At 53.0% G+C, this 68,983-nt stretch overlaps 3 protein-coding genes and 1 long non-coding RNA gene across 8 annotated transcripts in view; 2 read left to right on the forward strand and 2 right to left on the reverse strand.

Annotated features, from left to right (window-relative positions):
- Window positions 1-15,679: 15,679 nt before the first annotated feature.
- Window positions 15,680-36,844, reverse strand: MMP15 (matrix metallopeptidase 15). Its single transcript, XM_043436473.1, has 10 exons — window positions 35,987-36,844; window positions 24,544-24,692; window positions 23,768-23,896; window positions 22,160-22,467; window positions 21,670-21,831; window positions 20,520-20,773; window positions 19,819-19,957; window positions 18,776-18,926; window positions 18,575-18,690; window positions 15,680-17,590 (listed from the first exon to the last, which is right to left on the reverse strand). The coding sequence occupies exons 1-10, from the start codon at window positions 36,146-36,148 to the stop codon at window positions 17,127-17,129; spliced, it is 2,034 nt and encodes a 677-aa protein (XP_043292408.1). The 5' UTR covers window positions 36,149-36,844; the 3' UTR covers window positions 15,680-17,126.
- On the forward strand, window positions 35,358-44,939 carry LOC122420900. Its single transcript, XR_006263404.1, has 3 exons — window positions 35,358-35,464; window positions 39,510-39,901; window positions 44,018-44,939. It is a non-coding gene; the product is annotated as an uncharacterized LOC122420900 (long non-coding RNA).
- A 5,357-nt stretch (window positions 44,940-50,296) lies between these two features.
- USB1 (U6 snRNA biogenesis phosphodiesterase 1) lies at window positions 50,297-65,327 on the reverse strand. 2 transcript variants are annotated; one of them, XM_043436380.1, is made up of 7 exons: window positions 65,129-65,327; window positions 63,740-63,906; window positions 60,860-61,043; window positions 56,327-56,380; window positions 53,785-53,890; window positions 52,465-52,548; window positions 50,297-51,407 (listed from the first exon to the last, which is right to left on the reverse strand). In XM_043436380.1, the coding sequence occupies exons 1-7, from the start codon at window positions 65,224-65,226 to the stop codon at window positions 51,303-51,305; spliced, it is 798 nt and encodes a 265-aa protein (XP_043292315.1). In that variant the 5' UTR covers window positions 65,227-65,327; the 3' UTR covers window positions 50,297-51,302. The 2 variants fall into 2 exon arrangements, with proteins under 2 accessions (XP_043292315.1, XP_043292316.1); XM_043436381.1 differs by lacking the exon at window positions 53,785-53,890.
- Window positions 65,328-66,189: 862 nt separating this feature from the next.
- ZNF319 (zinc finger protein 319) overlaps window positions 66,190-68,983 on the forward strand; it is a 5,979-nt gene continuing 3,185 nt past the window's right edge. For 2 of the 4 annotated variants that reach the window (XM_043436376.1, XM_043436379.1), the window contains exons 1-2: window positions 66,191-66,328; window positions 68,341-68,983. The exon at window positions 68,341-68,983 is cut by the window's right edge. In XM_043436376.1, the coding sequence (XP_043292311.1) occupies window positions 68,568-68,983 (416 nt within the window). In that variant the 5' untranslated portion in view covers window positions 66,191-66,328; window positions 68,341-68,567. Of the gene's footprint in view, window positions 66,329-67,069; window positions 67,247-68,340 lie in introns of all 4 variants that reach the window. The other 2 variants (XM_043436378.1, XM_043436377.1) reach the window with 2 other exon arrangements.

A 68,983-nucleotide genomic window follows, 5' to 3' on the forward strand; every position in this document is an offset into this window, starting at 1 on the left:
CCCTCACTTTCACAAGAACTGAGATTCTCAATAAACCACTTGCATAAATATTGCATCTCAGGTTCTGCTTCTAGGGAGTTTGAGCTCAGACACCCACAGAATCGACCTGGTGGCCTCGCTGATAGAATGATATCAGGGCTGGGGAAGAGGAATGGGGAGGCAGTCTTAGGGGCACAGGAAAGCCTGCTGGATGAGGTGACATTTGAATCAGGGCCTTGAAGGTTGAGTAAGAACTGTTGAGCTGAACAGTGCCTGTTTCATGTGATATATCTTGTTGTATTGTTCAGTCGCTAAGTCATGTCCGACTTTTTGCAACCTCATGGACTGCAGCACGCCAGGCTTCCCTGTCCTTCACGGTCTCCCAGAGTTTGCACAAACTCGTGTCTGTTGAGTCAATCTTGCCTGATTTAATTGCTGAGGACATGAGACATCAGAGGTGCAACACAAGCAAGGGCCCTGGGGCAGGAAAAAGCACTCAGTTATATCTGACTCTATGAGCTGCAGCCCACCAGGCTCCTCTGTCCCTGGGATTCTCCAGTCAAGAATACTGGAGAGGGTTACCATTCCCTTCTATAGGGGATCTTCTTAACTCGGCTCAAACCCGGGTCTCCTGCCTTGCAGGTGAATATTTTACCTTCTGAGCTACCAGGGAAGCCCGGGAAAAGGCAGGGCATGTTCAGCGCAGGGAGTGGACCTGGGGTGGAGGAAAGGGAAGTAGGAGATGAGAAGTTAGGGCAGCCGTCACCCAGCCCCGCACAGCGTTTGCAGCTGATGGAGAGCCTGCTGAGCCCAGATGGAGCCTCAGAGTCCTCACACTATGTCTGCCAGGCTCTGTCCACCTACTGGATTAGCACGTGAGGTGACCCATTCAGGGTCCCTGCCCCAGAGAAAGGCCAGGCCGGGCCCACGACGGGATCTGTGGAGGCCGGCCCAAGTACAGTACAGGCCTCCCCTGGGAAGTGGCCATTGTGGCCCATAAATAGGTTAGGCGGTCAGGAAACAGGAAATCCTGACAATACAATGAGGCCTGGGGTGCAGGGGTTTCCTCCAGGCGGAGCGCTGGACCGAGGAGGCTTCTTAGGCCAAAGGCTCTGCTGAAGCAGTCTCCCTGGCCACTGGCCTCAGATGCCCGGCTCTTCCCACAGTCCTCAGAGGCCGCGGGGCCCACCCCTACCCCACCCGGCCCAGACAAGGGCAACTTAGGACAGCCCAGCACACGCCAGGACAGGCAGCGGAACCCCGAGGGAAGAGCCGTGATGGGCTCGGCTCCCAGCTGAGCTGGGACCCAGGAGGTGATGGGAGCAGCTGGGGCAGCCAGACCAGAGGCCAGCGGCCAGGCCAAGGAGGCTCCCCCCAGGTCAGGGGGTGCTTCTGCGCTGCCCTCTGACCCAAGAGGCCCACACATCTCTAAATGGGTGTCAGTGGGCCTGTCCCTGCTCTGGGCTCCCCAAGGGCATGGTGAGCACCAGGCTGACCCTACCCAAACCCCAACAATGGAGAAACAACAAGATCCCTCATTAGAGAACCAGGCAGCCTGTAAAACCATGCCCCAGAAGAATTTTATTAAGAAAAGCAAAAAATAAAACACGATATCCTATAGGATCCCAATTTTGTTAAAATACACACAAACATAAAAATGTGTGTGTATGTGTGTGTGTGTGTACCCACGCATGCTCACAGAGAGAGCAGAAAAGAGTACCGACAAAAGGTCATAGCAGAGAGTATCAGGGGATTTTTATTTCTTCTTTGTTCTTTTCTGAACATTCTAATTTTTCCACAGTGAACTTTGTAACCATTAAAACACACACACACACACACACATCCAAATCCTGCAATACCTGTTTTCTTTTAAGCACAATATTTACAAAGAGTTTTTAAAGAAGAGGGGAAATGTTGATACCAAACTGAGGGGAAAACAGGATACAACGTTGTATACATCGTATGTAAAGAACAAGAATATCAGGGCAGGAAGGGGCTAGGAAGGAAACACTCGGGGTGTCAGGGCCGGTGGCTTTGCGGGGATACCATCACGGTTCTGTCCACTTAGTGTGAGAATCCCCACACTTTTGTGTGTCTACTGTACCCCGACTCTTTAACGTCTTTGTCAATCCAGAGAGTAGAAAATAGAGTCTTGTGTGATTCGATCCGGGGGTGGCACATAGACTCTCATAATTTACACATCCTTGATTACTGAGCCTCTTTCCACCCAAGACATTTTATTATGAAAATTCTCAACATACAAAAAAGTAGAAAGAATCGTACAATGAACATTCATTGACCCACCATGTAGGCTTTGCAATTTACATTTTACTAGACTTTTCTTGGGCTTCCCTGGTGATTCAGACGGTAAAGAACCCACCTGCCAGTGCGGGAGACCCAGGTTTGATCCCTGGGTCAGGAAGATTTCCTGGAGAAGGGAGTGGCAACCCACTCCAGTATTCTTGCCTGGGAAATCCCACGGACAGAGGAGCCTGGCGGGCTACAGTTCATGGGGTTTCGAAAGAGTCAGACACGACTTAGCGACTCAACAACAACTCAGGAATAGCTGGATGGACTTGATGCATAGGGCAGGTATATGGGACGGGGCTCAGAACATCTATGTCCTCTCTGAGCACCACTCTGACCACATCTGTATGTGTTCACCAGCCTGGAAGCTCTGAAAACCCCACCCTGTGGGGGTTTTATGGAGGCTTCATTACGTTGGATTAATAGAGCAAATCATTGGCCATTGGTGACTGACCTTAATCACTGACTCCTCTTCCCTCACCAGAAACTGGGGTAGAACTGAAAGCTCCAACCCTCCAATCCTGTGGTTGGTTCCCTTGACAACCTGCCCCCAATCTTAGCTTACCTGGGGGCTTTCCAAAAGTCACTTCAATAGAGTAACTGGATACCTTTATTGCTCTCATCACTTAGGAAATTCCAAGAGATTTATAAGCTGTGTGCCAGGAACCCAGAGGAAGACCAAGCATGTATTTTTTTAATTATCAATCACAATATCATAGTACTGCTTTGAATTTTCATAACATGCCTTTTCATGAATATATGTGAGCATTTTTGCTGCATATGGAGCAAGGCTGCTGGCTCAGAGAGTGTACATATGTCCAGCTTTCCCATATGATGCCAAACAGTTTTCCAAAGTTGTATAATTTGTATTCCTGTCAACAGGGAATGAGAGTTCTGGTTGCTCTGCGTCCTTGTCAACACTTGGCATTATCTTCTGTTTTCCTTCTAGCCATTCTGGTGAGTAGATGGCAGGATTGCATTGTTGATTTCATTTGCATTTCCCTGATGGCTAATGAAGTTAAGCATGTCTTCGTATGCTTACTGGTTATGGGAATATCTTTTTTTAAATAAAGTGCTGACCTAGTCTTCTGCCCATTTTTCTTCTGGATCATCTTTTTCCCCTTCTTGATTTACAGATATTCTTTATATATTTTGGATACAGATCTTTTGTTAGATATACAGATTGCAAGTATCTTCTTCTGCTCTGCGACTTCCTCTTCATTTTCATAATGGTGTCTGGTTAGGGACATTCTTAATTTTAAAGCATTGCTTTCTAAAGTAATCTTGAAAAAGATTTGTTTACAGTGTTATTTTAACACTTGCAACTGTGAAGTCATATCCCCAGGAAAAATTACGGCATGTGTGTTAAATGCCTCTGCCTCCTCTCTCCCCCACAACCAATCTTGTTGAGTGTCCGCCATAAATATCTCAAATTAGAATTCACTGAGGTCATTTCAGGCTATTGTGTCTTCCATAAGTAGTACTTCCTTCTTTGAAATAAAGGAATCAGAAATCCTCAGGTAATGGGAGCCTTTATCAGAACTTGTATATATAGTAAAGGGACGTCCTCTTTTCTGAGAGAGATTTTCTGGAGGGGAAAAACGTTGCCTAATACTCAGGCATAGCCAGTCTGTACAGACATATTCTCTGCTTCAGGGCTGTAATAGAAAAATATTGAAGGGGCTTCCCTGGTGGCTCAGTGGTAGAGAATCACCTGCCGATTCAGGAGACACGGGTTTGATCTCTGGTCCAGGAAGATCCCACATGCCCCAGAGCAACTAAGTCTGTGCACCACCACTATTGACCCCATGCTCTAGAGCCCGTGTTCTGAAACTACTGAAGCCCATGTACCCTACAACCCGTGCTCCGCAACAAGAGAAGTCACCCCAACGAGAAGCCCACGCACTGCTACTAAAGAGAGAAGCTCCTGCTTGCCGCAGCTAGAGAAAAGCCGGTGCAGGAACAAAGACCCAGCACAGACAACAAATAAACAAGTAAAATTATGTTTTAAGAGAAAGAACCATCCTGGAGGGATTCCCTGGCAGTCCAGTGGTTAGGACTCCTCGCTTCCACTGCTGGGGGCCTGGGTTCAATCCTTGGTCAGTGAACTAAGATCTTGCAAGCTACACGAAGAGGTCAAAAATAAAGAGAAAAATATTGGGAATACCCACACATCCTAATTATGGTATATTCATTCAGTGGAATGCTAAAGAGCTATTCAATAAAGACAAGATGAATTTATGCATAAGAATGTAGACTTAAGAGGGGAAAAAAGCCAAGAGTGGAACAGTCTGTGTGGTAAACTGTGCATACATCTTGAAAATGCAGTCTGCTTGGAAGGACTCACACCAGCAATAGGAAGGGGGTGGTGGTACAGGAGTAGAAGAGAGCCTTATATTCTTTTGCAAATCATTGGGGGCAGTCAACATATTTTTAACCTGTGTGTGTCTATTATTTATCCCACCAAACCAATTGAAAATTTAAAAATACAAAATATATGCATTTGAAAAGGAATACAATACATACATCCTAAGAAATCACGGGGCTGCAAATAGTCGGACACGACTGACCAATTAAGTACACACATTGATATATCTATACCTATGTCTATATCTATATCCACAATTTTATGTGTACATAACTGAGTAAGGACTCCTGTGCCCACAGTGCAGTGCAGACAGCCAAACTCTGATAGCCAGTGTTTGCAGCAAAATAAGGGTTTATTTGCAGGGCACCAAGTTAGGAAGTGGGAGCCAAGCCTCAGATCCATTCCATTTTTGTATTTGAGTTAAGGGTGTTTTAAAGGTTAAGAACAAAGGAAGTGTGATTAATCACTGGCTTGTGACATTCTGTGACATTTCTTAATCGCAAGTTTGGGAATCAGGATGTCTTGAGCTTATGATTCTCTGGCCAGGTGGTCCATGGCTCAGGTGGGGCTAGGGGGCTTGTCTTTGAGCTCATCTTGCCCTGGAGAAACAACCCAGGTTTGTATATTAGTGGTGAATCTGCAATAGCAACCTTAGAACACTAATGATGTTACGGACAACAGCAATCTGAATCATCTGACTCAGGTTGATTAGGGCTCAGTTAGCACAGGACGGAGATCAGAGGGTACAAGAAAGAGGTTGAAATCAGAAGAGACAGGGCAGGTGGGTCAAGTTTTGGATAGAGATATTGATCATAAACTCAGTAAGGGGATTTGGTTTTAGGGGGACTCAGATTCATGTGTACATAAATATATATAGTTCTTTACAAGGAAGGTTCACCAAGGTGCAATAGTACCTAGAAAGTCATAATGTGGCCCTGGGCACACTCTTTCCATAAAGGGCCCCATAGTAAATATGTTAAGCTTGGAGGCCAGCTGGTCTCTGTTTTGACTGAACTTTGCCTGCTGCAGAAAGCAACCATCACTTAAACAGATGGAGGGGAGTGGCTGTGTTCCAACAAAGCTTTATTTACAAAAACAGGAGGTGGGTGGGCTTTGGTCCAGGGCCAACCTGGTTGGTGCCTGGGACGTTTCAGTATTTGTTGAATGAATGGATGAGCTGGAGAGGGTGGGATTGCTATCAGGCCTGACCCTTGTTGGGCTTCCCTGGTGTCTCAGATGGTAAAGAATCTCCCCGCAATGCTGGAAACCCGGGTTCAATCCCTGGATCAGGAAAATCCCCTGGAGAAAGGAATGGTACCCACTCCAGTATTCTTGCCTGGAGAATTCCACGGACAGAGGAACGTGGCGGGCTGCAGTCCATGGGGTCTCACATGACTGAGGGACTGACACTTTTCTGATCCTTGTCCGTGGTTGAGTTTGGGTTTGGTTGGGAAGTGGGGAGTGGATACTGGGTGGGGATGAGTTTTCATGTTCTCAGCCCCCCACTTGCTGTGTGACCTCGGGCAAGCTACCCTCCCTTGCTGGGCTTCAGCTCCCTATCTGTGATGTGAAGGCTGTACTCACCATTTGCTGGACTGTAATGAGAGAATGAAATGTAACTGAGGATATGGAAGTGCCTGGAATAGGAAAAGAAGATTCCCATGGGGCAGCTCAGGGCAGGGACTGCCAGTTTCCTGGAGCCCTGGCCGCCCCAGGGAATGTCACTTTGGCAGAGGAAAGAAGGGGGCGGGGGCAGCAAACAGCATGACCCGAAACACAAACAGTCCCCAAAGAGGGGCCGAAACTCTCACCCTGGTGAAAACACGCTCGTCAGGTTTCTGTCCTGCTCCTGAGCAAGACAGGGGAAGGCGCCCCAGGCTGGTCTCAGTTGGCAGTGGCTGCTAGTGGCTGGCGGGGCCTGGGCCCCTCACGTGCTCCTGGGCATGCATCCAAGCAGAGGTGGCCCTGGGTGCCCCAGGCTGTGATTGTCCATCAGCCAGAACCTGAGGTTGCACCTCAGGGGCAGTGCAGGGACCCCTGGAGGGAGGCCCACGCCCCCAACTTCCCACTGGGGTGCCCAGTGGTCCGGTCAGGTGAGCTGTCATATGACCTGGAAGGGCAACGTGGAAGCAAGTATTCAAATACAACACACATGTCCAGGGACCTGGCAATTTCACCTTCTCTCCAGCTGTATCAGTTCCAGCCCAGGCACAATACAGAATTCTCTTCACACAGACCCATCAAAATGTTCCAGTGGCTTAACAGAGGTGTGATCAGGATCACTGGACACTAAAGGGCAAGTCGAGGCACAAGACCAGCCCCGTGGGGTGCCACGGCCACCCTAGACCCAGATCTACACTCTGCTTGATTTGTTTATGAAAAAACAAACCAGAGATGACTTGGACATTTCCCATCCCAGGTAGAGATGGAGGTGGGGATAGGGGGCTGCCTCCACCTGGGTCTCACCTGCCCCTGGAACTGGGGAGAGGGGCAGCCTTTCTGCATTTCATGAACTCAGAGTAGGAAAGGGGTAGTTCCCTAGAGGAGCCAAGAGATGGGAAGATGGGTGCTGGGCAGGCAAAAGCACTGCTGCCACCAAAGTAAACACAGCTTCATATTTGCACATATTTAAGTCCTTCATTCCACCGATTCTTAGCACTGGCTCGGGGAAAAAAGCCCCATCTCATGGCAAAGGCTGAGAGCTCAAAGAGTTAGTTGTCCAGACAAATCTGGTCTCCAACCCAGGATTTCTGAGCCCTGATCTAGGACTTTTTCTGATTCACCCCACTGCCCCTTCTCTGATATCCCCTTCATGTTTCATGCTCCTGTGGTCCCCCACTAGCCAAGGAAGATTGCTGGTGCAGGGTGTGCACACAGTTAGTCTCCCAACCAGACTCTGTGGCCCCTCCTGGTATCTGGAGACAAGGGAAGGACGGGGGCACTACCCCCTTACCCTCACCCCACCCAGGAAACTAAGCTCTGTTCTCTGAGACCCATTGCTCCATCAGTGACATCACCTGCACACACACAGCCAGTGGTCTGCAGAATGTCTTCCTATCTACCTGAAACCCCTAAGAGGATCTGGTGGGGAGTTGGGGGTAGCAGCAGCAAAAGACACCAGGAGGGGAGGGGATCTCTCTAGGCAATGAACCCAGTTGGCAGAGGCATCTTTCTGGAACCAGTGAGACCCTGGAGAGCTCGGAGCACTGACTAGAACTAGAGCCAGTACCCATTCTTGTCTGGGCCTCAGTTAACCTGTTTGTACACAAGGAACTTGGGCTAAGAACTTTCTGGCTCTAAAACTCATTGATTGACAAAGGGTCAATTTCCTCACACTATAAAAAGTTCCCACAAATCAATAAGAAGAAATGCCCCCAAAGAAAACTGAGCAATGGGCATAAGCAGGCCAACCTCCCCTCCCCTAAAAAAAAAAAAAGAAAAACAACTTCTAAATGGTTAACAACAAACATGCAAAAAATGTTCAAACTCAGTAGCAAAGAACTACAAGTAAAACCAACCAAACAATACTGCTTCCGCCAGTCATGTTGATAAAGGTGATCTCATTCCAGGTGTGTCGGGGTTGGGGGGGATGGGCACTCAGCCACTGCCGGGGAGAAGTAGAAACAGGTGTGACCTTTCTGGAGGGTACTTTGTCAGTATGTAATAAAAGCCTTAGAACACTGTGGGCTGGTGAGTCCACTTTGATTTCACAACTAGAAAATTTTCAAGAGGCAAGAATCATGGATGTTGCAAAGGTGGTCTAGCAGAGCATACAGTAGGCAGAGAAATATTCTATTGCAATAAAATCGAAGCCTCCTCCCTCCCATACTCCAAAGGTTTCTTGTCAGGCTTAGAATAAATCCAATTCTTGACCCTGTGGCCTGGTCTTACTCTCTTTCTCGCTCTCTTTCACTTTCCTTCTCACCCTGCTTGTCTTCTTTCTCTTTCTCAGATTTGCCAGGCTTGGTCCAGCCTCAGGATTCTTGCACGGGCTGTTACCTCTGCCTGGGATGCTTGTTTCCCTCCAATGTGAGCCCCTTGAGGGCTCCGTGTTACTCCCCGCTGGATCCTTGGCCTGCCCCTTAGCAGCAGTAGATGTTTATTGAATAAGTAAACAATTGAGAGCAGGTGCAGCATGAGGTGCAGCTCTGCCATTGATTAGCTGTGTGACCTTGATTAAGTTCTGTCACCTCCCTGACGTGTGTGAACTGATCAAGTTCCGTACCTCCCTGGTGTGAAGTACAAATAGAAGAACTACCCCATGGGGCTCTTATCAGGATTAACTTCAGTAAAATGGGTGAAGTCTGGGGCAGTCACTGCTATATTCAAAAAGGATAACCAACAAGGACCTGTTGTATAGCACACGGAACTCGACTCAATGTTAAGTGCCAGCCTGGATGCGACGGGGTTTTGGGGGAGAATGGATACATGTGTATATATGGCTGAGTCCCTTTGCTACTCACCTGAAATGACCACAACATTGTTAATCAACTATACCCCTATACAAAATAAAAAGCTTAAAGTTTGAAGAAAAAAAAAAAGTCTGGTACAGTGTGAGTCCTCAAGAACTATTCTCTAATTATGGATGTTTCCAAAACGTTATCTGTAACTGTTATGGTTTTGGTTGAGGAAACAGCTCCAGGGAGTTCATAGAATGCACCCAACAAAAAGCATGTTGTAGAAATCAACCTGTGGACATGAAAAGGGGTTGAAGATACACTGTTTACTCACTTATTTCATCATGATGGGCAAATAGAGCATGCTCAGAGAAATTCAAGGAACAAATAAAGTGAAGGTCTTCTGTAGGTCAAGTTCCTCATCCAAAGTAGTAAATGAGAAAGGTTTAAAAAAAACATGTCTGGTATGAGCCTCAGTTCAGTCACTCAGTCGTGCCTGACTCTTTGCGACCCCATGGACTGTAGCACGTCAGGATTCTCTATCCTTCACCAACTCCTGGAGCTTGCTCAAACTCATGTCCATCAAGTTGCTGATGCCATCCAACCATCTCATCCTCCTTCGTCCCCTTCTCCTCCTGCCTTCAATCTTTTCTAGCATCAGGGTCTTTTCTAATGAGTCGGCTCTTCACATCAGGTGGCCCAAGTATTGTAGCTTCAGGTTCAGCATCAGTCCTTCCAATGAATATTCAGGACTGATTTCCTTTAGGATTGATTGGTTTGATCTCCTTGCAGTCCAAGGGACTCTCAGGAGTCTTCTCCAACACCACAGTTCAAAAGCATCAAAAGCACAGTTCAAAAGTATGAGCTTACTTTTAAAAAATAAAATATATACTCATAAGGGAAAGCCTGTAGAATTTACATTTAAATTGTCAAGGTTGGGGATGCCCCTTGGTGGTCCAGTGGTTAACACTGCTTCCACTGCAGGGGGCATGGATTCAGTCCCTGGGTGGGGAACTGAGATCCCATCAGCTTCGTGGCACAGAAAAAAAAAAATGTTACGGTTGTTTGGCAGGAGACTAGAAATTGCTGGCATTTTTCATAGACAGCTTTGACTTTTCTGTGATTTCCTCATTGTCTGTTACCTTATGAAATCTGAAAAAGTCCATGTTACAGTTAAGTGACCCTTCCTACTCCCTCACCTGCCCCCATTTGGTTACATGATTCCCAGGGCCTCTTGTGAATACTCAGGGGTCCTGTGTTGTCTTAGGCAGCATTACTGAGGCTGGGGGGTAGTGCCAGGGACCCAAGTAAATATTCAAGTGTTGAAGAGATGGTGCTATGTGGCCCTGGGGTTTGGTGCCTTCCTGAGAAGAGTCTTAGATTGGCAAGAGGAATGTGTCAAGCTCAGCACAAGTTTGGAACTCAGGGCACCCTGGGCATCAGAGGACAAACAACAACAGCCCAATAATTCACATTGGCTTAAGAAATGAAAGGAGTTTATTGGTACATGTAACTGGAAGAGCTTTAGGCACAGATGGATCCAGGTGCTCAGAAGGTGCCTTCTAGAGTCTTCAAGGCTCTATTTTTCTTTACTGTCTCTGCTCTGAGGAAAGCTGTCTATGTGTGGTGGTGAGATGATCCATTAGCAACTCCAGAGTCACACTCCAGTAGCTCAATAGCAGACACATGACTTCTTTCTTCCTGGGATTCCAGGAAAAGTCACAGGGAGTTCCTGATTGGCCAGATTTGGGTTTTCTGCCCACCCCTGGATCATGCACTGGGGTTCTGATTGGCTGGGCTCTAGGTCACGAGATCCTCTGGCCACCAAGGGAATGGGGCCAGCTCTACCAGAATCCATGGACTGGGAGGAAGGGGAGGGGGGTCTTGTTCTCCTGGAACAAGGCAGCGGGGAGGGTGGTGGAGGGGGCTATTTGCAGAGGGCAGGACCCTTTCACTAGCTGTGTCAAATGCCCTTTAACAGGAAACCTGGAATAACTACAACACTCTGCCTCAGTTCTTCCAAAGTGAAGAAGAGGGAGGCCCCCCGAGGGGTGGGGAGGTAGTGTGGGGTGTGTGGTGAGAGAGGGTGGGGCTGCAGGAGTCTCGCTGGGCATCAGTTTAAAGACTCCATGAGTGACTGTGGCCGAATCAGCCCGCCGTCCAGGCCTCATGGTCTTAGTCTATAAAGGAAGCTTGATCTGGCTGAAGTCGACAGGTTTTAGGATGCTGCAGTGTAATTTTATGATGCAATTATTGGGGGCATAGTTGCCCCTCCCTTTCCACTGACTCGGAATAATTTCTTAATGGAATCCAGCTATTGCCATGATCCATGCTGGCAGGGGAATGATATAGTTTTTCCAGGAGGGGCCTGCTAGATTGTCTGCAAGAGAAGGGGAGTTTGGAGGCTATTTCTGGCAAACAGTGAGGTGGGTGAAAAATGTAGGGGTGGGAGATGACAGAGAGCTGGGGGAGAAAACCTGAGCCGGGGCCTCGCGCTTAAGATATGGAAAGAGGGGCTGGGCCCCTGAGGTCGGCAGGGTGAGGCCTTGGCAGCTGAGGAGAGAAGCTGGTAGGACAGGAATGTTCCTCTTCCCGGCACCTGTTCCAGGGCTTGTCGACCTTTGACCCCATCCCACAAACACTCCTGGGAAGGAAGTCAAGGAGGGACATCTCCTTGGTGCCCACCAGGTTGTTACTGTTTAATTGCTAAGTCGTGACTGACTCTCTTGCAACCCCATGGACTGTAGCCCACCAGGCCCCTCTGTCCATGGGAATTCCCAGCCAAGAATATTGGAGAGGGTGTCATTTCCTTCTGCAGGGGATCCTCCTGACCCAGGGATTGAACCCGAGTCTCCTGCATTGGCAGGAGGATTCTTTACAGCTGAGCCACCTGGGGAGTCTAGGGTCCACCAGGTACCTGTACCAAAAAAGAGATTTTAGTGACTAACTCTTGAGACCCTGCTGTGGGCTGTTCTAAGTGTTTACATGGATCAGCTGCATCAAGCCTCACAGCTGGATGAAATAGGCATGGCTATTAGCCGAGTTCTATAGATGGGAATCTGGGCTCAGAGACGTGAGATGACTTGCCCAAGGACACACAGCCTGTGAGTGATGGAGCCACACACAGCATCTGGGTGCCTGGTAGGATGGGCTGACTGGAGTCAAAGGCAAGGAATAGTCAGGACACAAGTGCTGGCTGAGCTAGGGGTGGAAGGAAGCTCAATCATCTTCAGGAGGAAGGGAGGAAATCCGGAATAGGCAAGCCTTAATCTTAAAGGATTAGGGATGCCTTAAAGGATCTGGGCTATTTGAACAGGATAAAATGTGTCGGAGGACTTCCCCAGTGGTCCAGTGGCTAAGACTGTGCTCTGGATGCAGGGTCCCAGGTTCTATCCCTGGTGGGGGAACTAGATCCCACATGCTGCAAGGAAGATTGAAAATTCTATGTGTTGCAACTAAGACTGGGCACAAACAAATACATACATAAATAAACAAAAAAATTTTTTTAATGTGCAGGGAAGGGTTTTCTAGCGGTAGGGAACAGCACAAGCAAAGGCACAGAGGCAAGCAAGTGCAGAGAACATTTGGGACAGAGCAAGCAGCCTGGCAGGGGGCTCTGCCAGCACTTTGTGGGTTATGAGGCTACTTGAGCAGGGGGCCAAGAGTGGTACTGCTGTGCCCTGAGAGCGCCCTGAGGCCTGGAATCCCCAGCATGTGCCAGAATAGCTGAGCGGAGGCAGTGTCTAGCCCCCTGGTGTGGTTTCACGGATGAAGGGGCAAAGCCTGGCAACCTCAGGCCCCCAAGGCAGAACTAGAGGAGGTGGAGGGGCAGGGAGCCCTGCTCCTCTTGGACATACATGGAGTGGGGGGCCACTGCAGCCTGGGCGGCTATGGATGGACAGGAAGCCGGCCATTCCTTTCCGTGAGCTGGAGGAGAATGGCCTCTATGTGAGCCGCAACAAAAAGGCTTTTCTGCCAAGTTGGAGGGGGAGGAAGCAGCCAGCTCGGCCCTGCCCCAGCCTGAAAGGAGGCTCTGTTGGTGGCCCTAGGGTCTCTAATGTCTAGAACATGTGAGGAGGGAAGGCCAGGGTGGGCAGGGGCCCTCTCATCCCTGCTGGATTCTCCGGCAGCATGGGGGGTGGGCTACTGTGCAAGTCGGTCTGTTTGGGTTCAAATTGGCCATTTCCTGGCTGTGTGACCTTGGCCAGGTCACTTCACCTGTCTGGGCCTTGCTCATTTCAGGAGTGAAATGTAAGCAGGGGAAGACGCAAGATGACTAGAGTCGTGATCACACTGTGAGCCTTCGGCAGCACTGGACAAGCACCATCCTCTGATAGTCCTCCCAGCAGCCGGTGGGGTAGGTCATGTGGTCTCTTCCACGGAGGTTTAAGTACCAGGAACACCAGGGCTGAAGCCCAGGATGTTTTGGACTCTAAAACTCCAAGCTGTGCAAAAGCAGAGGAAAAGAGGCTGAAAGGAAATATGCCAAGCAGTCAACACTGGCCGGGGGAGCGAGGGCAACTTTTTGTTTTTCTTCTTCTTCTTTTTTATCTCTAATGTCTTAATTGTTTTACTTGGGAACCAGCAAAATATAAAGAAACAAAAGATACTGACAGAATGGAGGCTGGGAGTGGCCCAAGGTGATCTAGGTTACAGCTTGATTTAAAGAAACAAAACCCTTTAAAGATGTGGGCTTCTGTTTTATCCTGGGGAGGAGGGGGGAGGTCACTGGGTTGTCTGGCGATGGGGAGGCAGGGCCCAGGTGCTTCAACCACCCTTCTCCCCTCAGAGACCTTCACCCATGTGAGACCCCCAGAGAGGATGAACTCTCGAGATAAGCTGTTCCTGCAGCCGCTGGGTTTCTTTGAGAGATTCTACCAGAGCTCGGGGGTGGAAGGTCCTCAGGCCGCTTCCTGAGGAGGTGAGGCCTCTGCCAAGTCTCCTCTGGCCGGCCTCGGAGGAAGAACTCAACCAGGAGGCCTTTCATCCTGTCCTTTCTCCTCCCTGTGCCTCCACACTGCCCTCCACCTGCCTGCTGACCTCTGGGCTTCTGGGTGACCCCTAAGGCTTCAGGCAAGAGGCGGACCTGGTGGGGCCTGCAGACCTGGCTGCCGCCACCGGAAGGCTGACAGCGATGGTATCCATCTGTGACCCTCCCTCCCGTCCCGCACCGCCCCCCGAGGCCCCTGGGGTAGGGGGAAGCATATAGGCTGTTTCCTAGCCAAGCCTGAGAGGCCTCCGCAACTTCTGAGGGCCAGCGTTTCCTACTCTCTTCAGCCAGTTTTCAACACAAAGAGAGGAAAGGGTGGGATAGAGGGGGCTGGGGAGGGGGCGTGCAGCTGCAGGGGAGGGTGGGGCCTGGAGCGGGTTGGAGGACCCTGCCCGAGGGCTGTGGGGGCCTGGCCTGCTCTGTGGGTGAGCATTGTGGGCCTGGGTGCGCAGGTCAGCACCCAGCAGGCTGGGCCCGAGGCTGGACATGGAGCAAAAGGCTCCCCAGCAATGCTCAGACCCGAGGGTGGCAATGCCTCTCTCCTGAGCTCCTGAGTATCATCTGCTCCCTGCACAGCATGAGATTCTCTGCCTCTTCAAAGATGGCATGGGACTTCCCTGGTGGTCCACTGGTTAAGACTTCAGGCTCCCAATGCAGGGGGCACAGGTTTGATCCTTGGTCAGGGAACTAAGATCCAGCATGTCGAGCAGTGCAGCCAAAAAGAAAAAAAAAGAAAGTAAAACTCCAATACTTTGGCCACCTTATGCGAAGAGCTGACTCATTTGAAAAGACCCTGATGCTGGGAAAGATTGAGGGCAGGAGAAGGGGATGACAGAGGATGAGATGGTTAGATGGCATCACTGACTCAGTGGACATGAGTTTGGGTAGGCTCTGGGAGTTGGTTGACGGATGGGGAGGCCTAGCGTGCTGCAGTTCATGGGGTCACAGAGTTGGACACGACTGAACGACTGAATTGAACTGACATTGTAAGAAATTCCTTGACAGTCCAGTGGTTAGGACTCCATGCCCTCACTGTGAAGGGCCGGGGTTCAATTCCTGGCTGGGGAACTAACATGTCATAAGCTGTGTGGCACAGCCAAAAAAACAAAAAACAAAGAGGGCAGATGCTGGGTGCCCCTCACCGGCCGAGCAGCGTGCGTGGTGAGAGGAACTGTTTGACTCCACAGTGGCACTGTTTCCCATCTCCTCCTGCTCAAGCCGGGTCTTCAGGTTGCCCCAAACCAATCTGGACGGGTGGGAAGGCTGGGTGGCCTGGACTGGTTTTCCCACCGTTCTGAGATGGCTGGATGCTGGTTGCTCTTTCTCACCATGAATGAATGACTGGTACATTCTCCATCCCTTCTCCGCTTGATGCCAGCATGGCCACCCCTGGTACCTTGCCTCACCCCACTCTGGTTTATCCAGGGCAGATACCTCTCAGTCTTCCCCAGAGACCTGCCTCTCCCAGGGCCAATTTGGAAGGAGCCCCCACAGTTCTGGGAATCAGCTCTCTTTGGCATGGGGGGAACAAGTCCCCAAATCCTAGCTGGGACCATGTCCCCCCACCCCACCCCCAAGTCACCTGCAGCCCCTCTAGCTGTAGCCTCCAGCCAGAGGCCTCTTACAAAGGAGGCGCAGTCGCCGGCCATATGATTTAATCAGTGCAGATTATTTACAGACAGACACTGACCCCCTCCCCACCCCCCTCAGCTGGCTCTCCGGTGGTTCTGAGGATGGAGGTGGGGAGGACGCTGCTGGACCCGCACTGGGGGCCAGTCCATGAGGGGCTCCTTGCCCCAGGGGCCTCAGGGATTCCGGGCGGCAGGCCGGCTCTACAGTACCATTTCCCACGGCAGCCTCGCCTCCTGCTTGCTTCAGGGAGGAAAAGAGGGCAGAATCACCTCCATCCACAGGGTTGAACCCAAGATTGGGGGCGGCCCCAGGCTACAGTGGGCTCCTCTGGGGGGTCCACAGTCCTGTCCCATAGTCTGAGAGAGGATGAGCTGCTGGCCACCATGCCACCCCACCAGTGTCCCTGGGGGACAGTGAGCTGGGAGGCAGGAACCCCTAAAGCCTGGTGGGCATGCATCTCTGGACATCTACAACCCTGGCCTGAGCACCCATTACCCCCTCTCTCCCGGGGGAGCTAGGACACTGGCAGCTGAGCCTGAGGCTGGGGCTTCTGAGACCCCTGAGGGTGGTGGTGGGGGGTGACAGAGGGAGGGAGGATGTTTCTGGAAAGAACCCAATTGAGTCGCAGTTCAGAGCTGAGAGAGTGGGCGGGAGTCTGGAAGCCCAGCCCCCGGGGGGGCGTGGTTGGCGCTACCCTTGGGGGAGGGGCCTTGGCAGACCCGCTTTGGTCCTTGGTAAGGCAGGCCCAGGGCCCCTTCTCCCGAGAGGGGAGGAGGTACAGGGGAGCTGGGGGCTGCTGGCCCTGGGCTGGCCAGGTGCGAGCAGGGTTCTTGGGCCTAAGGAATCCCGACTGCTGGGGTTATTAGAAGTGGGCTGGGACGCAACCAAACCTCAACAGGACTCTCGATCAGCGGGCCCCCTCCCCTCCCCGCCCCCTTTGGCCTGAGGCTGCCACCAGGTGGAAGCTCTTTCTGAGACTCGGGGGCTGGAGACCAGTCAGGCCCCACCAAGCTCTAAAACCAACATGAGCCCTCGGCTTTGACCCGGGTGCTCAGGGTGGAGACCAACCCAGCAGCCCTTGGACCACTCTTCCAACAGGGCCTTCGGACCCACTGCTCCTCTGGCTAAGCCAGGGGTGGATGGGAGCCTAACTTCCTGTCTGGTGCAGAAGTATATTGAGAAACCTCTAAGCCCCTGCCCTGAGGGACCGCCCCGGTCAGGCAAGTAGGAAGAAATGCTTAATTAGTGTGCAAAAAAAAAAAAAACCTGGGCATAAATAAACAAGGGGGCGGGGCTGGCAGGGATGTCAGCGGGCCTGGAGGGACCCCCACCGGGGGGCTGAGGAGCCACCGAAGGCTCCAGACGAAAGGCCCCAGGAGCCATCTCAGAACCACAGGCGCGGCCAGCCTGGCCCCTTAGCACCGTGGGGAGTGGGAGGGTCTGGCGCCGAGGGTCAGACCCACTCCTGCAGAGAGCGCTTGCAGTAGAGGAGCATGCGGGGCGCGCCCTTGCGCTGCATCTGCACCAGGGCGTAGGTGAGGCCCAGGATGCAGAGCAGCAGCAGCACAGGGGGCACCAACACCATGACCATGTTCACCGTCCGCGTGACTTCCTCCATCTGCACCACCACGCGGCTGCCCCCATCCGCGTCCGGCCCTGCCTCGCTGCCGCCACCGCCGCCGGGGCCCGCCTCGCCGCCCTCCTCGCCCTCCTCGCTGTCACCGCCCGCCCCGGGCTCTGCACCCCCGTCGGGGTTGAAGGGTGGACGGGCCACGTCGGGCCAGCGGGGCCCCGGCTCCACGTGCTCTTGGCAGCCCATGAAGTCCCGCAGGATGGACTTGGGGTAGCCGGGCTCCATTCGCAGGCGCTCGTTGTCAAACTTCCAGTATTTGGTGCCCTTGTAGAAGTAGGTGTAGGCTGCAGGGGGCAAAGCAGGCCAGAGGAGCGTTAGCTGGGGGCTCCCCGCTGGCCAGAGACCCTCGAAGAGAACCGGGGAGAGCTGAAGGGGCCCCGGCTTTAAAACGCCCTCTTTCTCACTGGCTTCCCTGGGCATTTTGAAATCTGTCCATGCTTTCTGGCTGGGCTGACACTGACCAGGGCGGTGCAGAGAGGGGTCCTAGAGCCCGCTGGGTCGGGGGCTAGAGTCAGGGGATCCAGTCTGGCTTCTGCCTACACTGGAGAGGACTGTGTCTTGCTCAAGGCCACACAGTCATACCCGGAGTGGAGCCTGATGCCCCCTTGGACCAGATCTCTGGTCCAGGGCACTCTGTCTACATCCTTTAAACCCCAGGAAGGACCAGGTTTGAGCCACTAGATGTGTCCCTGCTCAGCGGAGCACAATGAGGTCACAGCAGCCACAGAGTGAAGCCACCGTGCATGGAAGCCATGTGACCCGCCTGAACATTAGCAAAGCCAGCCGGGTCTCCCCAGAGCCCCTGAGAACCTGAAGGCTGATGGGCATTCTGAAACTCACCAGAGACCCCGATGGAGAAATAAAAGCCACAAGTCCCTGTTGCTCAGTTATCATGACAGAGATCAGGCTTTCCTGCTAGGCAGGTAAGGGGGGTTCCCTGGGAGGACTCTTGCTCCTGAGGCTCTGAGCCCAAGCTCACCCTACAACCCCGCCGGGCTCAAGGCTCTGCGGGGAGCAGGGCAGCTCTGAGTACCAGTTCTGGACACAGGCTGGACTCCTGACTCCACCACTTCCTCACTGTGGGATTTGGGGCCCCTTACTCAAGCACTCTTTGGCTTTGGTAAATGGTGTCAATGGTCGCCTGGCCCAGCTGGGCCCCCTGTGCCTGCCATCTTGATGCTGGAGACCGCAGGCAAGCCCTGTCCCATGTGTGTGGAGGCAGGGGGATGTGGGTGTTGGGCAGGCTGGGCGGGGGCTGGCCCTGGTACCTGCATCGTTGCTCAGGAAGGCCCCTTTAGGGGAGGCGGGGATCCCCTGCCACACGCTGATGGGCTTGGGGTAGCCGGGGTCTCCATGCTGCGTTTCCTCATTGAAGCGCCAATACCTGTGGCCAGAAGCACCAAGTTGTGGGTTCTTTCTGGGAGGGCCTGAGGATGGGGGTCTTTCCCCCTTAGCGGAGGGGCACTCACCTATCCTCTTGGAAGAAGAAGGTGTGACCTGTGGGCTCCCACCAGATGGCCGTGTCGATGCGGTCGTAGGGGATGCCCACGCCATAGCTGGTCAGCGGCTGTGGGTAACCCGGCTCCAGGTTTGCTTCTCGGAAGAGCCAGTAGCGGTCGCCTGCGGGAGGGGTTGGGGGGAGGGCATGGGTAGTGAGAATCTGGGTCCCCAAATCTGTTCCCATTCACTGCTACACTCACCACGCACACATACACACTCACATCTGGTACACAGAACAAGCACTGACACTCCACACCCAAGACAACTCACACTCGCATCACACGCATGTGGCACTCAGGGACACCTGTAATGCACCCATTTATGTGTATACACATTGCCAGCTCACAACAGCACACACACCACACACTCAATCGCAGTACACACGCGCCTCCGATCCTATTCGAACATCCACTGTCCCCACACAGTTCTTACACAGAGAGAGGGAAAAGGCCTGGCCTCTGGATCTGGGGGCTGTGTCCCTGGGGCCCCCCAGTACACAGCCCAGGCTCCTCCCTTTTAGTGTGAGCCCAGCCTGGTCCTTCAGGAGTTTCTGCCTGGTTGAGACTCAGGCCAGGGGTGCTGCCCCCTTCCTGGAGGGCAGGCCCCAGAGTGGGGGCTGGGGGGAGGGAGCTCCACTGTCTCTGTAGACAGACCGAGGACACTCCCCAGAGTGGGCTCGGGGACCCGCTCATATGAGGAAGGGGCAAGGAAGAGGCCTAGGACACAAGGAAGGAAGGTGATGGGGCGGGGCCCCTGTGCTGCAGAAGGGGGACACTTGCCCTCAGTTCGCCTCTGCCCCCCGGGCCTCTGGTCTCTGTCTACCCCCCACCCCACCCCTGCCCTGCTGCCAGGATCGGGTCCCCCTGAGTAAGCCCGCAGTGGGCGACAGGACGAGATGTGCATGCGGTCCTTCCTTTCCATCCTCTCTCAGGCCCAGCTGGGTCAGAGGTCAGGCCAGAGGGGAGGGCAGGAAGGCTGCCCAGCCCCCTCCCTCCCACCTGCCCCAACTCACCTTTGAAAAAGACGAAACGCCCGTCCTGGCGCTCGTAGGCGGCACTGATGTCGCTAGGCAGGCCCCGCCAGAAGTGCCCGATGGGCATGGGATAGTTGTCCAGGACGCGGTTGTGCCGCACCCGCCAGAACCAGCGGCCCTGGGGAGGGCGTGGGGGTGAGTGGACGGCATGGGGGCCCCCCCACCCCTCCCAGCAGGACACGCTTGGGTTGTGTGAGAAGAGTGGGGTCCTGGGAGCCCAGGAACACCCTTGGTCTAATAACATGTTCAGACTGGGGCAAAAAGGGGGCAGTGAGGGGCCCTGGGGCCACCATGGAAGCTCTGGGTGAGGGCCAGTAAGGGCCAGGCCCTGGAGTCAGCCAGCTCTGGGTTTGGTTTCCAGCATAACCTTTACTCAGTGATGACGTGGACAACTCCCCTTGCCTGGGAGAGTCTGGTGCAGGGGGTCTTGGGGGGGTGGGGCACAAGGAGAGAGAGAGCCCCAGGTGGGTGCGGGCCCTAGGCTTATTGTATGACTTCAGGCAAGTCTCTTGTCCCTCGGGCTGTTTTCTTCTTGGTCTAGGGTCTGATGGCTCCCCAGGGGCCGCTTAGTGAGGGGGGTGGTGGTGGGGCAAGAGTCTGGTGGGGGAAGTGGGAGGGAGCTCTCTGCTCTGAGCCTGGGCCAAGGGGCTGGGGGGGGCTTGAGCAGGCGGGGGCCAGACCTTGAACACGAACATCTCCCCCCGCAGCATGGCCACCGTGTCGAAGTCCCCGTCGCAGATGTTGGGGCCATACTGGTCGGGCCGCTCCGTGGCGCGGGGTTGGGGTGGGGGGCCTGGCTTTGGAGGCCGCTCCGGTTTCCCACCCGGGGGAGGTGGCTGAGGGGGTCTGGGGGGCCGGTGGTCTGGCCGGCCAGGCCGCCGGGGGGTCACAGTGGGAAGAGGTTGGGTGGGCTGTGGCTGGCCATCCGGGGTGCCTGCAGAGGGGCGGGAGGGGGAAGTGAAGAGGGTAACCCCAGAACCCAGCCAGGATGCCAGCTTCTCCTACTCGGAACCTTGGCCACCTGGGGAGACCTGTGCCCCATGGGCAGCCCACCCACGTGAGAGGCCCTATCTGACCACAGCAGACCCCTCCCCACACCACCATCGCTCGGGGGGACCTCCAGTCTCTTCCATGCAGCCCCTTCGTTGACCTCCCCACCCTGGGCTAGAGTCACTGTGCCCTAAGGCCACCCCTGGCTGCACTTCCCCTTGGGGATGCTCCTCTAAGGAGGCTGGCCGGTTCCAATGGAGGCTCCATAAGCAGTAGACACAAGTGGAGGGAAGAATGTGGTTCCCAGGTGGCTGGGAACACAGCGAGGGCTCGGGGTGGGCACTGACCCCCTGAACTGGCCCCCAGAGACCTCCCCACTGGGGGCTTCCTTGGTGGGGGGTTGGGGGTGGGGGTGCTACCTGCCTCTAAGGAGCTGGGAAGTGATAAACCAGCACTGCTCAGAGGAGAGCCTCAGTGGGAACGCTTGGGCTGGGTGTGACGGTGGGAGGAACAGGGACCCCAGGGACACCCTGGGTCTCATAAGAATATCCCTCAGGGTGAGGAGGAAAATGGGGGCAGTAAGGGGCCCTGGGGCCACCTGTGTCCCCTGGAGCCACCATGGAAGCTCTGGGTGAGGGCCTGGGCCTGGAGTCAGCCAGCCCTGGACTGGTCTCTAGAACCATCCTCTATTGACTGGATGACTTGGACCATCGCTAATTCTCTCTGGGCCTCAGTTTCCTCATCTACAAAATGGGTGTGGCCGTGGTCCCGATGCTTCATGGGGCTGGGAGCTGAGAACAGGCATGCAGAGCCCCCTGTCCCCCACTACCACCCACTCACCGTAGAGCTGCTGAATGCCCCGAAGGTCGTCTTCGGGCAGCTGGAAGTTGTCGATGTCCATCCACTGGTAGAATGGTGCCATGATGGCGCTGGGGTTGCTCGAGTGCTCCAGCCCCAGTGCATGGCCCAGCTCGTGCACTGCTACCAGGAAGAGGCTGTTTCCTGTCATGGCGGGCAGCGGGGTCAGCTCTGGCCTGGCCCAGGACCTGGACACCCCACTTTATGGGTGGAGGGGCCCAAAGAGCCTGCCCATGCTTTACTCTCAGAAGTTGAGCCACTCTGACTTCTGAGCCTCTATCTTTCCCATCTGGAAAATGGGTACACCAATCCCTTCCTTTCCCTAGCACCCCCCTTGGAGATGATGGACAGCACACTGAGACCAAGAATCAATGCTCCCAAGAACTGCATGGGGGATGCTCTCCCCTCCCAGCCCCCAGCTCTACCCTCCCCAGCCCTCACCCATGTCGTCACCCTGACCAGAGGTGCTCACCATGCAGGTCAGTGCTGGAGAAGGTCCAGGGCTCATCTGCATCAAAATGGGTGTCCCCGCCCAAACCAGGCCCAGGGAAATAGGCGTGGGCCAGAAAGCCACCTGTGCCATCAAATGGTGAGCTGTCGCCATGGAAACCAGAGGCAAAGAGTACCATGATGTCCGCCTCCTTCTGCCGCCGCAGCCGGATGTCCTCATAAGGCACCTCCTGGAAGACCAGGGGCGTGGCCTGCTCCCACACACGGAAGGCCCGGCGCACCGCCTCCAGCGAGTGGTACCAGCCTAGCTTCTCTGTGTAGTTCTGGATGCTGCAGGCGGGTGGGAAGACATATGAGTGAGCCCATGGCTGGGGCTGCGGTCCATTACTAGCATCCACTGGGTTGGGGGCGGGGACACACGGTCTCAAGGAAAGGGCATAGCATCTGAGCTGGTTCATGGACAATGCTCATCAATACCTACCGTTAATTTACTCTGATGTGAATTTGAAAAAAAAAAAGAACTAATTTGTCAAGCCCAGGAATTCATTAGGATATCACTGAATAAGGTTGCATTTTGCCAAATACGCTTATTTTAAGAAAACATTAAGTAATTAAAAGTATAGGTGCTATAGAGCCAAGAGAAAGACCTAGAAAGTGGGATGCAAATGTCTGAGGTTTGGGAAACACAGGCCAAGTGGTTCTGAATGTTGGGCTCCAAAGTCAGGCTGAATCAGGTTCAAGGCTGGGCTCTAACACTTTCTGGGTAACCTTGGGCAAGCAACTTAAGTCTCTCTGAGTTTTAGCTTCCTCATCTGTAAAATGGGAAAAGGAGGGCAGCACTTTCATCATGGAGTCCCTGGGAGGATTCAATGGCTTAACTCACGTAGAACATGTGCCTCCACATGATAAAAGCGTGGTGAGGCCTGTAATTGCCCACTTAAAGCAGATTAAGCATCTGTGTGCTGGGCAGAGCTCCGTCAGAGGTCATGAATCAGCTCATGGATCGTGAGTTCACTCTGGTGGCCTGGGTCCCTTAGGACCTTAGGAGCTGCACTTCCTCAGGAGATGGAGCTGAGGGTGGGGTCGTGGCTGGATTGGAACGGGCAGGGGGACCCTTGAGGACTGCATACAGCTCAAGGCTCAGGGGGGTTTCTTGCCAAATAACTTGGCGGAAAGGAAGGAGGGGTATTTGAAGCAGGGTTTGTGCGGGTGACTTGGTGCACAGATCCCCCCTGGGCAGATGCTGGACTGCCCAGATGCTCCAGGGCCTCCCTTATCCTTCACACCCCCAAAGCCTCCAGTTCTCACCGGTGTAAGAGCCCACCTGGGTGGGTGAGGCCAGCCCTCGGCTGCTGGTGGGTGCTGGGAGGGAGGAAAGGAGGACAGAGCATTGTTCAAAGGGTCCCAGCCTTCTCTCGAGGGAGACTGCAGTGGGGGAGGGGCCGATCTAATCAGCATGGGGGTGGGATTAGATGGGGAGGCCAGGCACCCTGCAGTGGGCTGCTGGGAAAGGAAGCCTTCCAGACAAGCCCACTGGGAAGCCTGCGGCCTCAGCCCAGGGAAGGAGAGGTCCCAGCACTTCAGGAACATGCCCTGAGGGGATGCCACCCTGGACAGCTGGAGTCTCTACCTGAAAGTAAGGTGGTGGTTGTTCCACTTCCTTCCTGTGAGGGCGTAGCGCTTCCTCCGCCGCCTCAGGTTGGCTTTCACACGTACCCCAAACTGGTCTGGCACCCCACAGCGGGGCCGCTTCATCCACCTGGGAGCACAAAGCCTCCTCTCAACACACCTGCTGCTGGGCACTGCCTCTTCCAGGCAGTCCACCATCTCCCACCCTCCAGCCACCGGCCTCCAGCTGCACCTATTATGAGGGCAGCGGCAGTGAGAAGACTCTTCCTAAGTTTTGAGCTCCTCCTCGGGAAAATGGTATGATGACCTGGTACTGCAAGACTGGGCGCCTAGGAGAGGCTCTGCAAAGGAGAGCCCCTGTTACCAGTATGCCCGGGAACGGGAGGTGAGTTACCCTGAGGCCTTTTATCCCTGATACCTTCTGCTCTGAGTGCTCATCAAGAATGTGGCTCTGGGTCACAGCATCTGTCAGACCCAGAGCAAGGCCTAACTAGGCAATCACAGCACCTCCCATTCCCAAGCCTGTGGCAGACATCACTAATCAATCCTGTGCTCCTTGCTGCTGAGCTGAGTTTCGGCCTCAGGAGCTTTCTCAACACAAGACAGCAGCGGTCCCTCCCAACCAATGAGAGCTAGCATGGAGGATCAAACCCTTTGCCACCTCATATCTAGGCCACCCTTTCCTGGAAAACTCCACAGGCCAAGCCTTCAACAAAGCAGGCCGGAAGGAGGGCGGGTGCCAGTGGGGTCTGGGAATGACCTGACGGAAGGACTCACGCCTTGGTCTCTTCGTCCAGCACACCCGTGACGGGGATCCCGTAGAAGCGCTGCATCTCGGCCAGGGCCGAGGCCAGGATCTGGGCGGAGCGCATGGTGGACATGTGACGGCTGGGCTGGGGCAGGTAGCCGTAGAGCCGCAGCCAGTTCTGCAAAGGAGAGGCCATGGCCTGGTCAGCAGGTCCTGGCATCCTGACCTCCAAGCATGTGCGGTCTCCCTCCCACCACCTCCCACCCCCATCACCTCCCACCAGTGTGGGCTTCTGGACCACTCTCCCTGCTTCCACTTCCTGTGGTCTGTTCTCACACAAGAGCTGGAACAAAAGGCCGGGTCTGATCAGTCCTCTGCCTTGAATCCTACAAAGACTCCCCATCTCAGAGGAAAAGCTGATTCTTTCAGGAGCTACTGGGCCCCAGGTCGGCTCTCAGACCTCACTCCTATCATTCAGCCCAGCCGGGCTCCTTCTTGCCTCGGGCCTTTGCACTTGCTGTTCCTACTGCCTGGAGTGCTCTCCCCAGACCTCTGCATGGCTCACGCCCTCTCTGTCTTCAGGTCTCTGCTTCCTCCCCTTATTTGAGGGGTATTCTCCGACAAATAAAGAAAACACGCCCACCTGCTGTGCCCTGTACTCCCTCACTCCTGCTTGCCTGCCCTTATCACCATCTGATACACTGTATTTCACTTGGTTGGTTATCGTTTGTCCTCCCCCATGAGGACGGAAGCTGTGTTCATGACGATAGCCCATAGTCACCGTCTTTATCACTGCACTGGCCCCTGCAGGGGTGGGTCCCCTACCATCCAAGCAGACCACTGGGACCCCTATGGGGTTTAGAACCTCTTGAGTTCTCACCTAGTAGGAAAACCGTGGGGCTTCCCTGGTGGCTCAGGTGGTAAAGAATCAGCCTGCAATGTGGGAGACCTGGATTTGATCCCTGGGTCAGGAAGATCCCCTGGAGAAGGGAACCCACTCCAGTTTTCTTACCTGGGAAATCATGGACAGGGAAGCCTGACGGGCTACAGTCCATGGGATTGCAGAGTCGGATACAACTGAGCAACTAATACTTTCACCAGACCTTAAGCCTTCTGAAAGGGGAGCAGATGGGTTCAGGGAGTCCACCCAGGCCCAGCAGGGTGGGACTGGAGGCCTGAAGTTCAGTTTCTGCTCTGCCACTAACTCTGTTCTCTCTGGGCCTGACTTTCCTCATGTGAAAGATGGGGAGCCACAGGGTTGCTGGTGGGTGCAATGTGAGAGAGACGGCCCTGGGAAGAGCGGCTGGGACACAGTAGGGGTGCCTATCCCCTTCAGAATTTGCTTGGCTAGTCTTTTTTGATATATAAAAAAAAGATCCAAAAAATTGTATATTTATTTGGCTGTGTTGGGTCTTAATTGCCATATGTGGGATCTTCGATCTTCCTTGCGACAAGTGAGATCTTTAGTTGCAGCATGCAAACTCGGTTGCAGCATGTGGGATCTAGTTCCCTAACCAGGGATCGAACCCAGGCCCCCTGCATTGGGAGTTCAGAGTCTTAGCCACTCCACCACCAGGGAAGTCCTTGGGCAAGTCTTTTCATCCATCTATCCGTCTGTCTGTCTGTCCACCCAGCTAGCCAGCCACCCTACCAAATGTTTCTGAGTGCCCTCTCTGTGCCAGGCACCACACCAGCTGGAGGCCGTGGAGGAGGCCCTGGCTGACCTCCAGGGGCTTACAATCTCCCCGGGGAGACCCACTGCAGAGGAGAAGTTCACACCTGCGAGTCTGTGAGCAGACAGGACCACTGCAGTTGAAACCCGACGGTGGGACCCCCAGTGAGCCAAGCTGAGTGGTGCTGAGAAAGGGGACTCTGCCCTGCCCACCTCGTGCCCACAAGGCGATGAGATCATGGTGACCACTGTGGGAGGACTGCTGTGGGCCTTGGCCACACGGAAGCGTGTCCTTTGAAGCTTTCCTTGTTATCCTCAGTCTCTGAAAACCCCCAGAGTGAGGGGATCTGCTCTGAGAGGCTCTGAAAGGCAGAGGCTGCAGAGCAAGGGCCCGCGGGGCAGATGGCGGCTGGACACAGAGGCTGCTGTGGGCCGACAGCCACGTGTCAGCTGCCTGGGCCACGCCCACATCAGTCTGCCACCAGGGCCACGTCCAGTTCCTCAGGTACTGGCTCCCCTCGGTGCCACCCTGGCACCCGGCCAGGCCCCCGAAGCGGACGGGCTGCCCACACAGCCCAGCTCAGCCATGCCAGGCTGCCGCTGGAGGGAGTGGAGGCTGAGCCAAGAAGGGCAGAGTGGGGAGACGGCCAGAGGCCGAGGATGCCGAGCCTCAGCTTGGAGGGCTCGCAGGGCCCTGGGCGACAGTCACAGGACACCGAGCTGAGAAAGCACCACGGCTCTGGGGACAGAGCCTGGTCAGCCCCCTTTGTGCTCCTGTGCCTCGGTAAAGGGGGTGGTATCAGGACCTGCTTCCTCTCATGGGTTTCCAGAGGATGAAATGGGGATGTCCACAGGAGCCTTGGGCACCGTGCTGGGCAGGCAAAGTCCTCAATAAACGTATTATTAATGACAGAGGCTGGGTGGGGGTGGGGGACTGCCCTGTTGTTCCTAGAACAGCAGACTTTTGCCTCTATCGACCGGGCTGAAGGATCCAGGTTGGGACAAGTCAGCCTCAGGTGGGTGCAGGGCAGCTGGGGGAGGCTGGAGTGCCCTGCAGCAGCCCCCTCACCCCTCCAGCCCCTTCCTTCTAGCTCCCAGACCCTGGCAGTGTTCCGGGCACCCTCCATAGCCTTCTTCCCAAGCACAGAAACCTTTCCTGGGGCTCCTGTTAGGTCTGGAGAGGGGGACGTCCACCACCCTTGATGGACGCGGTTTGCCTGAAGAAGCCTGGAGAGATCTAGAAGGAGAGGTTGTGAGGCTGGCTCGCTCGCTCTGACAGTGAGAGGAATCCGGCTGGAGGTGGGGGGAGGGCCTGGGGCTGCAGCTGACAGACGAGGGCACCTCTACATCACCTATTTGCATAAGGTAAAAATATCCCGGGGAGCGCAATCACAGGCCACCAAGGGGCTGATTAGTGGTGTCTGGCGAGTGACAGGAGGGCAGGGCAGGCGGGGGAGGGTGGCTGGGGCCCTGGGGAGGGGAGGAGGGCAAAGGAGGGAGCCGGGCCTGTCTGCAGTGAAGAGGTCCAGAGCCTGGCGGGGCGGAAGGGGTAGAGGGGCCCCTTCAGTACTGGGGCAGCTTGGGGGCTGACACCAAAGGCCCAAGGGTGCCTGTGGACCCTCCATCACACTGCCAGGCACCCTTTGAGTCCCAGGGAAGCCAAGAGCTTCCACCTTGGTATCAGCCAAGCCTCCCCAGTGACAAATGTCTCTCGGCCACTGCCTGGGTAGAAAGCTGAGGCTGAGGACTGGTGATGTTGAGTGGACTAGGCTGAAGTGGCCTTGGCAGAGCAGCTGAGGCCCTGGATGACAAGGCGAAGGAGCTGATGGAGATGCCTGACTGGCAAGCAATGGGCTCAGAGCGGACCAAGCACCAACCAGTCTACACCAGTCGCGGGGCTGGGGCTCCCCCCACCACCCCTGCCTCCACCAGTATCCAGGAGGAAGCTTCTCATCACCCTGCTGTTCTAAGTGCCATGAGCCCTGGGGGTGGGAGGAAAAGGGCACGGTCTGGGGAAGGCACAGATGTGTGGCAGGTACTGCCCTGACTCCAGTCTCCTGAGGGGCCCTGCAGCCACATGACAAAAATGGGGAGCAACTCCCAAAGTCACGACAGACCCCTGGTCTCAAGGTGGGGGAGAGGCTTGCTCAGGCCCCTGCTGCTCCTAGCGGTATAAACACGGCCCCCCGCCCCCTTCCATCAGGACTCCTCTTCCTGTCATCTGCGTCTCACAGGTGGGATGAACCCAGCAGTGAAGTTCTGTTTCTCACAAGGGGAAACTGAGGCTCAGGCAGGTCCATAAACAGCAGAGTAGGGAGACCCCGTCCGTGAGGACCACTGCCCAGTGGGAGGCAGGGAAGTGTTCTACAGGGAGAGCCCGAGGCCCCCTCCTGCAGCCCAGGGAGGGAGGTTGTTGTCAGAGAATCGCCCCCACTAACCCGCTCTTTCAGTCATTTCTTTCTCCAGCTCCAGACCCCGCCCCATAAGTATGGACAGAAGCTTCAGGAGAGTGGCTGGCCCCAGGCAAGGAGATGTAGAGCCATCAAGAGTCTGGGGATGGGGGTATTCCTGACCCCCTGGCCCTATAGGAGAGGCCATAAATATAGCAGCCGGGGGCTGAGAATCTGCTAGAGCCAGGCTGTCAATTCTCATCACCCCATTCAATGCTCACAAGTAGCCCATCCCCATTACACAGACTGCAAGGTTCAGAGAGGGTGCCCGGCTCACCCAGGGTCACACAGCTGGTCTGTGGGTAGAACTGGAGCCCGGAGGCAGCACTGTCGGCTCCTCTTGGCCTGAGGCTGGGGATGCTGGGCTCTGGCCCATCTGGGGAATCGTGCCCAGCACAGTGCTGGGGAGGGCACTGGGGGAGGGAGTCTAATCCTCCCCACCATGGGCGTCTGGATCTGGGCACTGGGCCACATCAGCAGGGCTGCTCCCCAGGACTGCTGAGACCTCGCCAAGGCAGGCCCTCCCCCATCCTGAGGGCGTGTCTGGGAAGGAGCCACCAGATCAATAATGTGCATTAAGCAGTCGCGGGGGTAGGGGCAAGCCTCAGCTGCCCCACAGCCAGCTCCTCCAGGCTCAGATCAGTGGAGCCCCCTCCCACCCGGCCTTATCAGACCCCACACGATAAGAGCGATCTCTCCTGGCTCAGCTCTGGGCTTCTGTCACCCCGCTTTCTCTGCAGGCCAGGCAGACCCTGGCAGGATTGCCCAGACAGGCACAAAAGGCGTCTTGTCAGGCCCGTCAGCAATGGACACAGACCTTTCATGGTGTCCTGGGACCAGTTATGGGGGCCCCAAGCCAGGCCACCCTGTCCTTGGTGGACCATTTACTTCCTTTAGAGGCAGCAAGGTTTATATTCAAGTGGTTTGAGAACACATTTGCTTTTCTGGGGCTCAAATCTAACCCCTCAAGATGGGACAGCTGTAGGTGGGGATGGGGCTCCAGGTGGTAGGGAAAGCGGGTGGGGTGGGGCTGTCTGACCAGGGAAACAGGAAGGAAGGGGACGCCACTTCTTTACCCCGGGGCCACCCCCGCACTCCTTAACCTGGAGAAACAACAGCCAGGTCCTTTGGCCAGTGGGCGGGCAGGGGTGGGGTGAAGGACCCAGTTGGCTGGCAGTTCCGGGCTGGCTGAGGGCCAGGCCTGGGCCGTCCACCTGGAAACCCCCCTGTAGGTGTGGTCTTCTCAGTGGGCCTGGCCCGTGTGGCTGGACAGGTGGGGGTAGGGCTCCAGGCTCACGTGGCTGAGGGCGGCCCTGGCCCCACCCCATCCCCTCCTTCCCACCTGGCTCTGGCCCAGCAGGCTCCAGTCTGGCCAGGGAGCTTCCAAAAAATGACACCCTGGGCTCTGACCTGCAGCCTTTCACCCAGCCGGGAGCTGGGAGCTCAGGCTCCAAGCCACACTGACCGGCTCTGCTACCATCCAGGCTGCGGGATCAAGGGTGATTTCTCTCATAGTCTCCACTTCCTCTTCTGTATAGTGGGGTCACGACTGCACCTAAACTTACAGAGCTAATTCAGGATTAAATGTGAAAATCTTACAGAACACCTGTAGGCCCTGGCCAGGATGGAATCAAGTACGTTGCAGGTGCTCAAAAGTAACACCTGGTCCTCCCCTGGGCACCGTGTGAGGGACACTGTGTGGAGCATTGGCTATTTCATATACAAACACACTGAACTTCCCCAATAACACCATCCAGTAGATACTACTAGTAGTCTCATTTTGGAGACAAGGAAACAGGCTGTCTGTCTTAGTTGCTAAGTCCGACTCTGCGACCCCATGGACTGCAGTACATGACATCAGGCCTCCCTGTCCTTCACTATCTCCCGGAGTTCACTCAGACTCATGTCCATTGAGTCAGTGATGCCAAGGAACCATCTCTAACCATGTTACCTCGCTGAGGCTCAGATGGGGCCAGTGATTTGCCCAAGGGGCCAGTGATTTGCCCAACAGCAAATGCCATTTGCTTCTCACTGTATTTTGCCACCATTTTGTAAGCACTTCCTATGTACCAGGCGCCATGCTCAAGTACAGTGGACATGATGTTGGGCTCTCACCCCTGGGGGGTGGGGGTGGTCAGTAGCTTCTGGGAGGACAAGGTGGTGTCCAAGGCTCAAGGGTTAGTCCTGGAGAGCAGCTCCAAACCTTGCTCTCCAGCCTCCAGGGCCATGGGGGCATCTCTGAGGGCTGGCTAATGGCTGGGACCCAGGGTCTGTCTGTCCAGATCCCAGAGGTTGAGTTGGGTGTACGTGTTCATTGTCTGCTGATCCCATGAGGGAAACGGGAGCTGGTGAGAGGCGTTCCTTTTTGTCTCTCTGATCCAGGCCCACGTTGTACATCTCTGCTGTTTTTGCCCAAAAAACAGCTGCAAAAATCTGTGCTACTCCCCTAAGCACTCAGGCATCCCTAAAACCACGGTCCTGCTGGGGAATGGCCTCATGTGAGCCTAACTCAGTCGAGGCTTGTCCAGTCAGAAAGCGCCTACTGTGTGCCTCAGGCCTGGAGTATTCAGCAGCTGACAGGGTGCCAGGTCCTCACCTTCATCTGCGGACTCCTGGGGCCCTCTGTGAGATGGAGGAAGCTCTAAGCAGAGAGCCCTGAGCCGTCTCTGCTTCTGCTGACCCAGAGAACACTTCTCCATGCCCAAGGCAGAGCTGGCCACCGGGCTTGGCCCTTGCCTGAGGAGCCAGCTGTGTGAACTACATAAATCTTGGGACGATACTGAAGGTGCCAACTGCCTTAGTCCATCCTGGCTGCCATAATAAAAATATCATAAGCTGGGTGGCTCATAACAACATTTATTTTTCCCAGTTCTGGAAGTAAGAAATTCAAGTTCAGAGCGACAGCATGCTTAGGTCTGGCTGCTAACTTCTTGCTGTGTGTGGAAGGGCAAGGGAGATTTCTCCAGCAGTTTTTGTATTTTACCTTTTTACATCTCAGTTGCACTGCGAGGCATGTGGAATCTTAGTCAACTGTTGCTTAGTTACGTCATGTTCGATTCTTTTGCAACCCCATGGGTTGTAGCCCACCACATTCCTCTGTCCATGAAATTCTCCAGGCAAGAATACTGGAGTGGGTTTGGGTTGCCATTTCCTTCTCCAGGGGATCTTCTCGACCCAGGGATTGAACCCGCATCTCCTGCATTGGCAGGTGGATTCTTTATCACTGAGCCACCAGGGAAGCTTAGTTTCCTGACCAGGGATCAAACCCATGCCCTCTGCATTGGAAGCCTGGAGTCTTAACCAGTAGAACACCAGGGAAGTCCCTCGGACAGTTTTTATAACACTAATCCCACCCAAGAGGGCTCTGCCCTCATGACCTAATCACTTCATAGAGGCCCCCACCTCCAAATATCATCATCTTGGGGAAGTTAGGTTTCAACATATTATTTGAGGCCGGTGAGGGGTAGGTGGAGGGAGGGGAGGGGCTTCACTTAGTCTATAGCAACAACTTTAATCAGAGGTGGGAAGCTGCAGCCATCACAACGACCACCACAGCTGAGCTGGCATCAGGCAGAAGTCAAACTGTCAGCTGGGCAGAGGGGTCCATGGCAGGGAACACCTGGAGGGCATGGAGGGGGGGCCAGAACCCAGTGCTTGACGGGGAGAGGTTTATCCTTGCCGGGCAGTCTTGCTATTCTGAGTTGGTATTAGAGAATGTGGGCAGTATTGTAAGGGATTTTGGAGGAAGTATTTGGAGGGATTCTGGGGGAAGTCTTCTTTCAGCGGGGAGGGGTGTCTGGGTGTGTTTCTAGGTTATTTCCTCCCCACTCTCCTTGGATGCAAACGAAGCAGTCTGCGTCCAGGGGTCAGAGCAGGCAAGTCTGTGACGCAGACACGGAGCACATGCAGGGCTGTTCTCTGCAAGGAGGCAGCAGACTGACTGGACCCCAGGGCAGCCCAAACACAGGGCCCTGGAGAAGGACTTGGCATAAAGGGCGTGGCCCAATGAGATCCTGAGTTCCTGGCAGCACTCATCAGCCCAGTTCTCCCTGGGTTTTGAAACAAGAATGGAGAAGAGTGGCTTGCTACTGATAAGAGCACAGAAAGAAAAGAAGATTCAGCTTCTGTAGGTTCTCAAATACAAGGCCCTCACACTATCACACCTCTTCTCCTTGAGGGTGGGCATGGGGGGCCCCCTGCAGCTTCTGCTCCACAGTTAGGACAGGGCACTAATATGGGCACACCCAGGGGGCCCCAGGGGCCAGCACGGAAGTGTGGACAGAGACTGGAACACCAGAAGCCTGAAGGTCAAAGGCAGAATTCGAGCTGACCCCTACCCTCCTTTGTCTGCTCTCCTCCTCAGCTGCTGGGTAAGGGCAAGGAAGATACCCAGGAGTCTGCTCCGGGAAAGTGGGTGTGCCCATGTTTTAGTGGCAGGGGCACCACACCTGTGAACTCTGGCAGCCTGAGTCACCTCCCCGGGGCAGAGCAGGAGGGCTGAGGGCCTAGAGATGTGTCTGGGGAGGAGGAGGGGGTGGGGAGAGACCAAAGCTTCTCTGATGAAAAGCCAAAGGCACTTAAGTGGACTAAGTGCTGGAGCCAGAGATAGGAGGACAGAAAGGGGGGCCTGGATTCTCAGGCCGAGGAGGTCAGGAGCTGCAGGTAGCACCTCAGTCAGGCAGGGAGGGCCTGGATTATGCAGAAAGGCTGCAGACTGGGGCTGGACAGCCAGGGAGGGAGTGGGACAGGGCAGAGTGGCTCAGCTGTGGCTTCCCCAAGAAAGACAGCCCTCTCCAGGCTGGGGACTGGCAGGTTGCAGGTGTATACTGCCTGATTCCTTAGCCTGATGAAACTCTGCCCTGGGAGGGAGGGACAGAGGGGTTGGCCTTGACTCAGCTGCTCAGACAGTCCTAGCCGTGACCTGAACCAATGTCTGGAGCTGTGGTCAAGGACCAAAGCCCTTCTCCAAGGGATGGAGACTCTGGACACAGGGTGTAGCCAGGCCCATGAATCTCTGAAGCTGGTCCTTGGATAGCCTGGACTTGGCACAGTTTTTCTATAGCCTCGGGGCAAATGGGCTGGCTGTGGGCCCAGATCTGGCCAGACTTGATGGGACCCTAAGAAGCAACAGCCTGTACCCGAAACCCAACTCTAGAATCTGAGCTAGCCCACTCGTCTTGAGTCCCCCATCTCCCTTGGCTTCCAGCATTCAAGGGTCCCCTGTACTTTCCAGAGTTTCTTCCTGCAATAGCCCAACCCAAGTTTCCCCTGAGGAGAGGGGCTGCAGGTCAGTCAATCCCTAGTCAGTGCCACACTGGTGTAGGGCCATGGTCTGTGCCCCCAGTGCAGACCCTGAAAGGTGAAAGGTGTTAGTCGCTCAGTTGTGCCCCACTCTTTGCAACCCCATGGACTGTAGCCTGCAAGGCTCCTCTGTCCACGGAATTCTCCAGGCAAGAATACTGGAGTGGGTTGCCATTCTCTTCTCCTGGGGATCTTCCCGACCCAGGGATTGAACCAGGGTCTCTGGCATTGCAGGTGGATTCCTTACCATCAAAGCCCCCAGGGAAGCCCCCAGTGTAGACCCTGGGCAGCAGGTACTCACTCAGCTGGGAGAAGACGGGGTGATGGAGGAGCAGAAGCAAAGCAGAGAACAAAGACCCTCGGACCACACGTCCCAGTGCCCCAGCTCCTATCCATCTAAGATGCCAAATCACAATACCTAGCTACCAAATCCCAGTTTGGTCCCTGATTGCTTTCTGTTCAGAGATGCCATTTCTAAGTAGATTATAAACTCCTGGGGGGTGGGTCTGTGACTTGCAATTCTTTGGTATTCCACTCCAGAGAGTGGCAGGTGGGTGCAAATGGCACTCTCTGGCCAGTACCTGGAGGCAGGCTGAGGGCCATTTCCCACCAGCAGGAGTCTTCAAATAAGCCCCTGCCTGTCTGCCTGTCTGAATCAGGGGCGGGGTGGTGGAGCTGGACTGGGCATGGCCTGGGCTCCCGGCTCTGCCTCCTGCCAGGGCCTGGCTCCCTGCTGCTTTCCCTGGCCAGGCCAAAGAGGGAGGGCAGAGCAGGTGGGGAACTGGCTGGGAGGTGTAACTTGAGCTGGGAGGAATTCCCTGCCCTTCCTCCGAGCTTTTATTAAAGTAGGGCGGGGAAGGGCAAGCTTCTATCGGAAAAAACTCCCAGGCAGCCGGGGAGGTGGGGAAGCCGCGGGGCAGGGCGGGTTGGAGGGGGGTGCGGTGCTGGGAGGGAGCACCGGCCTGGCTGCAAATAGAAACGGCACTCAGGCCCGTAACCCTGGCTGCGGGAGGCTCCAGGCTGGCCCAAGGGCACCGAGGCCCAAGCCTACCAGGGACGTGCAGAGAAGGGTGTCTCTTCCACCAGGCACCCAAACCTCACCTCTTCTCTGGGGCAGGAAGCAGCGTTTTAGGTGTCGGAGAAAAAACATCTTCGCTTTTGCTCTGACTCAGTGGAGCTAGTGCCCCTCACTGTCCCTAGTCCGGAGGACAGCGTTCGGCGACCCCGTGGAGCCGGGGGCGCTGGCTGGACTCAGCTCTACGCCAGGAGGCCCCGCCTAATCATACATTATACACTGGACCGATCCAGAGATGAGTCCCCAGAGGGACGTCAGGCGGGCTCCTGGTGAAAAGATGTTCGGAGTCCACCCTCCTAGACCCGGGCCTTGGCCGTAGGGGCGCCGGTGGAGGAAGCGCCGGGTGAGATCCGGTTTCCCTCTTGATCCCATCTGGCGGTGGCACGACTTGCGCGCAAGAGTCCGAGAAAGTCGCCAAAGCGCCCCCTCAACCCTAATCGGCTGCCTCGGAGGTTCGCACCCCTTCCCCCTACCCCAGCGCGCCGCACGCGCCTCAGTGTCACCAAACTCTTAGGCGGGAGCGCTGCTGCTGTGCTCAAGGTCCCCACCCCCACCCCGGTCCCCAGAGCAGCCCCCTCTCGGTTAGCAAAGAACGTCACCGCGCGTCTGCAGGGCTCTCGAGGAATCGGGCGTCCAGAAGGGAAGGGAGAGGAGCAGGGGCTGGGGGCCGCAGAAGCAGCTCCCGGGAGGCGGGTTGTGAAGGATCAGTGTCCAGGACAGGGCTGGAGGAGTAGAGAGTGGGCTCAAGCCCTACACCCTCCAGGGTTTGTGAAGAGGTGCACCGCCAAGGGCCAGCTGGAGAGGGTCAGTTGGCTCGGTCCCCTTCTTCCCCGCCCCCAACTCCGGGACAGGGGCTCATCTCTGCGCGCTTCCCCTCCACGCTCCAAGCTGCGGGCGTGGCTTCCTCCCCACCCTCAAGTCCCCCAGCCTCAAGTTCTCCAACCCCCGGCAAAGCGGCTGGCGAGGGTCCTTACCTCGGCATTGACTTCGGCGTCCTCCGCCGCTGAGCCGCGGCCCAGGCAGCTCAGAAGCACCAGCAGCAGCGGCAGCAGTTGCGGCCGCGCAGCCGCCTCCCGGCCGCCAAGGAGACAGCCCGCCCAGCCCGGCCGTCCGGGCGCGCTCCGGTCGCTGCCCATGCCCGCGGGGCTCGCCCGCTTGCGGGCGCCGGGTCCCCGCACGCGGCTCGGAACTTGCGACGCTCCCTGGCTCCCCGCCCGAGCCTCGGCAAATTCCCACGGCCGAGGAGAAGCGGGCCGGGCAGGTCCGGGCGCGCGGAGCCGGCCCACTAGGGAGAGGGCGGGCCGGAGCCGCCCGCCGCGGAGTCCTGCAGCCTCGGCGCCCGGGGCCCGGCGGAGAGCAAGCGCAACTCCGGAGCCTTTGTCTGCCTCAGCGCTCCGGCCGCCCGATCCCGCGGCGTGCCCTGCGCGCCCAGCTCCTTCTGTCCATGTTGGGGGGCAGGCGCTGCCGGGAGCGCGCGCCTCCCGCCGGTGAACCCTGCTCGCCCCGCGTCCGACCCGGCCCGGTTCCCCGGGCAGCCTAAGAATGAGGCGCAGGGCGCGGGTCGGAGCGAGTGAGCTAGCCAGGGAGCCGGCGCCCGAGGTTCCCGGCGAATTCCGCGCAGCTCCCGGCGCTCCCGGCGCTCCCGGCCCTCCTCCCCTCGATCCCCTACCGCCGCTCTTAAAGGGCCAGCGCTCCAGTGGCGGACGGGCCCGGGCGGGGGCCGGGGGCGGTACCTCAGCCCGAGGTTTCTAGGTAGCAGGTGCCGGCGGTGGAGCGGGACCGGCGGCCCCTTTTACTCTTCCGGGACGGCGGGAATCCTCTCCAGCCCGCCCCCGCCACTCCCATCCTTGCTTTGGGGGAGCCCGACTGACCGCCCCCCAAAGCGGCCCGCCCCACAGAGGGAGGGGCAAGGAGGAAAGAAGATGCCTCTTTCTCCCGCCTACTGTGTGGGTGGGGATAAACTGAGGCAGAGAGGTCAGGAAGCTGGGCCTTGGAAGGGGATCCAAGTATCTGGTCTTAGGCTGGAAAAAAAAAAAAAGATAAAACCCAGAGACTGGTTGGCCTAAGGCCTCTTTTCAAAAGCCTCGGGGTATCTGGCCCTTTCAGGACTCTTCTCAGTTGCCCAGTGAGGCGTTGGGTACCTTGGATGCCCTGCGACAGAGATGAGGTTGCCGTCCTGGGTGGCTACAAACGTGCAGCATGGAGATGGGCGAGTTACTTAACTTTTCTGAACCGCCAAGTCGTTATCTGGAACGCAGGGAGAAGGGCTGGGGTGGGCAGTTAAGATATGCTTCCGGCTCCAGGCCTAGCACACGTTGGGTGTCCAGGCAAAAAACATTATTTTGTACAGACTAAATGAGACAGTGCAGCCCCACAGGGTGCTGGGCGGGTGGGCAAAACTGCCCGCAGAGCGGACTTCAAAGTGCAGGTCCCTGGTGGCTCAGATGGTAACGAATCTGCCTGCAATGTGGGAGACCCAGGCTCGATGCCTGGGTAGGGGAGATCCCCTGGAGAAGGGCATGGCAACCCACTCCAGAACTCCTGCCTGGAGAATTCCAGGGACACAGGAGCCTGGCGGGCTACAGTCCATGGGATTACAAAGACTGAATGACTTTCACTTACTTCTATTCCAAGATCGATCTAAGGATCTGGTTGGTTTGGCTGCTGAAGGCTAGAGGTGGGAGGCCTGGTGTGGAAGGTTCACAAAGGTAACCTTCCAGACCGAACCTTCCAGACCAAGGGAAGTCCTGACCAGACGGACTGGCGTCAGGTCAGGAGGTGATGTCGCCTGCGGGAGGGCAGTAGGGAGGAGGCCTTGCAGGAGCCGCCTCTCAGCCCCGGAAATGGGAGCTTTACCTGAGGGCAGGTTTCGGTAGAGTAAGCCCTCTGGGTCGCCGGCAGGCCTCCCAACCTGGAAATCCGCAGAGATCTGGCAGGGCTTCAGAAAAGCCCTGTTCACTGACCTGCCAGGTGAAGACAAAGAGCACTGTTTTTTTTTTTTTTTTTTAATGGCCTTCTTTTCACTTCAGATTGGATTGGGAGGGGTTAATCTTTTTTTTTTAATTTATTTTTTGGGTTGCACTGGGGCATCCTTGTTGCTTGGCTTTCTCTATATTTTGCGAGGGGAGTGGGGAGGGGGTTGGGGGCTACTCTCCAGTTTTGGTGCACAGGCTTCGCATTGCAGTGGCTTCTGTTATTGCAGAGCACAGGTTCTAGGTGCATGGGCTTCAGTAGTTGCAGCAGGGCTCAGTAGTTGTGGCTCCTGGGCCTTGAGCATGCAGGCTTCAGTTGTTGCAGCACTCAGGGTCAGTAGTTGTGGCAGACTGGCTTAGTTGCTATGCAGTGTCAACTTAAAAAATAATCACAGCCTGAAAGTTGAGAGTTATGTTTTATTTGGTGGGAATTTTTAGGACTTAAAGCCTGGGAGACAGCGTCTCAAGTGACCCTGAGAGAACAGGTCTGAGGAGGGAGGTGGTGTGAGGGTGTGTGTGTGTGGGGGGGAGATCAGGTTATATAGAAGTTTGCAACAGGGCAGGTGGTCTGACCATCTAAAGATTATTGTTAATTAAGTCAAACCAGATATTTCAACTTAAGGAATTTAGCACTTTTCTCTGTAGGGGAGGATGTAAGAGTCTAGGGTCATTGAAATCTTTCCTTTCAGATGCATCTCAGCTATCTGGGAGTCAATATCCTTAGTTCCTCAAGGCTCACCATAGGGAGTGACTGCAGCCTAAGGGCTGCCAGATTATAGGTACTGTTCTTCCTGGGTGCCCTTGTAGCTCAGAAATTAACATTTGGAGGGACAGAATCGCTGATGGCTGGGACATCCTTGTTTACTGATATGGCAGGGAAATACTCCATTTCTCAGCAGCATGTGAAATCTTTCCGGACCAGGGATTGAACCCATGTTTCCTGCATTGGCAGGTGGATTCTTATCCGTTGCATTACCAGGGAAGTCCAGAAAAGAGCACTGTTAAAGACAACAGGCAGAAGTTAAAATGGCCAAGATAGATTTTATTTAAAAAAAAAAAAGATTGCAATAGAGACTTGGATATAGAACTGGGCCTGATTCAAAATACAACCAGAACAAGTGGGGATTTACTGCCAAGGAGCAAGTGGCGGGGTGGGGCAGCTTTGGTGGATGGAAAATTACTAAGAAGAGTTATCAAGTCTTCGGGGGCCATTCTGGCTGAAGGTAGGTGAGGGTGATCACATATCCTCAGGGTAGAGTGGGGATGCTGAGTTTGATCAGGTGTCAAGGGTAGGGTATTCAGGTAAACTGACTTAGCAAGATTCTTGCTAAAACTGGATTCAAGTACAGGGATGGGCCTTGATGGGGGGAATAGTCAAAGGAGCCTGACTAAGCAGAGAGTTGGGTTAAGCAGAGAGTCTTTGTCAGTTCCCCCTCTTGTTCAAGGGAAGGAGAGGCATTCTTCTTTCCTCTGATCAATATATTAATACATTCATTTCTCATTTGGTTGCTTTTTACTCATTTAGAACCAGCTGAATCATCTGTTGAGACATGATGAGGGTTGATAATTGCTGTGCTGTGAGATCCAGGCATTTGATGAGAGGAATACCTTGAAGATAAGTAGAAAGATGAAGACTAGAGGCCGAATTGGTCCTGTGCCCAACTTCGTAGACCTTCAGGGATCCTCCAGAAGAAGTCCCCAGACCTGTTGTCCTTCCTCCGTGGGTGGTGATGGAAGTGATGCATGCACTTCTTCATTCATGTCTCGAACCTTCCTGGTTAAGGCAGAGATTTCATGTAGATTGCCAAGGACAAAGATGCAGCAGTTGCTTCTGACCACTGTGCACATGCCACCTTCTTGGGTCATATCAAGGCTGATGCAGTTATGGAGAACAGCGTGCTGGGTTTCTCATCCTTGGTGAGTCACTGATTTGAGGCCAGTGGAGATGTTATCTGAGGACAAGTTGAATTGCTTCAGCAACGAGCAGGTTCTGTTGTTGAGTCTAACCTCTTGAGCCAGATGATAGATTCCTGAGAATGGTACCCAAAAGGTGGCAAACCTTTGCTCCCAAATAGTACTGAGGTCGTGGATGGAATGAATGTAGGCCCAATTCTATAACTTTTTTTCTAAATTGCTCCCCAGGAACCAAGATCATCTACAAGGGTATCTGTAGATGGTGATGTAGATGATGTCTGGAATACCTTTTGTTCCTATAGTGGGAGGAAATGAAACTGAAGGAATGATGACTGTTTTAGAGATAGTTTAAGAGAGGAAGGAGATGGTGAGAAATAGAGTAAGATGAGGGGATGGGTGAGATTGTCAAGGTAACAGTATCTGGCCCAGATGGAAGGTAACAGCCAATAAGCATGGGTTCCATGGACAAAATAAGAATCATCTGGAGTTAGGTAGGGGCTATAGAGATAGTTATCTGATGGCTGAAGGTAACCAAAGGATGCTAAATTTGGGTGGGGAAAGGGTTTGTTTGAAGGTTGTCCTCCTGTGGTTGATCTGGGTCTCAGCAAATAGTCTGGGAGGGGCAATGGGATCATTTACACTTGTATGAGGGATGTGCAGAGTTCCTGTAGTGGCTTGGGGGTTTTATGTTGTACAGTATATCCTTGCAGCTTATTTGATAGCTAATAGTGTGTACCCCTACCTGTATATTGCCCTTCCCCCTTTCCTCTCCCCCTGCCCCATAACCACTAATTTGTTCTCTTTATCTGTGAATTTGCATCCTTTTTGTTATATCACCAGTTTGTTGTATTTTTTTTAGATTTCACATGTGAGTGATATACAGTGTTTGTCTTTGTCTGATTTATTTCGCTTAGCGTAATACCCTCCAAATCCATCCATGTTGCTGAAATAGCAAAATTTCATCCTTTCTTATGGCCTAGTGGCATTCTATTAAATATATATATCACATTTTCTTTATCCATTCATCAGTTGATAGACATCTAGGTTGCTTCCCTATCTTTGGCTATTGTAAAAAAAATGCTGCTGTGAACGTTGGGGTGCACATATCTTTTCAAATAAGTATTTTTTTTCAGGTATATATACCCAGGAGTGGAATTGCTGGGTCATATGGTAGTTCTATTTTTAGACTTTTGAGAAACCTCCATTCCATTTTTCATAATGGCTGTACCAATTTCCATTTCCCCTACAGTGTGCAAGCGTTCCCTTTTCTCTGCATCCTTGCCAACATTTGTTCCCGGTGTTCTTTCTGATGACAGTCATTCTGACCAGTGTGTGGTGATACCTCCTTGTGGTTTTCTCACCTTTTTTTTCTTTTTGGCTGTGTCACATGGCTTGTGGGATCATAGCTCCCTGATCAGTAGTTGTACCCAGGCCCTGGCAGTGAAAGTGCTGAGTCCTAACCACTGAACCATCGGGGAACTCCTACCTTGTTTTTTTCATTGTCTGTTAAAAATTTATTTTTGGCCATGCTGGGTCTTCGTTGCTGCTCAGACTTTTCTAGAGTTGCGGTGCGTGGGCTTCTCACTGTAGTGGCTTCTCTTGTTGCAGAGCACGGGCTCTCAGCACATGGACTTCAGCACTTGCGACACAGCGGCTCATTAGTTGTGGCTTGCAGGCTCTAGAATGCGGGCTCAGTAGTTGTGGATCGTGGGCTTAATTGCCCTTGGCATGTGGAATCTTCCCAGACCAGGGATCGAACTTGTGTCCCTTGCATTGGGCAGGTGGATTCTTGTCCACTGGACCACCAGGGAAGTCCTTTTCATTGTGATTTTGGTTTACATTTCCCTGATGATTAGCAATACTGAGCATCTTTTCATGTGTCTATTGGCCATCTGCCTTTCCTCTTTGGAAGAAATATCTATTCAGTTCTTCTGTCCACTAAAAAAGAAATCAGGTTGTGTTTTCACTTTATTTTATTTTTTTCATTTATTTTTATTAGTTGGAGGTTAATTACTTTACAATATTGCCATTTCCTTCTGCAGGGGATCTTCCCGACCCAGGGATCGAACCCAGGTCTCCCACATTGCAGGCAGATGCTTTAACCTCTGAGCCACCAGGGAATCCCTGTTTGTGTTTTTGATGTTGAGTTATATGAGCTGCTTATATGTGACTCTTGTATTTCTTTAGTTATGAAACACAACTCTAGTGTTGAACACCCAGTGATTTGACAGCAGTGTTAGCGATGAGTAAAATGGTGTAATAATCCTGAGACTTCTAGGCTCGAGATTGGTTTTTTTGACAGTGGCATTTCTAGAAGACTAGACTGCTTATTGTAGTCACGTGAAGGATAATCAGGAAGTTCTGAAGGGAAGGCAGTCAACGGAACCTTGACTTGTTGATTTAGGATCAAGTGTGTTTTGTTGATTCTTGACAGTATCTAAGGATGTCACATTGAATAAAGCTAGAATCTTCCACTAGTCAAGATGAATAAGGCGTCCCCAAAGCCTTCCTGTGATTGTTTCGTAAGGGGATAGCCTGGGACTTCCCTGGTGGTCCAGTGGCCAGGACTCTGTGCTCCCAGTGAAGGGGGCCTGGGTTCAATCTCTGGTCAGGAAACTAGATCCCACATGCCTCACAGCTAAGGATCCCACATGCCACAACTGAAAGATATTGCTGCAACTCAAGAAACCACGTGTTGTAACTGAGTCCCGGCACCATTGAATAAATAAATAATTAAAAATAATAAATATTTTTTTAAAAAAGGGAGATAGCCTGCCTGAAGATAGGGGTGACGATGTGAGAGTCCTGAGAACAAGGGACAGGGCTTGTGCCCGAGTAAGCCCGGTCCTTTGGACAGTGGGGCCAGTCTGCCTTGAGGATGGTATTTCTATGCTCTTTCTGTGGCACTCGATGGCTGAGGATGCTAAGGACAGTGGAGTCTCTGACTATTGTGTTGCCTTTTCCATTCTCTGTATAATTTTACCAGTGAAATGTGATCCCCTGTTGCTAGAGATGGTAGACGGGATGCCACAGGTAGGGAAGATTTGTTGCAGGAACCCTTTGGCAACTGATGTTGCTGAGGCATTTGGGCAGGGGAAAGCCTCTTCCCATTTAGAAAACAGGCAGACAGTGGTGGGAACACACTGGTAGCCTCGTGCTTTTGGTAACTGGATAAAATCTACTTCCCGGTAAAGAAAGGCCTGAGGGGGAGCTGCCTCCCTTCTTGCCCCACTTTTACTTATATTTCTGGCAATTGAGGCAAGTGAACTGCTTGAGCCAAATAAAAGCCAAACGGTCCAAACTACTTTTTACCTAATATATCCTGCATCCTGTCCTTTCTGTATGAGTCATGTTGTGTAAACCACATGCAATGACTCGAGAGAGATATTAATACTTAAGGGATATGAAGCAGACATCTTGGTGATTCCAAAGTCCATCTGAATGGCTTGAACAGACAGCTTTTTTCCCATCCAAATTCTTTCTGAGTCTGAAGCTGTTATCTGGGCCACGTGGACCTCTTTTATGATTTTCTTAGGAGTCATTCTTTTTTAAAAGCTAATTAATTTGGCTGCGCTGGGTCTGACTTGCAGCAGGAGGGATCTTCAATTTTTGTTGCGACATGCAGGATTGCTTGTGGCATGTGGAATCTAGTTACCCAACCAGGGATCGAACCCAGACCCCCTGCGTTGGGAGCATGGAGTCTTAGCCACAGGACCACCAGGGAAGTCCCAGGAGGCCTTCTAAATTAGTGCTGTTCCTTGAGGGAAGGTGAATAATCCCCCTGGGGTCTAGGGCCTCAAAGAGGGATGCAGGGGGCACCAATCCAAAGCATGGAAACTGCTTAGATTTTTTTGGTGGTTGGGGAAGATGCTGCTAATTTATTGTATTTATTGTACTTTATCTGGATTTTTGTATGCTATGTCTTTCAGTTTTAACTGTCATGATCTGCTGGGGTAACAACAATACCTTTAGAAGTTCTGCTATTTGGGGCCCATTTTTAACTGGGGTACCAGCTACTGTCATGAATCTTCTGTTTCTAGCATATGCCAAAATCAAACACTAACCCAAGTTGTAGTGGTTATCAGCATAGATGTTAACCTTCATTCCTTCTGCTCTTAGGCAAGCCCAGGTAAGAGCAATTAACTCAGCTATGTGGGCTGAACTGATGTTTGGCAAGCCTCGATATTCTAGCGGTTTATGTTGATCAGTGATGGCCTGTGCAGCCTGGAAGGCCTCATCTTCCTTCCAGAGGTAAGAGCCACTGACCTGAAGAGTGAGGTCAACTTGGGGGAGGGGCTTTTCTGATAAATCTAGCCTAGGACAGAACAATGATCTAGTGTTAATGACACAATCCATCAGTGGATAAAGGAAGAAAGAGAGCAGGGTTAAGGCTTTGACTTGGATGTATACTAACGTGAGAAGAGAGAGTAGTAGGGAGAGAGTAGCTTTCATGAGAGCTAAGTCAAGAAGAAGAAAAGTACTGTGTATTTTCATTAGGGGACTGTGGGGCACAGGGGACATATTTATCAGGCAGATGACCTAATACTAAATCGGGGGTAGCTCAGACAAGTGTGGTGGTTGTAGCCATGGCTCACAGGCATGGGGGCTATGCCGTAGCTGCTGGGTCAAAGGTCAAACTATAATATCCCAGAGGTCTTGGGTGTCCATTACACTTCTAGGATAACACTCTGAGGGCATGACCCTCTCATTTATGCACAGACAAGAGGCAGGGAGTCCTTGGAAAGTTCACGGGTGGGAAGTGAAAGCAGAGAGCCCTTAAGGTTCTTGGAAAGCATCTTTGGAAAGGGGGTTCTGAACTACTGGGACTGGGGGTGCCTCCCAGTCATGGAATAGAGGGGTGAGGCAATCATAGAGAAATTACGGGATTTCCCTGGTAGTCCAGTGGTTAAGAATCCGCCTGCCAATGCGGGGGACAGAGGGTCGATCCCTGGTCCGGAGAGAGGCCACATGCCTCGGAACAACTAAGTGCGCTGCAACTGCTGAAGCCTGCTTGTCCTGCAGCCTGTGCTCTGCCACAAGAGAAGCCCCCACCGCGAGAAGCCTGCACACCACAACCAGAGAGGAGCCCTGCCCTGCTCGCCGCAGCTAGAGAAAGCCCATGCGGCAGCCAAGACCCAGCACGGCCAAAAACAATTTAAAAATAAATAAAGATACTTACAAAAAATGAGGTTTCCATGGCCTATAATATCCCACAGGACCCCCAAACCCTGTCAGTTGTCCTTTTTTTTTCAGGGAGAGGAAAAATGGTGAATAGCAGAGTCTGGGGAGATGGTTTTCCCTGCAGCTGAAACATCATGACCCAGATAGCAGACACACAGAGAGCATAGCTGAAATTCGTCTCTAGCCTCCTCGCAGCCCTTTCTTGCGAATGCCTTCGAAAGGTCTTCAGCGTCCAAAAGGGGTTGTCATGACTGCCAGAACATAGGAGGTCATCTGCCTGTTGGATTATGGTGGAGTCTCCTGGGAATTTTAAGTCCCTGGAAATGACATTCAGGATGTATGAGAAGGAAGTGGGAGCCCCAGTAATCCCTGGGGCAGAACAGTCCAGGTGTGTGATTGGTTATCCCAGGTGAAGGCAACATGTACTGGATTCCTTATAAAGGGGAATCCTAAACAAGGCAGAACACAAGTTGAGGGCTGAAAAGTATTGGGTGTTGGGAGGAACAGCAGATGGGATAGTGCTAGGACTAGGCATCAGGGCATATCTGAGTTTGACAATTTTAATAAATCTCAGATCTGGACTAACTAACCTCCTTGCCCATTGCAGGTTTTGATGGCCCAAATGGGAGTTGTGCATGGATTAGAAGTAGGGGCTGAGCATTTCCTTTCTAGTAAATCTTGGATTATCAGTCAGGGCCCCTCAAGACCTTCTGGCTTTCAGTGCTATTGGGGAATCCTAGGCAGGGGCATGGAAAGATCCATTTCTATCTTAAGGGATAGCTTTCCCCTCTTCTTGAGGTCTGGCCACTTGTAGACTCAAGCCCTTCTTTCTTAACAATTTCAGAAGGAGGGAACCATGATTTTGGAGCTTGCCATAGATTAAAATTTTCAGGTCCTTCTAGCTGTTTTAACTGCAGTGCCCTAAGCTTGCAATTTTCTGGAAATACCATCTTCATAATGCTGGGCTAATGCCTGGAGTCAGACAAGTTTGCATTTTGCCTGTTAATACTATTTCTCTGTAATGTGTCATGGAGCTCTGGCCTGAGGCCATTTACAAAGCTTGTGGTCAGAGCAGAGGCCGTTAGGGAGGTCAGATCCAGCCCCGGGTGCTCTTACTGGGCTGTTTCTAATTGATGGAGATGGCCATCAATTAGATGGGCAGCCACAGCTCATCTCTTTGCTGTTTACAATTTTGAATACAGGACCCCTCCCTTTTGGTGGGATGGCTTCTGGTGACTTTTCTCTTACTTCCCTCATTCTCCCTTGAGAATCAGGGTCACCTGAGACTCTTGAGAGTCTTCAGAAATGGGGTTCCCTTTGGCCTTCCAAACCAAAGGGCAGCATCCCTAGGGTCAACTGGTAGGGGGATAAGTTGACATCAGTTGGGGAATCTGGAGAGTATGCTCCCAGGACAGTCTTCAGTTCTTCAATAAATATTTCCCTTTTCATTCGGCAGATCAGGAAAATGAAAAAAAAAAAAAAAAGGTTATTTATTTTTGGCTGCCCTGGGTATTCCTTGCTATGCATAGACTTTCTCTAGTTGTGGCGAGCGGTGGCTACTCTCTCTTCCTGGTGCACAGACTTCTCATTGCCGTGGCTTCTCTTGTGGGGTGTGGGCTCTCGGCACACAGGCTTTGGTAGTTGTGACACATGGGCTTATTTGCCTCATGGCATGTGGAATCTTCCTGGACCAGGGATCAAATCCAAGTCCGCCGCTGGTGAAGGACATTTTGGGGAGAAGGACAGATGTCAGAGAGAGCTGGGAGGGGGGACTTGGGCACTGTGAAGGGGTCTATGGGGTTTACTGGATCAGAAAATATTTTCCGAAAACATCGTTGAAGAACTTCAATAGTTTGAATAATTTAGCTGCTTTTTGACTTCTTCAGAGCAAGTGAAAAAAGTGGACCATCGTGCATCAGAAATTTGAGTTCTGTTTTGCCCTAGGGCTTCCCCTTAGGTAGGCTAATTTGAACAGATTCCAGGAACCCCAGGAGGGGCTGTGTTAGCTCTAGAGTTTTGGGTAAGATATCATCAGTGAAGACAGATAGTACTTGGGCCGTAGAAGCGTGTGGTCCACAGGAATATGAAGACAGTTTCAGTCAATCAATAAGCCCCCATGTTTATTTTTAACTAATGCTTTTTAAAAAAAATTAATTAATTTGGCTGCACCGGGTCTTAGTTGTGGCAGTCAAGATCTTCCATCTTCATTCTTAGGTGTGGCATGTGGGATCTAGTTCCCTGACCAGGGATGTAACCCAGGACCCCAGCATTGGGAATGCGGAGTCTCAGCCACCGGATCCCCAGGGAAGTCCCAAGAAGCCTATGTTCTCAAACATGGTGCCTTTCCACTTACAAACAGAGAAACATGGGCTTCTAACTCAGCCTCTGTTCCTTGTTAGGGAGAGGGTTCAAGAGAACGTGACTAAAGTTTGGTCAAGCACAGAATCTTGGTCAGCCCCAACAGTGGACATTACCTGGTGTTGAACAGAGCATCTGGAGAGAAAAGAAGTCGAGGTTTGGACAAAAGGGGACAATTTCATCCATTTCCATGAACTTTTGTGCGGGGTCCCTCATTTGGGAAGTGGATTTCTAAGGTTTTCACTTTGAAATTTCCTTCTGGGAAATGTAGTGTAGTCATCAGAAATGGACAACAGGGTTGTCTCCATTTAACTGATTGCACTGCAATCTTTCATAATATTTATTCACAACTGGCAAACTGAAAAAAAAAGCTTGCTTTTAGGGGGTACCTAGTAGGGATGGGAGCCCAGGAACTGTAAGCAGTGCTGTCTGCTACATGGTCAGACAGGGCTGGTCACTGTTTTCTCGCTAGTGACTGGTTTCGGCCCCTACCGCTACCTCAGGGCTCCAAGGTAGGTATGTACCTGCACCCATCACAGGGGTCTGCAGTTCTGTGGCTCTGGCCAGACCCCAAGGCCTGAGGGGATCAGTGGGACTAAGCCCTGTGAACTCCGACCTTTCAGTCACCCAGTTTTTTTTTTTTTAATTGGAGTATAGTTGATTAACAGCGTCACGTTAATTTCAGGTGTATAGCAAAGTGACTCAGTTATATATATATACATCTATCTATCCTCAGTCACCCAGCTTTGAAACACCACCCACATCTTGCCTCAGTCTTTTCATCTAGCCCCTAACCCTCCCCTCCTTTTCGTCCTGGAGTCTTTTTGAATTAAATCCCAGACACCTCATTTCACAGCACAGTTTCACTCTGAGACCCTGCTGGGGTGTGACAAGTTATACAAATAGCTCTGGATCCAAAGCCAGGCCAGGGGTTCCAGCCCAGCACAAATTTACTTACTGGGCAACCTTTTTTAAACTTTTTATTTATTTACTGGGCCATCTTGAGCAGGTGATCTCTCCTTTTGGGGTCGACCTCCTTATTTGTAAAAGGCAGATTCTGGCTCAGGTAGAAGCCAAGATCCCTCGTTCAGTAAAGGAAAGGCAGGGTGGGTTGGAGGCAGGCCTGGAGCCTCTTGCCCCCAACCCCTGGCCGCCCTGCTGCGGGCCCCTCGGGGCTCCTGGTACCGAGACCGGGAATAAACAAAACAAGCTGGGGTAATTTCTCTCTTCCTTGGAAACAAAGCTGGGGTGGTCTGGAGAGGCGTGTGGAGAGAACGAAGAGTGCCAGGTGGAAGGGGGCCAAACGGGCCGGGAGATGATGATTTCCCTGCCCTGTGGGGAACATCTAAGGACACCGAGGCCAGATGTGTTGATTTTGCACCCTCCCTGGTGTGATAAAACCCCCCTCGAGAGCGTGTCTTTATTCCGAGCCAGCCTGCCGAGGGGTGGACCCCAGCTGGCTCCGGTCTCGCCTCCCGTCTCCTGAACACATCTCCTCTTATGGAAGAGCCCCAGCTGCTTCTGCACTGTCAGCGCGGCGCCGGTGATCGCAGCCTCTCCAGCGGCGCACTCAGGGTCTGGGTGCCTGCCAAGCCCTGCCGCCCGCCGCCCCTCCCCGCTCGGTGAATCTCCTGCTTCCTCCATCACCACCTCCATTCTCCCTCGAAGAGCCGGTTATTGATCTTGGCCCGTCTCTCAAAGATGCCGCACTCTAATTCCATCCTTGCGCCACTTCCTCCCCCAGGGGACCTGCCGGTCAGTCAGTCCCCCTGGGTTTGTCAATAGTGATGCTACATGACATGGGGGGTGAGGGGGACCCTCCCAGGAAGAAGGAGTGCCTGAGATGGAGGCTCCAGGGCCCTGATGAGGAGGATCAGGTGGTCCATGCCCTCAACACCCGCCTTGTAAGATGCTGGTCTCTATCCTGAAATTGAAACCTGCAGGAAATTGGGTGGTTTTGCTTGCATCTCCCAGATGGGAACGGGTATTCTCTGCATCCTGTCGGCCCCACCCCCTCATGAGCATCCAGAGGGTTGGAGGAGGCTGATTCACTCAGCTGCCCAGGTCAGGGGCTGGCACGGAGCAGGTGTCAGCAAGCGCTGGCTGCACAGCTGGCTGCCAGGAAGGCTGGCCTGCATCTCCCTCTCCAGCCCGTGTGACCTCAAAAGCCAGCACACCTGACTGGCCAATCCCGGTTGAATCAGCAGCTCCATGCAGAGGGCTTGGGGAAGAAGGCACAGAATGTGATTTCCTGGGTCTCTCCAGGGTGGTGATTTGGGAGCAGGCCTCAGGAAGAGGCCAGGAGGGAGGTTCAGGAAGGAGAGTGGGAACCAGAGCCACAGGCCCCCTTCTCCCCACATCCTTCCCAGTGGAAAGGGGGTGGTCTGGGCTGGAGCAGGGAGAGCGGGCCTGGCAGGTTGCAAAGGCCAGCACTGAGGTTAGGGCCTTGTCTGACATCTCACGTGACCGCAGACAATTCATGGAACCTGCTTTTCTGGGAAAGCAGAATAATCACTCCTACCTAGTTTAATCTCCAGGGGGTTCCTGGGAGGAACAGATGGGAGGGTCCTAGAAAGGACTCCGAAAGTGTCACCAAAGTGTCACAGGAGGATCGTGTCTAGATGTCTGTGCTTATGCCTTGGTCCAGGTACCGTGCGTGCCCGCCTCTGGCAAGCAGGCCTGGCAGGCCAGGTGCCCACCCCCTGTACTGACGCATCGTCACGGCCTCTCATGGCCACCTTAAGAGGTCATAACGGAGACTCCCAAGGGTACATCCCCACCATGAAGCAGGCTAGAGAAGATGGGGGTAGAGGAAAGTCATCTTTGCACCTGGTTGAACAGAAGCAGTCCAAAACAAAGTCCAAAATAAAAACCCTAAGTTTTATTTGCTGAATATAATTTAAAACTGAAACATAAAAGTGTCTCTTCCGCCATCACTAGAAATCCAGGTGGAGCTGGAGAGAGGACTGGCCCTTGGCTCTGGTGAGGGCTCAAGGAAAACAAAAACGCCTGTGCAAGCCCTGACCCTTCCTCCGCGTGCCCCCGGAACGCCCGCCGGCCGCAGCAGGCAGCCGGAGGCGGCAGAAAGAGAGCTCTTCCTGGGGAAGGCGCCTCGGCTTCTTTGGGAAGCTGATGGGAAGCCAGAGGTCAGAGCGTTGGAGGCCTGGCTTAAAGCCATCAGTCAGGCCAAGATGAAACATCTGCTCAAGTCTCCCCAGGCACCTGGCTGGGGGTGAGTGGGAGGAAGGAATGGAGAAAACTGATGCTAAACCACAAATTAGCACCCTGGGCCTTGGCCCTGAGATGGCCTCCACTGGCATAGGAGGGGGCGAGACTAAAAATAAATAAATAAAAGCGACACTGCTTCAAGGAGCAAGCATGACAGGCCCGTGGAAGCACCCTTTGTCAGGCCTGAGCAGAGATGAGACAGGGCATGATGGCTTTGAAAAGCCCTCGTCTGGGGGCCAATGGCATCCAAATGCAGACAGCCCAAGGGGGTGTGGGGGAGCGGCCGTTTGTTGGCAGGACTACTGTGGGGGTTCTGGCTGAGTATGGGTGGGCTCACCAGGTGACCCCTATTTTTGGTTTTGTTTTGCTTTTTTGCATAACCACCACAGACCTAGAACTAGGAAGCCCAGGCTGCCCTCTACTGGTGATTTCTGGGAAAGACCACAATGCAGCAGTACCCGACCTGCAACCTGAAGGGGCCAAAAGAGAACCAGCTCCCGGAAGGCACCTGGAGCAGCTGCGCCTCCTCCGGCCAGGCCCCCCAGTGGAGGGCTGGCCGCATCCCCAGCGATCTGAGTGGGTTCTTCCGTCTCTGTTTGGCTGCAGAGGGGCCCAGGACAATGAGGACCTCTGGTGCTCACTTCAAAGGCATCGAGAAGAATTTGTTCCCAGACTTGCAGCGGATCTGCTCGGCATATGCACGCAGCAGCATCTCAGAGTCTTCAAACTCATCCACGATTCCCTTAAAAGCGGGAGCCAGGAGAGGACAGTCACGTTAAGGGGAGTCAGGGACCCAGATGGCGCTGCTAAGAAAGCCAGCCTACCGAAACCCTTCAGAGGTTAGGCTACCTTGTCTAACCAGCTCTGCTATCCTGCGAGGTCAGTGCTATCACCCCACCTTGGCAGATGAGGAAATGGATGCTCAGAGTCTTGGATCACAGAATCCAATAAAACCAGGCTTGGGACCTGGGTCTGCTGGAGCCGGAGCCCAGAGCTCCTTGCCGCCTCCAGCGTGATCAGGCCAAGAGCAGACTTGGCTACCTAATAGTGGCCCAGGGGCTGTCTTCTGCCTGCATGTGTTTCGTTTGGCTCAAACAATATTTTCTTAAAAAATACATACTGGTGGCCAACATTTGAAAATAGGGGGATTACACATTAAAAAAAAAAAAATCTAGGTTTCTGGCTTCTCTTGAAAAACAAGTGCTTGCACCACAAGGTCCACATTCCTGCACGGCAACTCCCCACCATCGCCTTTCTGCGAGGTGAGGATCAGCTCCTCTGAGGGCACTGACGGGAAAGTGGAAGTTACCCCCTGCTTATCACAAGATGAGAAAGGCTGTGAGGGTGGACGTTCTGGATACTGGGCACGTTTCACTCATTTCCAACCCCTGCCAGGCCCCTGTAAGCACCCGAGCCTTTGACCTCTGAGCGAGGGGTTGCGACTTGAGGGGAGGTCGGCAGCATCCTCTCAGATCAGTGTTCTCGGGCAGGGCCTCTCCAGTTTTAACGTGCACACAAATCCCCAGACATCTTGTTAACTTCTGACTCTTTAGGTCTGGGTTGGGGCGAGTGAGTGAGTGTCGCTAATAAGCTCCCAGGTGGTGTTCTGCCGCTGGTCTGAGACTGCGCTGAGAGGAGCAGGATGAGATGTGGGTCTCTCCAGCCAGGCCAGTTCATCTCCCAGGGATTCAGGTTTGGGGGCCTAACCCTCAGGGCTTGTCAGCCCCCGTCCCACCCCCCACCTTCCACAGCATCACTTCCGGTTCAGCATCTGCCCAGCTCTCACGCCAGGAATTCACCTGTAGTTCCTGCAGGCATGGCCCTTCCATCTGGAGACGCGCGTCACCCACGCACCAGGCCAGGCTGATGTGGAAGGAGGGGTCCTGCAGAGGAACAGCAGGGAGGCAAGCGGCCACCTGGATGCCGTGGCAGACATCACAAGAGCTCCACGACAAGAGTTGTCCCAGTATCCCTGCTGGATCCTTGTGATCCACGGAGACTAGATCCTTGGTGTTGATCCCAAGTGCCTCCACGGATAGATACAATAGCCCTGGGCTGGTCCTTGCTATGGACTGAATTGTGTGTCCCCCTCCCTCATCCCAATCCATATATTAAAGTCTTAACCCCCAAGGTGATGGTATTTGGAGAAGGGGCCCTTGGGAGATAACTGGGTTTAGCTGAGGTCATGAAGGTGGAGCCCTTGTGAGGGGGTTAGTGCCCACGTAAGAGGTGGCAGATGGCTGCTCCCTCTGTCTTTCCATCGAGTGAGGACACAATGGGAAGATGGCCATCGACAAGCCAAGAAAGGAGGCCTCACCAGAAACTGACCATGATGGCACGTTGGTTTCAGGCTTCTAGGCTCCAGAATTGTGAGAAAATAAAGATCTGTTGTTTAAGTCATCCAGTCTCTGGTATCTGGCTATGGCAGCCTGAGCTAAGACAGTCCTGTTCTCAAAGGCTCTCCTTTACATGTCATAACATTGAGTCCTTACATTTAGGACATGGAAGAGAACCCATGTCCCAGATTTAATGTTTCCTGATGTAAAACATTTCAATAGATGACATACTTTTTAAGGTGAACAAAACCCGAAATATCTAAAGTTATGATAAAACTGTAAATTAGCTCCATTCAAATTCATACTTCTATATCACAGCATGATTTTAAAAGAATATATCAAGCAAAACCACCTGCCCTTTAAAGCCATAATATTCGACTTGGGCAGGTTCAAGTTCCCCTGGAGGGCACAAGGCAAGATACAGGAAGGGATGTGAAGCTTCGACTCCACCTGGAGTGTCAATGTGACTAAAAAATACTAGGGAAAGCTACTTCTTAAAAAATACAAAGATAAGCATGGATACATCAGAATCGAAGGCATAGATCTCGTCGAGCATACTGAAGAGATAACAAGATTTGTAAGAAATGCTGGACTATGGCTGGGCAGTATCTGACCCCACATCAGACCCTCAACTCCCCAGGGGTATGGGTCCTCTGAGGGCCAGCTGAATGGACGCTTCCCCTGGGAAAGTTCTGGAGGGCTCTGCAAGGGTTTCTTTAAGGCTGGTTTTATTCCCATTAGAGATGGGTTGGTGGAGAGGAAAAAAGACGCCCCTTGATTTACCTGGTAGAAAGTGCTGAGGTCAAACTCCTTCATGACCCTGTCTACCTCTGCAACCAGGTCCAGGAAGTGGGCATGCCCTGAGGTGACCTCCAGCCCAACAAAGGTCCTGGGGGAGACAGCAGTGGAGGCAACACGGGTGTGAGACACGGCCGCTGAGGATGTAAACCAGCCGTGAGGAGGGCAGAGGATGCGACAAGGAAGCCGGGAGGTCTGGGTCATGAGCCCGGTTCACTGCCCTGCTCTCTGAGCTGGCTCTCCCATCCTCTCCTAGCTCTAACCACACACCTCCCCTCTTTCCCTAGGGTCTGAGATCCCCTGTAGGACCATCTTCATCTGCTGCTGCCAAGTCTACAGACCCGACGCTTCTGTGCCCAGGCTCACCATCATCGCTCCCAGGTGGGTCCCTTTCTCCAGGGCTTCCCTCTCTGGCACTGACTCCCTCCCAGTAGCACACTCTCGTCTTTATTGTCTTATTTATTTTTGGCCCCGCAGCACAGCATGTGGGATCTTAGTTCCCCCCACTGGAGATCAAACCCGTGCCTCCTGCAGTGGAAGTTCAGAGTCTTAACCACTGGACCGCCAGGGAATTCTGAGCACTCTCATCCTTAAAACCCCTCCTTTGAACCTGAGTTTTCAGCCAGTCCCCATTCCATCCTCAGTCAGATTTGATGTTCAGATGCACTGTCTCCCTCCGCTGTCTCTCCCTCCTCCCCTCTCTCCCGCCCCCGCCATCTTCAGCCAGCTCCCATCAAAGCTGCCGCCCACCTCCAGGTTACTGCACTTGGTGGACACTTCTCCGGCCTCACCTTGGCCTCTCAGCAGGGTCGGACACGGCTGGTTCCTCTCTCCCTGAAACCCATTTCTTTCCTCTTGGCTCCAAGAGACCACCCACTACACGGTCCTGGTGCGACCCTGTCTCTGGCCTCCGGTTCAGCCTCCTCTGCCGCCCTCTCTTCTTCCCAGCCTCTAAATGGTCAGGGGCCGCCGAGCCCAGCCCACTTCCTCGGATCTGCTCTGTGTGCCCCTGGCCCCCACCCGGGCCCTGGTTTCAGCACCACACAGCCCGGTGGCTCCCACGTTTCCATCTCCGGCTGGCACCTCTCCTGTCTGTCTGACTGTGTATGTACCTCTTCCACCCACGGGTACCCGGGGGTATCATCAGTGGCAACATCTACTGGGAACAAAGAAAAACTGATTTTCCTCCCACTGGTGTTTCCCACCTCGGGACGTGGGACCATTTATTTACCCAGCTGTTCAAACCCCAAGTCCAGGCATCTACTTTGGTTCTTCCCCTTACTGTGCACAGATCGGACTCACTGCGGATGCTGGCTGATTCTACCTGTGGTGTGTCAGGAATGCGCCTGCTTCTTGGCCCTTGCACTGCCATCACCCTGAGTCACGACACCCTTGGCGCCTCACCTGGATGGTGACACCTGTCTCCTCTCTCTCTCCCCCTGCATCCAACCTCCTTTACATCTTGTCTCCACACGGGAGCCACAGACACAATTGGGCCAGGCCGACATTTACAAACATAAGTTGGATCACGTCTCTGTGCAGATCCCTCCAGTGGCTTCCATGACCCTGCAAACTCCTGACCTTGACCTTGAAGGCCCGGCAGGAGCTAACCCGGCCTGACTCATCTCCTCCCGCTCTCCCACTTGCTCCTGGGTTCCGCTTCATTGGCCTCCTCAAACAAGCCAGGCTCCTTCCTTCTCAGACCACCTCCTCGGCTATGTCCTCTGCTTGAAGGCTCTCTCAGCAGCATTTCCCAAGGCTCATTACTTCTCATCCTTGGGTTGCTGGCAAATGCCAGCTCCCTAGGGCCGTCCTTGGCTGCATGATCCACACTCACATCACACAGTAGTTTCTAAGAGTCTCATTTCCTTGTTCATTGGTTATCTCCCCCTGCAGAACGTGAGACCCCAAAGAGCAAGGACTGCTGACCTTTTCATTGCTGATCTGCGGTGTACAGCAAGTCCTTGGCACCAGGACGTGCTGAACCAATTTTGCAGAATGAAGGAATGAGCCGTCCTCTCAGAGGTGCTGAGAGCAGAAGGCAACTCAGTGAGTGGATCTGACAAGGAGGTTTGCTTTGAAGCCTTGTTAATAAGAATTTCTTTTGTTCATCTCATCCTTGAATGCTTTTATAAAACTCATTCAGTTCATTTGAGCCTCACAACTGCCCACTGATAGATGTGTCAGGGCACGCCTGTGACAGCTTGGAAATGACAGGTCACAGAGGTTGAAGGTATGAGCTCAACGTTAAATTGGAGACAGAGCTGGGCTGGCACCCAGGGATTTTTTGAGTCTCAGGCTTTTCCCACTAAACCAAGATGTTATTCTCTACCTCTGCTCCTCCTCTTATGCTCCCGGAGTTATTTTTCTTAATGAAAGGTTCAGATTTGGGGACAACTGCCTGGGTAGTCATAGAGCTGGTTAAAACACAAACAAACCCAAAAATGAGACAGACAAGGCCCCCTCAAGTCTTTACTGCAAAGAATCCTTTTCTGGCAACAACTTGGGGCACAGTAGGGAGACCCACCTGGTTTTCTCTTGATTGGTGTAAATCTTTACTCGGTCGGCAGTAAAGCAGAATCTGAAATTCAGAAGAAGAACCACATTTCAGGAAAAATGCTAAGAAAAAAATTTTTAGAGAAAACAGTTTATATTAAAAAAATATCACTTTGAAACTACAGTTAACTCATTTCACATGTAGTACTCTCACCCTATTATACACGTGGTTAACTCAACCCTAAAATACAAGAGCTGGGCAAGACCTTAAATAATCGCTGAGTCCAGGTAACCCAGAGCTTCCTTCAGATGCTAGCAAAAATTTTACTTTATTAAGAGCAGTTGATTTTTGATAAGCAATTTGAGACTATCTCAGCTTTACTGATGGGAACTGAGAAAGACATCATCAGGTTGGTGTTAATAGATGACTTAAGGGCCAATTTTTTCCTTGCAGGTTAAAAAAAAAGACAATTCTGACCCTGGCTAAGCAACAACAGGGGGCTTCCCACATAGCTCATATGGTAAAGAAGCTGCTTGCAATGCGGGAAACCCGGGAAGGAATGGCAACCCATTCCAATATTCTTGCCTGGAAAATTCCATGGACAGAGGAGCCTAGCAGCTACAGTCCATGGGGTCGCAAAGACTCGACCACAACTGAGTGACTAACACTTTTCATTTACTTTATTCTCTAACAGAACCCACGCTATCTGTATCTGCTCTGAATCAGCAGACACATATGGTGCTGATTCTCCCGTAGCCAGGATTCACGGGGCCAGGAATCAAGGGGTGGAAATGGGAGTGGAACCACTAATATGAGTGATCCATTAGCAAAATGTTTATTTTCTGTTCCCACAACTTCATGCTCTGGTAGCCCAGAGGTCTTAGTTCCAGAGGGAGGAATGCTTCCCACAGGAGACATAGTGATTTCATTGAACTGGAAGTTGAGACTTGCCACCTTGGTGGTCCAGTGGCTAAGACTTCACACTCCCAATGCAGGGGGCCAGGGTCTGATCCCTGGTTGGGGAACTAATCCCACATGCTGCAACTAAGATATGGTATAGCCAAATATGTAATATTAAAAAAAAAACAAGACTTGCCACCTTGGGCTCCTGCACCTTTGAATCAACAAAGAGTTCCAGTGTTGGCTGGGGTCCTTGATCCTGACTACCAAGGGGAAACTGGACTAGAACTCCATGATGGAAGTAATGCAGAGGGTGTCTGGGATACAGGAGATCTGTTAGATCTTTTAGTATTAACCATGCCTACTGACTTCAGGCCAGTGGAAAATTATACCAACCAACCCAGGCAGGACTAGTAATCGCCCAGACCCTTCAGGAATAAAGGTTTGGGTCACTACCCCAGGTAAAGAACCATAACCACCTGAGGTGCTTGCCAAAGGCAAAGGGAATAGAGAGCTAGGAGGTGGAAGGTAGCTGTAAAAATCAGCTGCGATCCTGTGACCAGTTACAGAAATGAGGACTGTAATCATCATGAGAATTTCCTTATTTTATGAACACATCTGTGAGTATAGATACAGGACACCTCGGGGACACTGTGAGTTTGGATCTAGAACACGGCAATAAAGTGAATGCTGCAATAAAGTGAGTCACAATGTTTCGGCTTCTCAGTGCATATAAAAGTTCTGTTTATACTACACTGCAGTCAACTCAGCATGCAAAGGCATTATATCTAAAGAAACAATCTACATACTTTATTTTTAAAATACTTTATTACTAAAACCTGCTAACCATCATTTGAGCTTTCAGTGAGTCATAATCTCTTTGCTGGTGGAGGGTCTTGCCTCAGTGTAGATGGTTGCTGACTGGTTAAGGTGGTGGTTGCTGAAGATGGGTGGTGATGGCAATTTCTTAGAGTAAGACAATAAGGCAAACTATGAAGTTTGCTCCATCAACCTTCTTTTCCTTCCATGAACAAGTACTCCGTAGCATGCAATGCAATGCTGTTTAGTGGCATTTTACCCACAGGAGAGCTTCTTTCAAAATTGGAATCAATCCTCTCAAACCCTGCCATAAACTTATCAACTAAGTTTATGTAATATTCTAAATCCTTTGTTGTCATTTCAACAATCTTCATAGCATCTTCATCAGGAGTAGATTCCATCTCAAGAAACCACGTTCTCTGCTCATCCATAAGAAGTAACTCCTTAGCCATTAAAGTTTTATCATGAGATGGCAGCAACTCACTCCCATTGTGAGGCTCCACTTCTAATTCTAGTTCTCTTGCTTCTTCCATCACATCTGCAGTTACTTCCTCCACTGAAGAAGTCTTGCATCCTTCGAAGTCACCCATGAGGGCTGGAATCAACTTCTTCCAAACTCCTGTGTATGTTGGTGTTTTGACCTCTTCCCATGAATCACAAATGTTCTTAATGGCATCCAGAATGGTGAATCCTTTCCAGAGGTTTTCAATTGACTTTGCCCAGATCCATCAGTGGAATCATTACCCATGGCAGCTATAACCTAAATGAAACGCATTTCTTAAATAAAACTTAAGGGTTGAAATTTACTCCCTTGATCCACGGACTGCAGAATGGATGTTATGTTAGCAACACAGAAACGACACTGACCTCATCCGTCCATCTCCATCAGAGCTCTTGGGTCTCCAGGTGCATTGTCACTGAGCAGTAATATTTTGATAGGAATCTTTTTTCTGAGCTGGGTGTCTCAACAGTGGGCTTGAAACATTCAGTAAACCAGGTTGTCAACAGATGTGCTGCCATCCAGGCTTTGTTGTTACATTAATAGAGCATCAGCAGAGTAGCTTTAGCATAATTCTTAAGGGCCCTAGGATTTTTGAAATAGCCAATGAGCTTTGGATTAAACTTAAAATCACCAGCTGTATTAGCCCCTAACGAGAGAGTCAGCCTGTTCTATGAAGCTGTGAAGCTAAGCACTGACACTCCCTTTCAGGCTATGAAAATCCTAGCTGGCATCTTCTTCCAATAGAAGGCTGTTTCATCTACACTGAAAAATCTGTTGCTTGGTGTGGCCACCTTCATTAATGATCTCAGCTAGATCTTCTGGGTAATTTGCGGCAGCATCTACACCAGCACTTGCGGCTTCATCTCACACTTTCATATTATGGAGATGGCTTCTTACTTTAAACCTCATGAACCGACCTCTGCCAGCTTCAAACTTTTCTGCAGCTTCCTCCCCTCTCTCAGCCTTCACGGAATTGAAGAGTTAAGGCCTTGCTCTAAATCAGGCTTTGGCTGAAGGGAATGCCGTGGCCAGTTTCATCATCTGTCCAGACCACTAAAATTTCTCCAGGCTCTCTTGCTTTATCATTCCTGCATTTGTTGGAGGAGCACTTTTGATTTCTTTCAAGAACTTTCCCTTTGCAGTCACAACTTGGCAAACAGGGACAAGAGGCCTAGCTTCCAGTCTCCTTCCACTTTTGACATGCCTTCCTCACTAGGCTTAATCATCTTTGGCTTTTGATTTAAAGTGAGAGACGTGTGACCCTTCCTTCCACTTGAACACTTAAGAGGCTAGCGTAGGGTTATTAATTTCAACACTGTTGTATCTCAGGAAATAGGGAGGCCCAAGGAGAGGGACAGAGATGCGGGGGATGGCTGGTCGGTGGAGCAGTCAGAACATTCACATTTATCAGTTGTCTGCCCTCTTACATGGGTGTGGCTCCTGGCATCCCGAAACAATTACAATAGTAACGTCAAATATCACTATGACAAATATAAGGATAATGAGAAAGTTTGAAATATTGCAAGAATTACCAAAATATGACAGACATAAGAGTAAATGTTGGAACATGATGCTGATAGACTTGCTCAATGCAGGCTTGCCACAAACCTTCAGTTTGTTAAAAGATGCTGTATCGGTGAAACATAATAAAGCAAGGTTTGCCTGTACATATATTAAGCAAATATCTTTGTTTTCTTCTCTTACTCCCTTATCACATAATATAAGATGTAATGACTTTAGTTTAGTATTTAAGTGTTGTTAATTGGTATTCAAGTTATGGGCTTCCTAGGTGGCTCAGTGGTAAAAGAATCCACCTGCCAATGCAGGAGACATGGGTTTGATCCCTGGGTTGGGAAGATCCCCTGGAAGAGGAACAGGGGAGGACAAACTCCCCTTCCCTGCGTGAGTTGAGACATCCATCTTCTCCTACCCTCTGACATCAGCACTCCTGGTTTTCAGGCTTTCAGGCTCGTATCAGGACTTACATCACCAGTCCCCTGATTTTTTAGGACTTTGGAGTCAAACTGAATTACATGACCAGCTCTCCTGGTTCTCTCTCTGCAGATGGCAGATAGTGGACTTCTTGACCTCCATAACTGCATAAGCCAATACCTGTAATAAGTCTCTTCTTATCTACATACATCTTACGGGTTCTGTTTCATACATCAAAGTCACATGGGATGACGTGTACAGCGCATAGCTCTGGGAGATACTCAGTGCGCTAACCTCTAGGTCTGGCCTGCTTGCTGGGGTGACACCATCCCACAGGTCCATCCCCATGGGAACTTGGGACGGGAAGAGGAGCCCTGGAGGGGAAGCAGACAGAAGCATGGGACACTCACCTCTGGAAGGAGGCCACTCGGTCTTTCAGAGCCTGCACGAAGGGGAGAATCCAGTGGTGGCGCAGAACCACGCTCTGGGACAGGCTGAGGTGGAAGGCTTCCATCCTCACCAGCCGGGGGACGTATGTCTGCGCGCGGCACAGCAGTGCGTCAAGCAGGTCCAGGAACTCCTCCCCGGCCTCATCTGGAGGGGAAGAGTGGAGAGGGTGGGCCATTCTCTTAGCAGGATGGCCACATGATGGCCAGGAGCAGAGAAAGGCTAGATTTTAAACCTAAACTCTAGGTTTTAGGAGAAAGTTACTTTGAGAGCAGCCTACATCTTGTTGTTGTTTAGTCGCTAAGTCCTGTCTGACTCTTTTTGACCCCATGGACTGTAGCCCGCTAGGGTCCTCTGTCCATGGAATTTTCCAGGCAAGAATACTGGAGTGGGTTGACACTTCCTTCTCCAGGGGATCTTCCCGACCCAGGGATCCAACCTGCGTCTCGTGTACTGGCGGTGGATTCTTTACCACTGAGTCACCTGGGAAGCCCAGCCAATGTCTATGTATTCTAATCATATTTTAATATGTATTTATGGTTATAGAATACACATATAGCTTGCTTCTTGGAAGGAAAGTTATGACCAACCTAGACAGCATATTAAAAAGCAGAGACATTACTTTGCCAACAAAGGTCTATCTAGTTAAAGCTATGGTTTTTCCAGTAGTTATGTATGGATGTGAGAGCTGGACTATAAAGAAAGCTGAGGGCCAAAGAACTGATGCTTTTGAACTATGGTGTTGGAGAAGACTCTTGAGAGTCCCTTGGACTGCAAGGAGATCCAACCAATCCATCCTAAAGGAAATCAACCCTGAATATTCATTGGAAGGACTGATGTTGAAGCTGAAACTCCAATACTTAGGCCACCTGATGCAAAGAACTGACTCATTTGAAAAGACCCTGATGCTGGCAGAGATTGAAGGCAGGAGGAGAAAGGGACAAAAGAGGATGAGATGGTTGGATGGCATCATGGACTCAATGGACATGAGTTTGAGTAAGCTCCAGGAGTTGGTGATGGACAGGGAGGTCTGGTATGCTACAGTCCATGGGGTCGCAAAGAGGTGGACATGACTGAGCAACTGAACTGAACTGAACTGATACATATACATACATATGCTTTTTGAAAGGAATTTGAGTAAAAAGAGAAATATGTGACAGAGAAAGCAGGGGTCCTTTAAGTCCACATCTAAAGCAGGGGTATCCAAACCACTGTGATCACACGTGCCATTAATCAAACAAGCTTGCACACATACCTACAGTCAATGTGCATTTATTAATAAATTACAAACATGCGTTCCACTGCAAAATTATGTTATAAAATGTACACTCTGAAGAATACAAACTTAAAAAGTTGAGATAAAGAGAAATACATTAAAAAGTCTTAATGCTTTTCTTTCTAAGAGGTCACCTTGATCTCTCCCTCAGGGCACATACCCCACTTTCAAGACCACTACTCTAGAGACAAAGACTGTCAAACATGATGCTTACTTCCCTAGCTTTTCTCAGTGCTGTGCCAATGTATATATTCTATTTGTTAAAAAAGATGAGGGCATGCAGTTCTTCCCCGACCTTTCTCCATATAACACTACATGTTGGACAGCCTTCCTCTCATTACAGAAGGCAAGCTCATGATTACAGCTCCACAGTAACCCATCCTTAGATTAGAAACAGTGCATTTCTTTAATCAGACATTTATTAGACCTCTAGAATCTCCTGACAGACATGTAGACTGTTCCTAATTGTTTATAAAGACAAAGAACACAAGAAGGACACCACTGTATGTTCACGTATCTTTTTTTTAAGCCAAATATATGACTAGAGCGCCATGGTTAATAATCTGCTCACACCTGATGAGTTACTCAATTTGCCCAGATGCCCTGTGGAATGAAAGTGCCACAACTAAGCAACTTTCACTTTAGGACTTCCCTAGTGGCTCAGACAGTAAAGCGTCTGCCTACAATGCGGGAGACCTGGGTTTGATCCCTGGGTTGGGAAGATCCCCTGCAGAAGGAAATGGCAACCCACTCTAGTGGGTTTGGAAAATCCCATGGATGGAGGAGCCTGGTAGGCTACAGTCCACAGGGTTGCAAAGAGTCAGACATGACTGAGCGACTTCACTTCACTTCCTGTGGAATATGGAATATAGAGAATCATTCCCATTCTGTGGATGGGGAAATGGAGGTTCTAAGAGTTTACCTGATCTAACACAAAGTAGTAAGAGCCACCACGTACTCTGTGTATTGTGCTAAGAACTTGACATTGATTATCTCATTTAATCATCACAGAAGTCCTAGAGGTATTTTACTGTCCCCATATAGGTATTACTACCGTCCCCATTTTAGAGATGAGGAAACTGGGGCTCTGAGAACTCCAACAACTTAACTAAGGGACACCCAGAGTAGTGGGTAATGGAATGAGGTCAGATTCTGAAGCCTGGGCTTTTTCTGCCTGCCACTCACTCATTAGGGCTAGGGTGGGGTGGGACTTGAAGCCAGCACACCTATAGCCCTCTTAGAAACAAAGGACCAGCTACAGTTGCACTGTGCGATGGCCTTGACACTCTGTCCTAGACCCTCCCTTGGTCACATCCCCACAAGCAGGGAGAACAGTATACACAGGGTTAATAAAAAAAAATTTCAGGCAATGAATTCAAAACTAAAATCAAGTGTAACAGAAAAATTCCCTAGTTCTTGAAACTTGTCCTCTCTCTGTTGAGTTGATCTTTTTCTCACTACCAGTGTCAGAGGTTGAGGTTTCTGGCTTCCTCCTGGTTGGGGCCAGCCTCCTCCCAGAAGAGGCACCTTGTCGGTGTCAGCCACGTGTCTCTCAGGCATTACTTACAAGGTACGTAGACATGGGTGGCCCAGTTGCCACGCTCGTGGGGAAATGTGCGCACCCGGCCCCCGTGTTTTGCACTATCATCCACAGGCCCCTCCTCAGTGCCAGGGAACATATGCAGCACACTGTCGGGTACTGGCAACCTCTGGCTGGGAAGAGGGCTCTGGCCCCTGCAAGAGGAAAGAAAATAAGCCCAGTTAGCTTCCTACATTGTCTATGTCTGTACACACGAGGAAAGTTGTAACCCCTCGTACAGGGTGACTCTGCATGTCTTTCTCACCAGGTACCATGCGCAGCTTCTAGATGACGACAAAGCTCTTTCCCCAACACTCTTTCATTCGTGTCTCCCAACAAAGTTACGTTTTTTCCAGTAGTCATGTACAGATGTAAGAGTTGGACGTTAAAGAAGGCTGAATGCCGAAGAATTGATGCTTTCCAACTCTGGTGCTGGAGAAGACTTTTGAAAGTCCCCCGGACTGCAAGATCAAACCATCAATCCTGAAGAAAATCAACCCTGGATATACATTGGAAGGTCTAACGCTGAAGCTAAAGTTCCAATACTATGGCCACCTGATGTGAAGAGCTGATTCATTGGAAAAGACCCTAATGCTGGGAAAGATTAAGGGTGGGAGGAGAAGGGGATGAATTGGTTGGATGGCATCACCAACTCAATGGACATGAGTTTTAGCAAGCTTGGGGAGATGGTGAAGGACAGGGAAGCCTGGGGTGCTGCAGTCCATGGGGTTGCAAAGCATCGGACACGACTGAGTGAACAACACTCCTGGAAGCAGACTTTGGAAGGAACGTGGCCCCCATGGGAAACAAAGGAGCAGGTGGCAACATGTGGAGGCCTAACTGGACAGGCCTGAGCCAGACTGACACTTCCTAGCTCTGTGGTCTTAGGCAAGTCATATGCTCTCTGGGGACCTCTGCTTCCTCATCCATAAAGTGAGATGAACCAAGGTGCTGCTTGAAAAGCACTCAGCTGGTACCAGGCCTGGCAATTAAGAACCAAAGCTCCTCCACAAAGTAGGAGACTTCCTACTTTGCTAACTGCTGAGTACCCAGTTCCCAGCCTGGCGCGGAGACAGTACTCCATGAATATTTATTAGATTAAAGAAAACACTTTCCAAATGGGGAAACAGACCTAGGGTGGTACAGTGGTGCGTGCCAGGAGACAGAGTGGGCCGGCGCCCGAGGCTGGACCCAAACCCACCCCGTTTCCTGCCTCCTAACCTTGACCCAGCCAGGTAGGGGCACACCGGGGCTCTGTCTGGATCCTCCTTCCCCCTCCCCCCGCCACAACCACCCCGTGCCCCTTTTCCTTCCCTCGCGAGCAGCCCCGGACCCTCCCCAATCACCCTTCCCCAGAAAGACTTCATCGCTCCTCACCGACTGCTGCCTTCAGCCCCCGGCCGAACCCGGGCCCCGGCCTCGGTCTCATCCTCGGAGCCGCTGCTGCTGTAGCCCACGAGGGGCACCGCACTCATGAGGCACCCCCCCACCCACCTTCACGACCGCACAGAGAGGGTCGGCAGGCAATCTCACCGCACCCGGAATTCCTCTGTGCCGGAAGTGCTCTCCCGGGGGCGGGGCACGAATTAGCACCGCCTCGGGGCGGGGTGCGGGGGCGGGGCCCGGCAGGAAGGGAGCAAAGATTGTACCCACCCAGACCACGCTGCATGCCGGCTGGCCTCGCTGACACCGCTCGCTTGGAGCCTCCTGCCACGGCCATCCTCCGTTTGCCCATTTCAGAGATCGCTCTGGGTCCTGACCTCTCTGTCCGCTGCGCAGTCTGCAGCAACTCGGGACCTCCCGGCAGCCGATGGTCTCTGGGTCAGAGGTCAGAGCGCTTGACCCAGCGGAGATCCTTGCCCTAGCGGTCCGGACGGGGGTCAGAGGTCCCGGGGCCCCTTCCTCAAGCCCCGCCCAAAGTCCGAGCTCTGGGGGCCCTCCTCCCCTAAGAGCGAGCTGAACAGTCACAGGCGGGGTCCGTTCCAGAAGATCAGAGGGTCTTAGGAGGGCTCTCCTCTCAGGCTCAGGGGTCGGGCCGTGGGCCGGACCCTGGGAGCTCGCTCCCTTAAGGCCGAGTAGGGTGGTTCGAAGCAGAGCGCCCTTCCTAGGTCAGCAGAGACGTGCCGGCCGAGCGACCGGAGAGCCACCCAGCGCGTCCGGCTGTCCGACCCGGCCCGGCCGCGGGGTCCCCGGCAGGGGGCGGCCTCGCTCCGTGCCGCCCGCTCCTCCCGCAGCCGCCGCCGCCCGGGCTGCCGCTCCTCCCCCGGCCCCGCCTCCCTGGCCCCCGCGCCGCCCGCCTGTCCGCCGGTCTCTGCAAGGCCATCGTTCCGTCCGCCCGCCCTCCCAGCGCTCCTCCGCCCCGGCCCCGCTATCCCGGCCGCGCACGTCGCTTCCTCGGTTCCGGCCGCCGCTAGCCCGTTCCCCGCCCCCGGGCCGGCAGCCGCCGCTACGCGAGGCCGGGGATTGGCAGCGCGCGTAGGCCGCGCTGCCGCGGATGGAGTCGGAATAAAGGGGCGGCTGAGAGAGCAGCCAGTCGCCACTCGCCCCGCGCCTGACCCCGCGGGCGGCCCGGAGCAGGTGAGCGGCGGGGCGCCCGGGGCCGCGTCTGGGGGCCACTCCCGCGCCCGCCGCACCCCTTCCCCAGCCGGCCCGGCAGTCCCCCCCCAACCCCACCTCCGGCCCGACCCGGCGGCCTCCTGAGCTCTTGGGCGGCCCAGGCCGACCTCGACACGCAGCTACCTCCCGGGCCCGGCCTGCAGCCCTGGGGCCTTTCTCGGGCCCACTCGCCCGCGGGTCCGGCGCTGGGGCCGCAGCGTCCTGGCCATTTCCCGGCGAGGGCTGACAGGAGGCAGCCCAGCTGGGCCGGCGGGCAGTGCCGGCGGGGAGGTGATCGGCTTTCATTCGGTTTCCCAAGGAAGAGGAAGGGCTGGGGTGGGGCGCAGGTGGGGGCCTCCCCTTGCCTCCCTAACCCTAGTCTCTCATCCTCTTTGCCGGGTGATCAGAGAGGCCTCCTGACCGCACCTTCCTGGAGGGGGGGCCGGAATGGGCAGCGGACCTGGGGGCCCGGGACTGGGGACCCTGGGTCTGGCAGCCATTCATGCCAGGGGGAAAAAAAAAAACAACAGTTGGGTTGGCGCAGTCTGACCTAGACCTGGCTCAGAGTAGTCCTGCTTCCCTCTTTCCTGGGGAGGCTTTGGTACCTGCTGGCTCATGCAACCTGCTGCCTCCACTCAGAGCAGCGGCTTCTTCACTTCTTTACTTCCCGGAAAGATGCTGAGGCTGACAGTTTTTAGCCTGACTCTTATGTTTCTTTGGCAGAACAGTTAGAGGCCAGGCTGGCTTGTGAAGGCATCCCCTTCCTTCTCTTTTCATCCGGAGAAAACTTACAAACTTTTCAATGTTAGAAGCAGAGGAGCTGGGAACCTGAAAGCGGGTTGCATCTGATTCTAAAAGTTCCTCCCTCTCGCTGTCATTACCTTATGCTGCCACAAAGTGGTGAGTTAGAGATTTGCCTGGGCTGGGTGGTCTTTACCTTCCATGGATTATCCAGAGTGTTACAGACTTGGAGCAAGGGAACAGGGTTGTCTCCGGAAAGGTGACAGGGATGGTTAGCATGCTACATCCCACATTGCAGAGGCAAACTCAAAATTGCTTACATTTCCTGTAGGCCTTGACACTATCATATTAAGAGGATTTAAGGCTTTTTTTTTTTTTTGGTGCTCTGGGAGATGACTAGCCTGGGGAACTTCTGCTGAGTAGCCGTCAAGGCTGTGTGGGTCTGTGGGTCTCATCCTCATCAGGCATTGGCTCAGGTCCCTGCAAGACCATCCCTCTTATTGTGTGAAGAGAGAACAGGCACACAGTCAGGGGGGAGGACCTGGGGACAATTGAGAGAGGTATGGGCCAGCCCCTCACAGGAGAAGTTTTCTGAGATGGGCCTCCATTCCATGCTGGTGTTTTAAATATTGATTGACTGAGGGGCCTTCAGATCTGGGAGGTCTGGCCTTTTAGATCTACAGTCTGTTCTTATGAGCAGTTGTGTCCTGGGTTGAAATTCAGGGCAGCGACAGGAGAGGAGCTGGCAGGTCTACAGGGAGGCCTCAACTAGAGCCTCTCTGCTTTTATCTATCTTCTGTATTAGGCTTCCAAATAAGAAGCGTTTTGCACACACATAAAAAAAGGTTATGTTACTAAAATTCTTGTTTTATGCACCAAGGCCCTCACTGGTCAGTCTTTCCCTCCTTCTTTCCTGGGAGCATGAACAGAACTTGTGACTTCTTTGTATTGTGGGCAGATCACCCCAGACTCACTTGTGAGACAGCTAATGGAAGCGGGTTGGCAGTAAGCTGGGAGATTGGGATGCCTGGCCAAGGGATGGGGAACTGAGGATGGGTGGGTCTGGAGACAGCCACCATCCCCTTTACTGGAGGACTTGCGCTGCCAGCAACTGAAGATCTCCCAGTCCAGAGCCCCCTTCACTTCCCTGATGTGTTTTATGTCAATGTGGCGAGTGCAGGCAGATCAGGGAGAGGCCCTGGGAACAGCTGTGTGTCCCTGCCTCAAGCTCACGATTTCTTTCTTCTCTGCAGAGCCTCCCTGCCACTCCTGGCACCCTGCCCGAAGACCCCCGTCCTGTAGGCACAGCCTTGTAGTCTGTCTTGGTGAATGACTTGGACTGCCTGACCAGTCCCGCTCCGTGCCTTGTCCGAGTCCTCGTCCATCCCTGATCCTGCGCAGCTTCTCTCTCTGGTGTGGGTCACCTTAAGCAGGGAAACTGAAGCCATTACTCTCCAAACCCTGTTTCATCTTCCCAAGCATGTCGGAGAGCTGGCAGCAGCCGCCGCAGACGCAGCCGCAGCAGCCTCAGCCCCCACAGCCGCAGCACCATGCTGAACCCCCACCGGCCCTGGCGGAGCACACGCTGCCTCCAGGCACGGCTGAGAACCCCCTGGGCTGCGCGGTCTATGGCATCCTCCTGCAGCCTGAGCCAGGCCTGCAGCCCCCGCAGCACGTGCCCTTGCAGGCCGCGGGGGAGCCGGGCCCCAAGTGTGGCGTGTGCGGTCACGACCTGGCGCACCTGTCCAGCCCACATGAGCACCAGTGTCTGGCGGGCCATGACCGCTCCTTCCAGTGCACGCAGTGTCTTAAAATCTTCCACCAGGCTACCGACCTGCTGGAGCACCAGTGCGTGCAGGCCGAGCAGAAACCTTTCGTCTGCGGCGTCTGCAAGAT

The sequence above is a fragment of the Cervus canadensis genome, chromosome 18 (assembly GCF_019320065.1).
Source record: "Cervus canadensis isolate Bull #8, Minnesota chromosome 18, ASM1932006v1, whole genome shotgun sequence".
Lineage (NCBI taxonomy): Eukaryota > Metazoa > Chordata > Mammalia > Artiodactyla > Cervidae > Cervus > Cervus canadensis.

Excerpts from the sequence above, each read along its gene's own strand:
- MMP15 (XM_043436473.1), bottom strand. The coding sequence starts at position 36,148 with ATGGGCAGCGACCGGAGCGCGCCCGGACGGCCGGGCTGGGCGGGCTGT. Across the intron at positions 22,468-23,767 it reads AACCACCACCTTACTTTCAG|CATCCAGAACTACACAGAGA; the intron begins GTAGAGACTCCA and ends ACCCGCCTGCAG. Across the intron at positions 20,774-21,669 it reads GGGCATTCAGCAGCTCTACG|GCACCCCGGATGGCCAGCCA; the intron begins GTGAGTGGGTGG and ends GCCCCTCTGCAG.
- USB1 (XM_043436380.1), bottom strand. The coding sequence starts at position 65,226 with ATGAGTGCGGTGCCCCTCGTGGGCTACAGCAGCAGCGGCTCCGAGGAT. Across the intron at positions 61,044-63,739 it reads CACCCATGTCTACGTACCTT|ATGAGGCCGGGGAGGAGTTC; the intron begins GTAAGTAATGCC and ends CTTCCCCTCCAG. Across the intron at positions 56,381-60,859 it reads CGAGTGGCCTCCTTCCAGAG|ATTCTGCTTTACTGCCGACC; the intron begins GTGAGTGTCCCA and ends TCTGAATTTCAG.